The 58,562-nt window shown below is 42.5% G+C and overlaps 1 protein-coding gene across 3 annotated transcripts; it reads left to right on the top strand.

The window, feature by feature from the left end:
• The first annotated feature begins 14,472 nt into the window (after nucleotides 1–14,472).
• On the top strand, nucleotides 14,473–55,681 carry NADK (NAD kinase). 3 transcript variants are annotated; one of them, XM_090024054.1, is made up of 13 exons: nucleotides 14,473–14,804; nucleotides 19,714–19,800; nucleotides 21,914–22,133; nucleotides 32,600–32,683; nucleotides 41,481–41,610; nucleotides 42,193–42,301; nucleotides 42,551–42,636; nucleotides 43,337–43,439; nucleotides 44,548–44,699; nucleotides 45,271–45,370; nucleotides 47,268–47,425; nucleotides 50,083–50,165; nucleotides 52,098–55,681. In XM_090024054.1, the coding sequence occupies exons 3-13, from the start codon at nucleotides 21,955–21,957 to the stop codon at nucleotides 52,243–52,245; spliced, it is 1,332 nt and encodes a 443-aa protein (XP_089880180.1). In that variant the 5' UTR covers nucleotides 14,473–14,804; nucleotides 19,714–19,800; nucleotides 21,914–21,954; the 3' UTR covers nucleotides 52,246–55,681. The 3 variants fall into 3 exon arrangements, with proteins under 3 accessions (XP_089880180.1, XP_089880181.1, XP_089880179.1); XM_090024055.1 differs by lacking the exon at nucleotides 19,714–19,800 and having other exon boundaries at nucleotides 14,473–14,646; XM_090024053.1 differs by lacking the exon at nucleotides 19,714–19,800.
• The last annotated feature ends 2,881 nt before the right edge of the window (nucleotides 55,682–58,562 follow it).

Here is a 58,562-nt window from a genome sequence, read left to right as displayed (position 1 = left end):
ATGCACGCCAGCATTTTGGTCGCTTTACTAGCCGCAGCATCGCATTGCAGGCTCATGTTCATCTTGTGGTCAATGATGACCCCCAAGTCTCTTTCTTCTGTAGCGCTAACCAACGTAGCACTGCCGAGCCTATAAGGGTGCTGCAGTTTTTTCCTCCCAGGGTGGAGATCCTTGCATTTATCGGTGTTAAACACCATGAGGTTCTCGTCTGCCCGTTTGCTGAGCTTGTCCAGGTCAGCCTGGATCACCCGCCTATCTTCTGGCGTGGATGCTTTGCCCCAAAGTTTGGTGTCATCGGCGAACTTGGCCAGTCCACTCCTGACTCCAATGTCCACATTGTTAATGAAGATGTTGAACAGTATGGGTCCCAGGTCAGAGCCTTGAGGGACCCCACTGGTTACAGGGCACCATGATGAGTGACTGCCATCAATCACAACCCTCTGAGTCCGACCACGGAGCCAATTTCCCAGCCAGCGGATCGTGGTGGAGCCAAGGCCACAACTGGGCAGTTTGGCCAAGAGGTGATCATGGGATACCAGATCAAAAGCTTTTTTGAAGTCAAGATATATGACATCAATCTCTTCTCCCTTGTCCAGGTGATAGGTCACCTGGTCGTAGAAGGAAATGAGACTGGTCAAACAAGACCTACCCGCAACAAACCTGTCCTGGCTATCCCTTAGGATGTTAGCCTGGGCCAGTCCCTCAAGGATGGCCTCCTTAATAAACTTTTCTAAGATCTTCCCCAGGATAGAAGTCAGGCTAATGGGCCTGTAGTTAGCTGGATCCACTCTCCTCCCTTTCTTGAAGATCGGCACCACATTGGCCTTCTTCCAGTCGGGCACTACACCAGAGCGCCAGGAGTTTTCAAAGATCCGTGCCAGGGGCTGGGCTATGATGCTCGCCAGCTCCTTGAGTACCCTGGGGTGCAGGTTGTCAGGGCCGGCTGACTTGAAGGTATCCAGCTTCTCAAGGTGTTCCTTCACGAAGTCAGCATTTATGGAGGGTAGGGGATCCCTCTCACCCAGATTTCCCTGTCCCATAGCAGGCACGGGGATCCCGTGTGACTGATGAAAGACTGACGCAAAGTACCTATTTAATAGGTTGGCTTTTTCCTGGGCGTCAGTTGTCAGTTGCCCCATCTGGTTTAGCAGGGGTCCAACATTGCCCTTGTTTTTCCTCCGGCTCCCCACATATCTGAAAAAGGACTTTTTGTTGTCCTTGATGCCTGAAGCTAGTTGGAGTTCAGTTGCAGCCTTGGCTTTCCTGGTTTGGTCTCTGCAGGACCGGACCAGCGCGGAGTAATCCTCCTTGGAGGTGAATCCCGTCCTCCATCCTTTGTAGGCTTTCCTTTTTAGCCACAGTAGGTCTGCTATGTCTCTGGAGAGCCAGGGGGGCTGCTGTGCCTTCTTGCTGCCTTTCCTCCGTGTTGGAATAGATTTAGCTTGTGCACTGAGGATCGCTTCCTTGAGAAGCAACCACTCTTCTTGAACTCCCATCTCCCTGGGGTCATGGTCCCTGAGGGCCTGACTGACTAGCCTCTTGAGCTGGTCAAAGTCTTCTTTTCTGAAGTCAAGGACTTCTGTGTTGCTGACTGATTTGCCAGCTTTACGGCGGATGGTGAAGGTGATCAGCTCGTGGTCGCTGTCACCCAACTTCCCATCAATCACTGGGTCGCCGATTAGGTCATCCCCCGTAGCCAGTACCAGGTCAAGCAGCGCTTTGCCTCTCGTTGGCCCATAGACTTCTTGAGTCAGGTAGAGGTCATCCACGCACGAGAGAAAGCTTTGCGCCCGCTCAGATTTAGCTGAGTGATCTTCCCACGAGATGTCCAGGTAATTGAAGTCACCCATGACAACCAAGGTCCCGGAGCAAGCGGCCTCAGTCAGTTCCCGGGCGAACTCCTGGTCAAGCTCGGGACTTTGAGTGGGAGGTCTGTAGTAGACTCCCACCGTTGTGTCCCCTGTGCCGAATTCCCCACGAATTTTTACCCAGAGGGTCTCTAGCTGTCCATGCCGGTCGCCAACATCAGCTTGCAGGGACATGTAGCTTTCTTTCACATAGAGAGCTACACCCCCGCCCCTTTTGCCAACACGATCCCTCCTGTATAGGGTATAGCCCTATATACCCGTGGTCCAGTCATGGGTGGAGTCCCACCAGGTCTCCGTTATCCCAGTGACATCATATTTCTTTGCACTGAGCAGGAGGACGAGCTCGTCCTGCTTGTTGCCCAGGCTCCTGGCATTAGTGTACAGGCAGGCAAGTGTGCCCCTGGGGGCTCTTGCCTTGCCCACAGATTGTGCCAGGACTGGGGCAGGGGTGGGCTCCCTTAAGTGCCTACTTAAGTGCCTTGGTCTGCTGGCTTTGCAAGGGCCGTTCAGTGGGCCAGCAGGGGTAGTAGTCCCCCCATCCCCCAGCAGGCTTAGTTTAAAGCCCGGTGGAGCAGGTCAGCCAGTCGCACACGCTGAGCTCTGGAGGGCCTGGGGGAGGGCAGCAGGGCAGGGAGCACAGCGTTTGCAACCCAGGGTTTGCAGCACTCTGGCTGGGGGAGGGGGAGGTTTACAGCCTCCCCACTCCTGGCCAGAGTGGATGGCTGACTGCAAACCCCCACTCCTTGCCAGAGAGTGCCCAAGCTGGCTGGGGGCTGAGGGAGGCTGCAAACAACTGCCCCCACTCCTCCCAGCCAGAGTGCCCAGCTGGCTGCAAACCTCCCTGCTCCCTCAGCCCCCAGCCAACTTGGGCACTCCCTGGCCGGGCACTCTGGCTGGGGCGGGGGAGGGTTTGCAGCTGACTGAGCACTCCAGCCAGGAGCAGGCAGGCTGCAAACCCTCTGCTGGGCAGAATGCCCAAGATGGCTGGGGGCTGAGGGAGTGGAGAGGTTTGCCCCTCTTGACAGCCAACACTGATGCTGTTGGTAGGGCTGGTGCCCCTCCTGACAAGGTCGGCGGCTTCTGCGGCTGCCCCCTCAGACTCGGCCAAGCATTCCGGCCAGGGGCAGGGAGGCTGCAAACTCGCTCCCAGTCAGAGAGCCTGGCTGACTGCAAACCTCCCTGCTTCCTCAGCCTCTAGCCAGCCTTCCCCTCCAGCCCTGCCCCGCCCCGCAACCCCCAAGCCCCACTTACCAGCAAAAACAGTGAGTCTGAAGCAGCCTCCACTAAGTGCCACTGTTGGGCCCCGCCCTTTCCCCCTTCCCTTCCAGGCAGGGTTGGGGCTTTCCCGCCCCTTTTGCAAACAGCTTTTGTAGGCTGGAACTCTGCCAGCCTGCAGAGCTCTTTGCAAAAGGGGGAAATCCGCAGGTTTCTCTTTTAAGAGGGAAAATCCATGCCTAGTTTTCTTTTTTTCTTTTTTCGTGGGAAATGAAAAACCCGGATCCCTACTAATCACCACCTTCTCCTCCAAGTGCTTAGAAATGGATTCCTCGAGAGCCAAGGAATTCGTTATAGATTTCTTATAACATTTCAGCATACAACTGACTTAACCTGGATAGGTAAACTATTTTGGAAACTAAACGTATAGCCAGTTTACTAAAACAGATACATGTATAAATTAGACTTTATAACACCAACCTTTCTTGAAAAGATTTTAATACTGAGATCTTTGTATTTAATTTAGGAAAAAATATTTTTGAATGATATTTTTCCCTTTTTTGTAACAGGGTACTTTTTGGAATTTATATTGCTTAGAATGTGTGCACAAAAAGGAGAGAAGCTTTGTATTTATTAGTTAGAACTCCTCTTTACAATGAAATTGTACTTTATTTTTTCATTTCTTTTTATTTAGCCAAAATAAATGACAACCTCCCCCCCAAGTGTTGCCTTTAAAAGAAAAAAGGAAAAGTAGTTGCTGAGGAAGGTGTTAAGATCAGGAAGACAGACAGCAACTGAAGTTTTCTCTTTGTTTTTCCCTGCATGCTGCCTCTCTGCTTACCAGCTCATTTTTTCATGCCTTATGTTAACAGTAGATTAGTGTAACTGGAACTCCTATAGAAATCAACTTTAATCTGGCTCAAGTGGAAAGACCTAAAAGCTGGTTGAAGAGAGAACCAGTCTAGTAAGAAGCTGCCCACTGCACTCCCTAATCCAAATCCAGTGTTCAGTTTTCTTAAGTTTTTTCCCATAAAGCTTTTGAATAGCTCCCGTTTCTGTTAGAATGCCAGGACCCCGGCAGAATGGAGCAGTGTGCTGTTCTGTGATCCCACGGAGCAGCTAAACATAAAACACAGTCCAAGAAATAAAAACACTTTCTCCCAGCCCGGTCCCCCAGCAGGGGAGGAAGCTCTTGGGCCAAGGACCATCTTGGAGGCTTCACCCTGCCTCTGCTGTTCAGGGCCGAGTTCTGTAGAGAGAACATGATAGCTCGACCTCCCTGTTTGCTGCTGCCTGCCCTTGGGCTCTGCTCCCAGCATCCGGAAACCACGTTTCACTTGAGCCCTGTCAAAATACCGGGCCTACTAAGATGTGCAATGCCAATCTATCCCAACCTGCCATGTTACTGGCAGCAGGAAAAAGCCTAATTGCTTCTCTGGAGTTTTTTTCTACTTAACGTCCTGCTAACTCATGCTCTCATCACTTTAGCTGCCTATTTCATGCTCATAATTCCTGGAGGATGTTGAAGCTTAGAAGGTGATGACAATACGCTAGGCTACAAACTATGACACCAAAGCATATGGAATCTATGAGACCAAGCTATGGAAGTACCCTTGTGCTAGAGGATGGACCACAAGCTGTTATATGGAAGTGCTTCATTAAATACTGATGTTTGAAGCAAAAGAGCAATACACTACTGTGGAGGAGCACAGGTGGGGTGCTTGCCATGTGGCAGGGGCTGCAGTAGTTTGGGACAAAGCCAGCAGAGAAGGCAGCCAAGCAAAGCCCCTGAATGTCATTCTAAGGGAGGAGGTGTGTGGCGGAGCACCTTTGGGAGGCAGGATGTCATTGCCATAATTGTGTGTGTGTTGGCAAGCCTGTATTCTTTGCAATTTAAGAAGAGCCATAGCCTGCCAAACAGGTTCTAAATAAGCAGCAATACACATTGGTAACCAGTGATGTATCTAGACCAGGGGTGGGCAATTATTTCAGGTAGAGGGCTGCTCACTGAGTTTTGGCAAGCTGTTGAGGGCCGCATGGGTAGCCCCACCCCTTGACAGGTGCCCTGCCCCTGGGTTACCATCTTGTGACCAGAAGTCCCTCCCCTTGCCCCCAGAAGTACTCCTTTCAGCAAAGGGTTTTGCCATCTCAGAAACAAAGAATACCAAATTATATTCTAAAAATTGGTGGGGGGAAAAGCGATCACCTATGGTCCTCCCCTGCCTCCCCACAACTGTTATCTGAGTTTCCTTCTCTGGTGCAGGGAGGCAGGAACAGCCCCACAGTCTCAGGCCAGGCTGTGGCTTCCGGTTTGCAGAGGTAGGAGTAGGAGGCCTGAGGGGACCAGGCAGACCTTGCTGCTGAGTCCTGCTGTGGGCTTTCTCTGGATCCTACTGCCCCTGGCTCCCGACATCTTTCACAAGCAGCCAGGAGCATATAAATATTAATTTTCTAAATTTTTTAGGGGCTCCGCAGGCTGGACAGAATGGCCTGGCAGGCTGGATTCGGTCCATGGGCCATATTTTGCTCACCCCTGATCTAGACAGTTGTTTAGACTCTGAAATGGAGAAAGTGTTTCTATTACTTCTGGATTTACATTGTTGCCAGGAACAAAGTGTTCTCACAGGCCAGGTGGTTTTGAAAGCTCATGACTCAACTTGCTCCATTTTGATGCAGATAATTTCATCTGTTTGAGTTGTCTGGTTTCTGGCAGATAAAGGACTCAAACTAGCTCATTAGTTATCTAAGGCTGTCTAGTAGATTAATTTGAAGCTTGGAATCTTTTAACTGTAGAGCCCTATTTCTTCTGTTGTGGTGAGGGAATGTCTGAATCCAGACTAGATGACAGCCGCCAGCCAGGGCTCTCAAGAGTTTGAAAGATGCTTAGATTTCATAAAGGCAAGTTCCAAGTTCCTAAATTGTCGAAAGTGCCCATGTTTTTTGCCAAAACTTGATGCACTGTTCACCTTCCTCTAGGACATATAATACAGGGCATTGTTGGTGGCAAGAGACTGGAATGAAGGGACTGTTGGTCTGCTCTGGTACAGCAATTCTTATATACCCAACAGCTGCTTATAACCTAGATAATAGACCAAATGCCTGCCAAATGTTAAGGGTTCTTGATGTTCAGTTGTTGTTTGTTTTTAGCTTTGTTCTTTTTTAATGTGAAACTTTGGGAGCAATAAGAGGGAGCAAAAGAGATCAAACCCTCCAGGGGCTTCTGAATTTACCATGATTTGAAGTAATCCAGTTCACAATTCTTGATCTGAGGGTTTTTTGTTTGGTTGGGGTTTTTTGTTTGTTTGTTTGTTTGTTTGAATCCAGAATGATGGGTATGCTTCCTGGCCTGGCAACCCTAGGTTGGGGAGAGGCCAACAGTGTCAAATGCTACTGAGGTTCTCAAGACTGAGAATGGATGTTTGCCCTCTATCTACCAGCCCAAGGCCCCTGATACAAAGTTGTTTCTGTTCTGTAACCTGGCCTGAATCCAGGTTGCACTGCTCCAATTAGATTATTTTATAGTTGGCTTTTGGTTAGCTCCATCACGTTGGAGACCCAAAGAACATAGTGACCTCTTCTCCTCCTTTTTCAGTACAGACAAAGGTGTTCAGATGAGAAAGCTGTGTTTCCCACAGCCACGTTTCTTGAAGTTCTTACCCCTACATGGCATTCTCTGTAGCTAGACACAATGATCGATGTCTAGCTGACTTTTCAAATCACGACTGTATGTTCCTTTTGCCCAGTCACATCTCTGTTTAAACCTCTATTAAGAATGTTTCCCTACAAATAAATCTCTACTTAATGTTGCTAAGAATTCCTCTGCAACTCTTACGAAATCGGTGCACATGTACAAACCAAAGTGAGTCGCATGAAAAACTCTGTTGCTCTATATTTTGTCCCTTTTGCTCATGAGTAAAGATTCTGCTGTGTGGTTCCCACCTGCCCTGTTGTAACATTTCACCTTTCTCCTGTTAAAGTGCTCTGCTCACCATTTAACTGACCTTTACACTACCTGCAAACAGCTCTCAATCTTATTGCTTCATTGTCAGAGACAGGCAGCTCAGTCAAGTAGATTAAGCCTGGGTAGGGCCAAAAGCCAGAAACTCCAGATTTTAAATCCCAGTAATGCCACTGTCTTGACAGCTTTTCTGCAAGGCAACTGATCTGTTTCTCAGTCTTTCACATGGAAATCATAACTTTTATGTAACTCAAGAGGTTTTGAGAGGTTGTAGTTAGAATTTGAAAAAAGTAATGCAAAAGGACTGCATATTTTCCAGCCAACTAATTAGCTTCACAGCAAACATTGTATGTCCACACATGCCGCCCTATTAGGCCACAGGAAAATAACTAACTCCACAGCAGGGTAGTATTTGTACATACAAATACTATTCTGCTTTGGAGTTTTTACTCTGCAGCACCACACGTGTAGACAGGTGGCTGGGGCACAAGGGTGCTTCAGCATGGGGGCTGCCTGCTGGTTAGCCCCACACTGAAGCACCCTCGTGCCCCAGCCAGCCCCACTGCATCACATTGAGCTCTGACCCGGCTCAAAGTCCTGTGATCCCAGGTACACGTGAAGATGCAGCCAGCGCTCAGGAGCAATGAACTCTGGTACGATATGCACCAGGGTTTATTGCTGTGCGCTAATAGCACGTGTAGATGCACCCCATCTTTCCAGGAATATTTATGTGGTGCAACAACATCTTAGTGACTGGCGTCTCACACCTCCATGTACCATGGGATCTAATCGCAGGATTTAAGCTTTCTTAAAGATTATGTACATTATCCATGGCTAGACAAACTGAATTGGTAGACAGTCAAACTTGAAGGGGCAGCCCTTGAGACTAGAACTGGGTATTCAGCTCGACTGGGTGTTAACTTGGCGGCTTCATTGACAGTTCAGTAATTGATTATTTCAATTCTTAGTGGAAATATGCCACTATGGTGGGAAGACGGAGCCTGATTACAGCCCATCTACAGGATGGATGTGGCACTAACTTCTTGTGCGATTGGTTGGGACTCTGCCTATCTACATAAACCTGTCTACCTAGTCCTGCAATCCATGGTTCAGAAGGCTAATGACCTAGATAAGCATGAGCACATCCTGCTTTCCCTGTCCCTGGTTGTTAGCAGCAGAGATTTTTCTTATTGCTCAGTCTTACCAAATGGGGCAGAGGGGAGTTTTGAATTCTTCAAACCTTTCTCATGCCTTTCTCAGACCTGGGACCACCTTCCCTACATCTCACTTCTCTTCTCCTGAGTCCTTCGTACCTCATCCAGAGAACGTATAACCTAAGGCTTCATGCAACCTGAAGGGCTCTGTGCTTGGTACAGACTAGGAGATGCAGCTCTTTTCTACTGGACTGGTCAAAGCAGTTTGTAGCAAAGAGAGGGTATATCAAAGCATTGTATGCTATATTGCTCTCTCTCACCTCAGGAAGCAGGGCAGGCAAATCACTGTTGGACCTGGGAGGCTCACGTCACCACTGCCACACCAAAGGGTTTGCTCAAAATAAGAGTCATAGCTGGTTATCAATCTCACCTAATCTCCATCGGTTAATAAGGATAAGTGCTCCCCAAGCCTGGAGTTTGTGGCTTTTCCAAGACTTGCAGCAGCCCCATGTAGGCAAGGCATGCAGTCACATGGCTGAAAAATCTGTATTCTTAGAGAAAGGAGATTGTAACTACTTTCCATCTGAACAAAAACCAAAGGGAAACTCCTGGAGAGTCATTGCCCTCTTAGCCCTTGTGCAAACTGAACAGTTAATCCAAGGTCTTGGTACAACACCCATTTGGCTCCTTGTCTGGTTGTTGTACCAGGGAACTGGGAATGGGTGGTTTATGCACATAGAGTCTCTAAGCATGCCTCCTGCCCATGGGGACATGCTTGTTTTGCTACTGCTGATAAAAGGGACCGGCCCTCTGAGGAGAGCTTTGTGTAGGAAAGGAAGAACTGGGAAAGCTGGATTCTGTTTGTGACTCCATGTGGGTCTGGGTGGAACCCTTCCCCTCGCTGTGTCTTTGTTTCCTCATTTGTGAAATGGGTCTAAAAAAAAGATAAAAGCCAGCTCTCCACCTTGCCACTAAAGGCACAAGATGTAGTGCAGGATATCTCCCCTCCCCCGCCCCGGTGCCCCAGAAGCTGAGCCTTGAACCCAGCTTAGAGGGAGCAAGCATAGGAGAAAACCTTGCAGTTCCTGCCTGGGGAGAAATTCCTTCCTACCCTCAGGTTGCCTCGCTGCCTTACATTTCTGAATCTTTTAAGCATAAAACCACAGAAGGGGTTGGAAGGGACCTCAGGAGGTCATCTAGTCCAACCCCCCTGCTCAAAGCAGGACCGTCCCCAACCAAAGCTTTGCCTAGCCAGGTCTTTAAAACCTCCAAGGATGGAGATGCAACAACCTCTATGGGTAATCTGTCCCAGTGCTTTAGCATCCTCCTAGTGAGAGAGTTTTGCCTAATATCTAACCTAAACTTCTCCTGCAGCAACTTGGATTTCCCTTCCTACAACCTGAAGCTTCATAATAATTTAATCTCCAAGCCACCACTGGCATCAAGAACCTATATGCGCTGTTCTCTTCAATGAAGGTTGGGGGCAAGGGGGAGAGCAATTACTTAGGGACCTATCAAATTCACAGGCCCTGGCAGCCAATTACACAGCTGCAACATAGCTGGGACCCCCAATTTCACAGCCGTATTGAGGCCGGGGCCGCCATTTTGAAGGCGGAGCAAAGCCCTCCACACTTCTGATTGGCTGAAGGGTGCTGCAAGTCCCACTCCTCCTAGGCGTTTATTGAAAGTCCTAGCTGGAGCTGCCTGGCTCATTAATTCAGTAATTATTACCCTCTTCAAGGGGCAGAGAGCGGTAATTACTGAGTAAGCAAACAGTGGACTTCTGGGGGCTTTTCCCTGCTCCCCCCGCTCCTTCTGGAGACAAAGAGATGGGAACTTTTCCTGCCTCTTTCCCCCACCCCGTTAGGCTGCCTTTTTTTTTTTTTCCTCTTTGCTCCCTTCCCCCTCCTCCTGCCCTTCCAGGAGACAGCTTTTTGAGCATAGCCGGTTTCCTGCACTTTCACAGGGGACCCGGCTATTTCACAGGAGACTGCCGATTACATGATTTCACATACACAGTTTCTGTGAAATCGTGTATTTGGTAGGTCTCTGCAAATACTGTTTGTTCTCTCATGGGGTGGCAGGAAGGGGAGAAACCCCCTGGGCATTTCCCCACCCAAGTTGGGTGCTTCCTCTTTTTCAGTATGTATTACCGTACCATTTCCTCCCATGAACTTCCCCACTGAAACTTCCCAATTCTTTGAAAACGCTCATTTTGAGGAAATGTGACTTATCAAAACAACCCTTCCCTACGCCTCCCCAGCTTCTGTTGGAGCTCCCCGTTTTATGTTTCTTTTTTCTAGGAGGGAAAAAAGCCATAGTAAGTAAATAACGGATCATATTGTCAGATGGAGAAAACTACCCTAGCTCTGACCTGATATGCTTTGGTCAGAGCTGCCTTGGATAAGCCACGCATTTAAGCCTGGGTTAACAAATGTTATTGAATGCAATTTAAGTAATATTCAGTCAGTGGACAAGACTTCCTCTCAGACAATTGTGTAGGCAGGCACAGCATTGTATTTACTATGCAGCTGTACCAGGGCCCCACCTTACTCCTTTTCACATCTATGACAAACTTCCTCCAGACTTCCAGGGAAGCAGGGGAAGTAATGTAACCCATCACATTAATGTCAAAGGGCCAAATCCTAAGATGCTGGAGCCCTCCTGCAATTTCCTGTTGAAATATTTTGTTTTACGGAGTCAGTGGCCAGATCCTACTCCCACTGAAGCGAGTTGCATTTTCTCGGTCTTGCTCAGAAATTGGGCCCATGTGATCATTTAGAAATCAACTGCGCTGGGGATGGAAGGTCAGGCTCCTACACAAGGAGATCAGGGGCATGCTCTGGGGTGCTGAAGAATTTTACAGCAGGGAGTCAGGGAGAACATTTAGCCAGATGTCCAAGGGAAGGTCAAAATGCAGGTTTGTGGCTGTCATTACATTCTCTGTGTTAAGGCAAAGTCCTGAGCAACAGTACAGCAAGCCTTTCCCTGTCAACATTGCTTTATATTTGACATGTTGGGGACCTTCAGTTTCCATAGTTAATCCAATCCTTGACCTGTCTGCTTGTGATGATCAAGGCAGGGGCCAGTTAGAGACAGTGTTTCTGTGATAAAGATATCCCCTGGGACACTTGTTGTTATCACTTGGAGTGGAAGTTAGCCTTGTCCAAACTACATCCCCTGATCGCTTCTCTTTAAGGGTCCTTAAGAACTAATCCTTTCAAGCAGCTGTACCATCATAATGAAGAAGAATTCCTCATGTGAAAAATGCAGAAGTGGACCTTGGAAGTTAAGGGAATGAGACAGTGGATGAGAGTGTCAATCTCAGGTTGGTTTTCACCTAACTCAGGTGGTGATGCATTTTGATAACTCTTTGCAACAAGGTGAACTAAAGTTTTATACTCTGAGAAATAACCATGAGAAAAGAATTTAAGACAGAAGTGCCTTCCCTCCACCCCATCCCTCCATGCAACAAAAAACAAGTTAACTGATTCTTGGTGTGCTATCACTTATATTTCAACCCAGGGCCTACCATTATATTACTGTGCCATGCTTGTGTGACTGAATCATTAAATGCTCATCCGTCTCCTGTGTCATTGTCTTACATAAGCACCCGGACTACATCTTGGCTGAATCACTCCAGGAATTTGCTGTGTGGTCTACCTAACACACCTGTGTTATCTCAGGGGAGGTGATCTGGTAGTATAACTGCAGCAGGTGGCATGTTAGGATACTGATTCAAGTTCTTTTTGTTAACTACATGGGCAACTGGTGCCATCTTAGTTGGCAACCAGTCAGGAATTGGGTGGGGGGGTCCCCCACGGCCTATCTCTCTGACGTGGCCGATTGTACCGACCGGGAAGCGGTCATCTGGGTGCACCCACTCCCTGGCTGGCGCTTGCAGGGGGAGCACCCTGCCCATTGCCTAAGTGGGGAGCATGGCCTCGCAGGGGGTACACCAGCACCCTGTGTATCCCCTACTCATCGCCACTGATTGACTATACTGCACACACAGCCCACATTATGTTGCACTTCACTTCGGTGAATGCTGATTAGATTCTGGATTTACCTTTACGCTGTTTCAGCTGAAAAACAAACAGTAAGTGAAAGGCACAACAGATAAAGATACAGCATCGCTGGAAACCATGTACAGCTACAAAAGGCTTGGCTTTGAGCTTGATAGCTTGCTGCACAGCAATGAAACACACTAACAGCAAGGGGTTGATGCCAAGTGTGTATTCATAACAGGATATACTTGGATGCTTGTTGGATACTTAAAATCAGTAATTGAACAGGATTTTTAATGAATTCAGAACTCCTTGCCACACGTTTAGCAAGTCCTGAAGCTGCATCTGACACACGTTTAGTGTACCCATAATTACATGAGCTAGAGATCTTGAATGGGATGTGAAAACATTGCAATTTCTACAGTTTCTTGTATGCCATTCCATAACAGCAGCACTCCCAATAACAGCCCTGCACCTATGATCTATCAGTACTCAGGAGGTACATAGCTCCTCTCCATGGTTTAGGGATGAATGCAGAACAGTCCGTGTTTTACAGTGATCATGAGTGTGTGAAGCATCCTGCACAATTAGCAGAAATAACTAATCCTTGCTTGAGGATGTTGCAGTTCAGCTGAAGAAATCATGTCTGCTGATGAACAGGGCCATTATTTCACCAACCATCTTATGAAAGATCCTGCACCTGACACTAAAGCATCACACCCATTTATTGGAGTTCTGTCTGTGTTCCTGTTTAAAATCCTGCGTAGGAGGCTGCCTGCTGCTAATTTTGCCTGGTGTCTAGCTGAAGCTGCTGAGTGAGTCAGTCTCATGATGATACACTTACTTATTGTAGGATTTCTCTAAACATTTCCAACTATAGCAGCTCCACCTGTGGCACGCAGTGGCCCAAGGCAGGAGTTCAGTATGCTGATGTTTTGTCATATCCCTGCTCTGAGCCTGTCTACATGACACTGGTGCCAGCACCTCACCTACTCCAAAGAAATCTACATCACAGCTTCTACAAGTGCATCTGCATTTGCTGGTGAACCTGCTACCACCAGGCAAGTACCCTCCCTCCCAGGCCCATTGGTCTGGGGCTGCTGATACCCCCCCAATCCTGGCAGGCATCAGTGTATGCAAGCCCCAGGCCCAGAGGCCTTGGCATTCCCCAGCCTCGCTTTGTCTTAGTCAAACTGGGCTGAGACGTGGGCTGTGGGGCACTTCCTGTGTGTGCCTGCCTTGGGGGGTGCTCAGTTGTTCAAGAGCTCACATGTGCTGGCCACCTGCGCAGCATTGCCAAGTCTTAAATATGAAATGATCATACTGGAGGCTCAAAATCATCACATTTGCTGGCAAACTCATACAGTGAAAAATATGCAAATAAGTTGTCTGTATTTTATGTTGCTCACTGTAAGCTGCCAGTGAGTGAGGACAACTGGGACATCACCGGTGAAGCATTTTTTTATTTGGAGGCAAGCAGTCAGGCTTGAGAAAGTGCTGACCGCAAACCCAGAAGTTGGTTAGGACTTCCTGAGACACTTGGGTTTTGCATGTGCTGTCAATTAGATACCTCAAAAGTTATCAAATGCAACACTCTGAAAGTCTCGGTTCAGAGCTGATGCCTCTTATTAAACCAACTAAGAGACTGCAGAAAGTGGTCTCGTTCTGCAAGCTATGGGGTGTGCACACCCTTCATCAGGCTCAGGGAAAATTAAAGATGGTAAAAAGTCCCCATCGGTAGGAAATAAACTCCATTTTTCCACAAAGGGAGCTTAAGACAGAGGCCTGTCCCTCTGGGTCCACGAGAGTCTCTCTGCTGTGCAGATCAGGCAGGGTAATCTTTAATTTTCCCCGTGTCCCATGAAGGGCGCGAGCCTGAAAGCTTGCAGAAAGGGCCAGTTTTGTTGTGATTTCGTAGTTGGTCTAATAATAGGTATCCTGTCTGAACCAAAACTTCTACATCTGCGCATTTCTTTTTGTCTTACACCAACACGGCTACCAAACTCAAAACTCCTCGTACCTTTTGAACACTTTTATTCTTGCTGATGGACGGTAAAAGGCTGAAACAACGGGGCGCACCGGCTGGTATCACACACCCGCAGAAAGAGGCGCAGCGCACACGCAGTAACGTCTACCCTTGGCCCGGCTCGCGCAGGCGCGATATGGGTGTTTCCTCCTCTTCCCCCTCCCAACTGCCGGGACTGCGGAACGCAACCGCGCTTGCGTCACGACGTTGCTGTCTGGGTAGAAGCCGGCGCTCCTAGTGCGCATGAGTACTGTGCCCTCCTCGCCTGCCCGGGGCTGGGCCTGCTGAGGAGGCGGAGGCAGACGATGGAGGCGCGTGGGGTTGGGCGGCCCCGCTCCTGGGACAGCCGCACCAGCAGCCGCCGTCGCCCCCGCCCCCACCTCCACCGGGGCGGGCTCGTGGGTCTCTGAGGGGGGCGGTGAGTGCGGGGCGGCGCGGCCGCGAAAGTTGTCGAAGGCCCGGCGGGGTGCGGGCTCTGGCTGCCCCGCCCGGGCCCGCCGTGTTGCGAGCGCAGCGGCGTGAAGTGGCCGGAGCGGAAGCGCTGCAGTGCAGCGTCAAGAGCACGGCAGGACCCGGGTCAGTCGCTTGTGCGCGTCCACACGTGCGACCCTCGCGAGGAAGCGCGGGCCAGCTTGGGGGTGCTCTGCCTGGGGCTGGTGCTGCTCCGACCAAGGGGTTGGCCCCGATGACCCCTTCGGCCCTCCCGGCCTCATCTTCTGTGCCTTTTTTTGGAGTTAACTTTTTTCTGAAGGCAGAACTGAGTCGTGTCTTGTGCTAACGGCGGCGGCAGGAGTTTGGTGGTGTAAAACGGTTAGGTGACTCCACCCCGGGAATGGTTTTGATGGAGGCTGGTGACAGCTGTCCTTGTGGACGCTTTAGGTGTAATGATATGTGAATGGGAACTGCATTACTGAAGTGCTTTGGTGCTTTGTTAAGAAAGGTGTCTCATCTGGTGAACTTGGGGTCTTACCTCCTGAAGTTAATGAGTTTTTTAAAATGTTGGGGGGTAGGGGTTGGGAGGAAGCTGCCATTTTTCTCCTTGTGCTTTAAAAGTTGAAGGAACTGACCCATGGGTAGCTTTAATAGTTGGGTTCCAGCGATCTTAAAATCTTGTTTGTGACTATGGATCTGTGGACAAGACTGCTCCTAAACTATATATCTGTTGGAAAAAGAATCGGATCCCAAAATCCTTGTTTCCTATGCTGATCTCCCAGGAGTCTTAGGATATCTTGGAAGCAGCATGTAATCTAAACTGGCAGACAAGGATCTTTGAGTAGATGTGACATCATTATTATTAATAATAATAATAATAATAATATTAGACCAACTAAATAGTTGGAAAAATTGTTCTTTGCAAGAGGGAGTGTGGGTTGCAGTTGTCTGAGGATTTCCTGTATAGGTTCCAGGGAGGGATGGTATGTCATGTAACTAATGGTGTGTGACTTGTGAGGATTTTCATTTTGTACTGCAGACCAGCAGCAGATTCCACCTATGCCTGAAGAAGGGTGTTTGTGCCCAAGGGTTTGCAAAGAACAGTTTTTTCCAACTACTGGGTTTAATGAAAGAGATCACATGTACCCAAAGAAGCTTGTCTGCCTGTGTCTGTAGAGCAGCACAGCTACAACCAACCCCCCGATGTAATCTGTACAGTAATTTATACACTCTGAGGTGGGAAACATTGCGTGGTTGAAGACTGTGGACTCCCGATAGGGCTCCTTCCACCCTGATTTGTAGTTTTAAGCTAGTGTTCTCCACTGATGCTGCACTTGGCAGGTACATTTCCAAGAGACTCTTTTAGGAACATCTGCCATGTTTATTGCCATGCTGGTACTTGATAGAAAATCCAGGGGAAGAGACGCAGAAGAAAATAGCTTACTGGTAATAACAAGTTTTCAGTTTTCTTCCATCTCATCTTCCTGCCCCTGCATGGCATTTTGAATCTATCTTTCCTGAAAGGCTGTTTGAGAAGTTCTCACAGACATCTGCCTGTAGAGGCATAACAGCTGTCTATACAGGTGTTTGAAAGCAAACTTGTGGGAGGAAAAATATTGCCTTTCTGCTGCAGCTGCAGGGTAGAGGAGTGAGGAGGATATAAATGACTGAAGACAAGCTACTGGTGACTTTCCTTAAAAATCCTGAAACTGTTGTAGGAGTTTGTTTGTTTGTTTTTTTTTAGATCAGACTCTTCTTTAGATAAGAAAATATATATATATTCAGTATGCTTCAAGAGACCTCCTTGAGGATCAAGTGTTTGTTTTAAATAAAGTTGGAATTTCTTAATTGCTCCTTTATCTGCAACATCGACTTTATTGCCTTGTACACACAGTGATGCAAGTTGGTCCCAATTTCTTGAGACTTCAGTTTTAGTGACTGAATATTAAATACAAAATGATCTTTGGTGGAGGGAGGATTGCACCTGATTTAAACCAAAGACCTGGTTTCTGAGAGTTCACTTCTTACATTGGGGTTTTGCCATCTAAGATGGTTTAACTTTTTTAAAACTCCAGGTGTAAGCTCTGCTCTTTTTAATAACTGTGACAAAAAATGTTTTTTTAAACATTTATCTGTTGTTGCTCAAGTGCTTTATACCCATTTTTAATAAATCATATATCATTCAAAATTTAGGGGGGCTGGGGTGATATAGGTGCAGGATTGACAGCCCAGAGGTCAGAAGTTCAGGGCCATAACAGAAGTGCTCATGGCACAGCCATGTCAGATTCCAACAAGTCTGTGAATTCTGCTAAATACCTTGTCATAGGGACATGAAAAAGGAAGGATTCAAAATATGTATCAAGACTGCTGCCTGGAGTATGTGTCTTCATGTTGACTAACTAACAAGTTTACAATGTAAAATTATGGGGAAAACTTGTATGAAATTTGATACTTGGGAATATGTTCCAATAGTTATAAGGACTGGTATATCCAAAACAGTGAAATATTAAACTGTTGAAACTGTCATTTATTGGTAAGCTGGTAGTAGTTTCTAGCATGTGAGAAGTTTGCATATTTGGGCAGGTGGGGGGGGGGAGAGTCATTTTGATGACTAACTTCACTTTGAAAATAAATTTCCTTCCCAAAATATGTGAGACCACAACCTTATATGCTCATAAGACATTGTAAAGGCACTTGGAAGGGATCAGTGAGTTACCTAGTTGGGTGATGAATTTGCAAAATATTCAAAGCCTGGAAAACATGAGTGTACTTTCAGATATCTCATGTTTGACTCTGTGAAATTGCCTGAGTGATCAACGTCCTAATCATATACAAAAGCTATGCCAACAAAATATTTTGATCTTTACTAGTTCAGATTTTTTCCTTCAGGCAATTTACAGTGAAACATATCTTTAAAGATCAAGATGATATTACCAGGCTTCTTAGTTGAAGTTAGTACAAAAAAGGAAACTGTGTTTCCTGATTAGAGGGAACAGTTGTTATATGTTATAACATGTAAGGTATGTTGCTTCTGTGCTTTGCAAACTATGTACTGGGAAGTAGGTATGTGGGAGCTGATAGTCACTTTTGCTGAAGAACTGAATAGCATTTGGCTTTGGGTAAGCATAAAAATATTGGCTATTGGGCATGACTTGCTACAAGCAAACCGGAATTGGCTAATGGTAGCTTAATAAGCAGCAGTCAAAATAAAATGTAATGACAAGTCAGAACAGTAATTCCTTTGACTTGGGATATGATGGCACATAGTACAGTCTCATGGAAATAACAAGATGCTGGAGACTGAAGGAACCAATGTTTGGATATTGTATGTGATGTACATTAGCTATATTCATGTGCTTGACAATTACAAGATCCTTAGTATATCTTGGATTATAATTTCACCAATAAAGGATTGAAAAACTCTAGAACTGTTGGTTCAGAGATGATACCTTTTATTAGACCAACTAAGAAATCACAGAAAATTACCTTTTATTAGACCAACTAAGAAATCACAAAAAAATTATAATTTTTTTGTGATTTCTTAGTTGGTCTAATAAAAGGTATCATCTCTGAACCAACAGTTCTAGAGTTCTGCATTTTTTTTTTTTTTTTTTTTTATCTCAGACCAACACGGCTACCAAATACATCACTGACAAAGGATGACACTTACAGAGTTAAGGCACTGGATTGTATCTTTAAAATGTTAAATTGATTTTTGGATATAATATATTGGAATGGTGTGTGTTTCGTAAAGCAGCTCTGTGTATAGACAGTCAATAAACAGTTATTTTCTTATCTATATATGGTGTTTTCTTTGGAAGCTAATAGGCTGAAAGAAACTTGGCTATGTATTTGTAGGCAAGTTGTAAGGAAAAACAAAGTTGAAACTTCCTGCTATTTGATCTTCAAAACTACTTTACTTTAAATTAAGAATCCTGTATAGGATTACCAGTGCCCATGAGAAACCAGTGATCCCTGAATCTCCAAAATAAAAGTAATGGTTCGCTTCAGAACAGGGTGGCCAACCTGTGGTACAGGCAGCCTCTGTGTGTGGCATGTGACAGATTGGAGAGGGGAGAAGCAGTACAGTGGCAGATAGGGTAGGGAACAGAAAGAGCAGCAGCTTGGGAAGGAAAAAGAGAAGTGGACTGGAGTGGTACATGGGAAGGCGCAGAGCTAATTTGTGGAATGCCTGTTAAAAACATTGGCCTGTACTGCTTCAGAAGGTGAATAAATAAATACAAGGGGCTTTCCAGCACAACATATTTTAAATACCGATATGCTGAAATACTTCTTCACATTTCATTTGATGCGTATAATGCCTAATGTTTAAATTTTCTGTACCTAATAATTCCCTAAAGTGAACTGCATTGTATAACTAGTTCAGCAGTAGCCTGCCAGGAATCCTGAGAAATTGTATAAAACTCTAGGACAAAACAAACACTTTTTCTAGTAATAATTACTTCCATCATATTAAATTCAAACTCTCAGTCTTCTTTAATACATAATAGCATGCACCAATTAAATAAGTGACTCCCAAACAGGTATGTTGTTTTGCTCAGTGTATCTGAAATTGGGCCCCCTCTTCAGTAATTACTAGACAGCAGGAAAGTCAAAAGCATGTTGAAATGAGCCTTTCCCAGCTCAAGGTCATGGGTGGTTCTAAGCAGTAAGTAACTAGCAACTAAACACTGGTTTCTTAACACATTCACCATGTTACAAATTATTAATGCATGCTGGTAATTGTAGCTTTTCTTTTTGTCGTTGTGGCCTTTAGGGGACAAATGCATACCAGAAATGAATGAAGCAGTGGTTATTGATATGTTAAGTATCACTTCCAACCAATTCATTAATGAACCAATGCTAGCTCTAAAACATCTCCTCAGAGACAGTTTCCCTATGCATAATGAGGGGGTTACAAAATGTCGTCTTATTTGTAAGAGATCTTGTGGTATTTGGAAGTTACTGTAGTATGGCAAAGAACCATTACTGTTATTAACATCTTTCTGCTTCCAAGTCTCTTCTAATTTTATGCTATCCTGTCCATTTACAGCATGCATGGGGATTCTATGCAGTAGAAGAACAGACACATTAAAAATGCAATCCTGCAAATATTATAGCGAGATAAGCTTCCAACAAAGTTAGTAAAGAGTAAAATATTTATCCATGCTTAATTATCTTGGTTACTGTTTGTCTCCAGATTCGCTTTCCTTTATATACTTAGTCTTGTTTGCTAGTTATATATTGATAAGGATTATTCTTCAACTGGGTGAAGCCATAGTGAGAGACTACACAGATGCAGAATTCTTAGTATTGGTGGAAAAAGCAGCACTGAATATAGGAGAGCAGACTCTGGAGCTGTGTGGTGGAGTGCTTTGTTTCTAACTAAAATATATTCATTTTTTAAGTTGAAATCCCAAAGGGAGCTTTTGGTAAGGTGAGAAGATTTGGAGGCTCAGATTTTGGAGATGCCCTGGATCCTTTGGTCAGTTTTCTTACAGTGAAGAATATTTCATACTTCCATTTAATGTTCAGTATCAAATGTCTGTTTTGGCTTCATGAAATCCAAGGCAAGAGAAGAGTACTGTAGTATCTGAGTAGTGAGAAAATACACTTGGGTTTGAATGCTTGGTAGGGCCCTGCTCTCTTTAAATAGGGTTTGAAGGGAGAAAGTAATTAAAAAAGTGTCTGTCTATATGTGCATTTGTGCTCATCCACTATAAAGCTGTTCCTGCTATTACTTACACGCTGTCTGTTAATCAGAGTCAGGCTGGAAGCAGCAAGGAAAGCAGAGTTTAGAGTTAGTTTGCTGAAGCTGTAACAACTGTAGCTATCATATTTTCATAAAGGTTTGTTTTTTTTTGTTTTTTTTTTAATTTAACTCAGCAGGTCCATTCCTTCCTCTGTAGTTCAGCCTGTCTTAATACTACTTCAATCAACTCCATGCAACAGGAAGTTTAATACATTTCCTGTTGCCTGAAACTTAGCATGAAGTGCCTGTCTGGAAGCTTTTTGCTATTCAGTTTTCCTAACAGGTCTTTCTCAACTACTTTAAAATGTGTGTATGAATCTCTACAAACAGCTTCATAGAACTGAGTTGCTCTGCTTTTTGTAACCTCGAAGCCAGTGCTTTGTCTTTAATGTATATTGTTGTGCATTTTTATTTTCTTCATGTTTTGTGACTGGCACAGTTTGTGCTCAGGGTTCTGGGATCCAGAAGTTCAAAGTTCTGATTCTGGCTCTCATCCCGACTATCTTTGTACTGGCGCGAACAGCCGAATCTTGCTTTCTCAATATCTCTGTGTGTAGAGCAGGCAAATTGCTTGGTGCCTTTACAGGGGATTAAGATTAATCTTTTTGTGAAGTATTTTAAACTAAGAACTTCTATATTATCTAATGATGACTCATTTGTGACTTAATTGAATGGCATTTATTCATTTGCGTCACATCTTCAGTATTGTAGTTGCTGAGATACAAAGCTGCAGTGAAAAAAATATTTGATTTTATAACTTGATGCTTTTAATCCTTTTAGCACTTAAACCCAGACAAGGATTGTACAAAGCATTAAAGGCATTTGTGTACATGCTTACACCACTGGTGGGTGCTTTTTACAAGCACCTGGTGCTGTGTCGCCTGCAGTTATGTAAGTGGCAGAATGCACATCATAGCTGAGAAAATGATGGCAGCGTGCTTTTGAACTAAAATGCATTGAAGGGCTTTTAGTTCAAAAGCGTACTGCTACCATTTTCTGTGTGCTGATGCTCATTTTGCCGCCTATACAACTGCATGCAATGCAGTGCAGTGCATGTCAGCTCATGCGGAGCAGACTTGATTAATTGAGTCTGCTCTGACACACCAGGGCACGAAAATGTATATGTATAAATGTCCTAAGTGCCCTTATCTGGGGATAAAGCCAAGTGTATGAATGTATTTGCAGATTTTGATGTTGCATTTAAAAGGGAAACACTTTTGCTTTTGTACAACATTTCTTACGGAATGATAAAGCTGTTATCCGCTCTGCAAATTGCAGGTGCAAGTTGTGCCAAACTACCCAAGCCTCTGCCATCAGGAGCATCTAATATGCATCACTTCTCCTCTATCTTCTGCTAGTTTCCTTCTTGTGATATGGCAAAGCACATATTTTCCAAATTGCTCTGAAAATTGTCAGATTCTAAGACTATCAACTTAATGTCTCTGTCAGTTTTGGTATGTTTACTCTCTTTAATTAAAACTTTACTTTCTTCTTCCCATAGGATTTTATATTTCCCCTGACTGAAGTTTCTTTACCTTCACTATGGAGATAGAACCAGAAAAATTTCACAGTAGTAGAGATGAAGTGAGCTCAGAAACAGCTTATCATTGCTCAGCCTGTCACGATGATGAGGAGTGGAGCTGTGCTAACCCTATCCGGGGTCGGGCTAAGTCTCGCAGTTTGTCTGCTTCACCAGCTCTAGGGAGCACCAAAGAATTCAGGTATGAAATCAGCTAAACATTAGTTGATGGTTATTTTATGGTTTGTCTTTTTTTTAAGTGGGCAGAATTGATTGCTTGCATGATTCTGCCAGCTACTTGTTTCTGCCTATTTCACTGCAACATTTAAGACTGCCAAAAGCAGTATACCGTTTCAGATATTGCTCTTTGATTTCAATAACTGCTGTAGTTGCTATCAGTGTGTCATTTGAAAATGCACAAAAAAAGAAGGGGTCTGTGCAGGAGCAAACCAGTAGTTTTTTTATGTAACACCTACTCGTGCAAACCACACTATGGACTACACCTACATTAAACCATTAGTCTACTTCTCTTCAATTTATTGACTTTTTTTTTTTATTAATAGCTTTTAATTTGTATTGATAGTTTTTTATTAGTTGCTGAGGTTGACATGATTTGAATAGAAGACAGATAAAGGTTTAGTTTTCCAGCGTATTTCTTGTGTGAAGTTTGCTGTTTCTTCAGTAAGTAATTTATTGATCCTTTGTATTTGCATAGCAAACATCTAATCTCATGTGAAATTTTTTGTGATTTTTTTTTTTTTTTTTTTGTCTTCACAAGAATGTAATATCCTTTAAAGTATTAGATAATTCTTCTAACAAATAAGAGGTAAATATGGAGTGATTCATATACTCAAAGTGCTTGCCTATGGATGAGAAAATTGACTTAAAGAAAGTCTGTGTACACTTCTAGCTGTGACACGTTCTTTTTGGACAAAATCTGTCTCCATAGCTTGTTGGCACAGACCTTGCTGTCAGAAACAGGTGAGAGTGCAGTTCGTCTTAAGCTAATTGTCAGTTTTTAAGACCACCATCACAAAAAGTATCCAACTTATAGTATCTCAGAGTAGCTTGGCGTTCTGACAGATTTCTGTATTCTGTCATGTTTCAGTCTAACCTAATGAGCCATATACATCTTTACAAAATCAAAGCATGTAACAAATTTTGATGTTACAGGTACACTGATTTGAAGTTTTTGATATTCAAGGCGAAAGGTTCCAGGCTTTTTTAGAATGTAGGAGCGGGTCTTAGTATTTTAGATCTTTCTCCTTGTGATGGGATCTGGCAGAGGCATTTTCTCTCAGTCACTCACCAGATTGCTATTGAGGGATCTAGGTACCAAACCTCCAGGTGTTTTTTAAGCTGGTAAGATGCAATGAGAATCTAGGCGCTCCTCTTTAACCATGGACCTCTAAGCTAACTTCTGGGATATAGACCTCTTCAGCATCTTCTCCTGAGACCTAGAACCAATTGCCTGTAAACTGCATTCATTTAAGTACTTGTATAAAAATGTTTCTTAGCAAATGCAGCCTTGACAGAGTACCTGCAAGTGCGTAGAGTCAATACTAAGAAGTCTTTGCAGGACCGTGCAAACTTTGTTAACACGTGAAGGTTCTATAGGTACCTGTTTGACAGCAAAGTATAATATAAGAAAGCAGTCTTTTTGTGTGGAAGATGCCAGATAGCCAACAGTATTTAAATGCAGATTGTGTGCACAGGATTTTAAACTTTTTATTCATAGTTCATAGTAGGTAGGGTCAGAAGGGACCTGAGCGGATCATCAAGTCTGACCCCCTGTCTTGGCAGGCAAAAGTACACTGGGGACAAACGACCCCAACAAGGTGTTCGTCTAGCCTTGTCTTAAAGACCCCCAGAGTAGGAGCCAGCACCACTTCACTTGGAAGATGGTTCCAGATCCTAGCCGCCCTGACTGACGTAGCGCCTCCTGATGTCTAGTCTGAATCTACCCTCTGCCAGCTTGTGACTGTTATTTCTAGTCACTCCTGGTAGTGCTCGGGGGAACAGGGACTCCCCCAATGCCTGCTGGTCCCCCCCTGACTAGTTTGTAACAGGCCACTAGATCCCCTCTCAGCCTTCTCTTGTGGAGGCTGAACAGGTTCAGGTTCCTTAGCTTCTCCTTGTAGGTCTTGCTCTGCTACCCCCTGATCATGCAAGTGGCCCTCCTCTGGACCCTCTCCATGTTGCCCACATCCCTCCTGAAGTGCAGCGCCCAGAACTGGATGCAGTACTCCAGCTGTGGCCTGACCAGTGTCACATAGAGGGAGAGGATCACCTCCCCGGACCTGCTCAATATGCATCTGTGGATGCACCACAAGGTATTGTTGGCCTTCCTGACTGCATCCCCACACTGCTGGCCCATGTTCATCTTGGCATCAATGACGACTCCAAGATCCTTTTCTGCCTCTGCACTGATGAGAAGGGAGTTCCCCAGCCTGTAGGTATGGTGCTGGTTCTTCCTCCCCAGGTGCATCACCTTGCACTTGTCAGTGTTGAAACCCATCCTATTCTCATCCGCCCACCCCTGTAACCTGTCTAGGTCTGATTGCAGCCTATTCCTCCCATCTAGCATGGCCACATCTCCCCACACCTTAGTGTCATCAACAATTTGAACAGGGTGCTTTTTACCCCTTCGTCCAAGTCGCTGATGAAGATGTTGAACAGTGCGGGCCTGAGGACTGAGCCCTGCGGGACCCCACTGCCCACATCCCTCCAGGTAGAAAATGACCCATCCAGCACCATTTTCTGGGTGTGGCCCTCCAGCCAGTTAGCGACCCATTTGACTGTGTAGGTGTTGATGCCACAGTCCCCCACTTTTTTAATGAGAACGGGGTGAGAGGCAGTGTCGAAGGCCTTCCTGAAGTCCAGAAAGACTACGTCCACTGCTACCCCTGCATCTAAGGATTTTGTGACCTGGTCATAGAAGGCCACCAGGTTGGTCTGACAGGACCTGTCTCTAATGAACCCGTGTTGGGTTCTTAAAATGCATATGAGCTATTTGGGTGTGGTGATAAGAATGAATAAATTATACTTGGCAAATACAGATTTCTTCACCAGGGTTAAAGCTGTGATTCTGCAAGCTGCTGATTTGCTTTTGCTTTTACTTTTATTGATCTCAGCAGGAGTTGTGCTCAGCAGTTTGCAGTATGGGCCTTACAGTATACAAATCTAAACAGTGTGTACTGTAATATTACAAATGTGTTACACCCAGTGTAGCCTTTGTTACTTGAATGCTGTATGGGACAGGTATTTAAAAGTGACTTTTGATAAGAGAGGTAATTAATCGTGCTACTCTGAAGTCAGGCGGAAAGCAGTGCAGGGTGGCATCTTGGAGCAGTGGTTCTCAGCCTTTTTGGTCACAAGGCACCCCTCTGTAACTTCTGAAATCGGGTGCCACTCAATCCACAACAGCTAATTTATATACTACAGTGTTTACCTCATTGCAGATGGCCTGGAAAGTGGCTGTGGGCAGGGGAAAGGGCTCAAGCATATGCTTATCTGCTTTCCTCCTCACCCTTTGCTTATCTCTGCACACTGCATGGCACCCTTCAAAAGACCTGGTGTCAGCTTAGGGTGCTTGAGCAGCCTGGTTGAGAATCACTGATTTAGAAATTAACTGGTTCAGAGAGACATTAGCTTTCTTGGTGCCTACCCAGGCCTGTGGGACAAAAGGGAAGGAGTTTAGCCGTACTCGGAGTACTGTGAAGGAATCCCTATGGGTAGAGGGTAGAACAGTTGAGAGGAACTTGGATGACATGGAAGCTATGCAATGGGATGGAAGCAGGAGATTATTTTAGCACCACAATTAAAAGCAAAATCATTCCAAAGAGTGTAGAAGCTTATCAGTACTGTTTTTGCTCTTATGCATTCTAGTTGCTTATTTTCTTTCATTAGACTATTGAGAAATAGTCATTAAAACACTTGTTTTTCTGTTTCTGTATTGATAAAATAAACATAGGCAGCTTTCAAACATTTTCTGTTTATGCCTTCTTATCAGACAAGTTCAGCCATGCCCAAAATTTCATGGATATGAAAACATATTGTTCTGATGCACGGATCCAATGTTACTTCTGTCGTCCCGCTAGAGGAAAGGAAATATTTGCTTTTCTTATTAATGCAAAGTTTACTCAATTAACAGGATATTGCCCTGGTTGCCTGCCTGTGCTTGTATCACTTTCCTCCTGTCTTCATCTCCTGTCTGTGTTGCGGCAGACTGTGACTCTTGGGATGAGTTGCCACAAATGTTGAATGTCTTATCACCTCTTGGGTTCTGCTACTATATAACAGAATTACTCCGCTACTAATATTGTGTTTGCATAAACTTGCTTTGAACAGCTGTTACCATGTTACTGGAGTGAAGCACAGGAAAGGCACACTCTCCAGCTGGGAGTAACTTGAATGCTTATAGCACTTCTCACTTAGTTGCTGGAATTAGTTTTTTATTTTAGATCAGGTAAGCTTTATCCCTGTTTTACAGCTTTGTTGAAATGGAGGAAGCTGGGGCTCAAGGTAAACTTGCATTAGAAGTAGAAGAAGTCCTGTGTCTAGACCATGCACAATTAAGTTCAGAGCTCACGTGTAACGATGAAGTATAACGCAGCGATGATTACTCATACAATTTTAACAAAAGCATTACATCTTGGTAAAGTAGGTCTGGAAGGAATCTGGAGAAGTCTTGTTGTAATCGTGCTCAAGGAAGGAACATCCCTGTCTGAACCAGCCTAGGCAAATTCTCCTTATTAGAAAAATATGTCCGATTTTAAAATATATTTAAATTATAGTTTTCCTTTTTCAAAATAAACCAGCTTAAAATGAAATTTGAGTGTAATTAAATTTCAAATGAAATTTGAATTTAGCACAGCATAGGCTAAGGTATACATTTAATGCAATCCATTTAAAATAATTTAAATAAAATAATATACCAAGTTAAAGAGCTTCTACTAAAAACCCTGGATTTAAAGACTGATTTTTCTTCTATATGGGAGTGGAGATCTAACTTTTGAGGTCAAGCTTCAAAAATATGGTGCAATACTTCATGTATTAGGAGCTTGACCCTGCAAGGGATGCAGGGTCTATACTACTAGATGCAAAGGAGCAGCAAATTCATCACAGGTGTTGGAACCTAATACTGAAAATGTAGCAAAGATGAGAAGAAACTTAGAAGATATAATGACGCAAACCTGAAACTTATATGGAAGCTAGAGATGCACCGATACATTGGTCCCATATTGGATTGGCACCGACTTATAGGAGAAAATTGAGAGCATCAGCAACTGGCTTTTTTGCCTGATGTGGCTGATAAATGCCCTGTGCATATGCACAGCCGCAGCATGCACGTGGCCAAGAGTGCAGCCCTGCGGTTTGGAGAGAAGCATTGGCTGATGAGTCTGTCGGGGAAAGAGGCAGGGGGGCCAGATCGAGGTCCCCACGGTGAGGGAGGGAGTGGGGCTGGGGCAGGCACTGCTCAGTCGGCTTGGGACAGAGCTGCAAGTGGCTCCTCCAGGAGGGGTGGAGGGGGGGATGGCTCCTGCTGCTGCAGGCACCCCGGGAGAGCATGGGAGTGTGCACCCCTGGATCTGCACAGAGCAGGGTGGGCTGCCGCTGTGGGCTAGGGCTGGGGTGGCGCCAGGCTCTTTCCAGTGGAGGGCCTGGGCTTGGCTATGCTCAGGGCATGCGGCAGTGGCACTGAGGGTGTGGCTACAGGGAGGCTACAGCAAATTTTGGAGTGGCTGAAGCCCCTCCCAGTGCCACTGCTGCCTGCCCCAAGGAAAGTTTGGTCCAGCCCCTACCAGAAAGAGTCCAGTGCCTCTCTGGCCCCAGCCTGCAGCGGCAGCCCACCTTGCCCCGCATGCAGATTCAGGGGCACATGCCCTCCTGGGGTGCTTGCACCAGCGAGAGCTGCCAGCACCCCCAGACAAGCCGTTCACGGCTCTGTCCTGCACCCCACCCAGTCTAGGCTCAGCAGTGCCTGCCCCAGCCCCCCTTGTTCCCTCACTGTAGGGGGCTTTGATCTGTGCCCCCATGTCTCTTCCCTCCCCCTCTTCCCCCACAACAGACTTACCAGCCCAATGCTGGTCTCCAGGCTGCCTGGCTGCATATCAGAATTGGATCGGTATTGGCCAATATGGCTCCTTAAAAATTATCCATCATTACCGACCCAAAAAATCTCTATTGGTGGTGCACCCCTAGTGGAAGCTGTACTCATTTGCTGTATTTTTTAGCCAAAGATTTAAGTACTCTAGGAATAAAGTAAAATCCTGCTGAAACTGCAAAATACTTCTGTGACAGCTAGTTTGCTTCAGTTTCACTGAAGACAGCTAAGCGATCCAGGGTAATTCTTCCCCAAGAGACACCCTGGAATTCAGTGATTGACTGCTTTGAGCTATTTGTTAAGAACTGGCCTATCGTAATGACCATCTGTGAAGAAAATGGTGACAAAATTGATGGAAGTGTCACAGCTAGAGTAGTCAACATTTGACTAAAGAGAAATGTAGAACATTTGATGAATACACTAAAACCTATTTTCCAAGCCTTGGACAAACTACAGAAAGGTTGCTGCTGTAGTGCAGATGCTGTTGAAAGTTGGAAAGAACTTCAAGAAACATTAACGCAAGAAATACTAAACAGCGAAGTTAAGCTGCAGGCAGTAAAGAAGCAGATGGATCAAGCACTTACTCCACCTCATTTTCTCCCCAGTATTCTTAACACAAAGTACTGGAGTAGATACTAGGGCAGTGTGAAGCTTTAGGTGGTGATTTTGATTTGGAGGAGATTCGGCCCAGTATGGTGGCCGAATCTCCAACTCGAAATCAAATCGCGACCAGTTAAAAGGTCCAGATGGATTCAAAGCTCTCTGAATCTTCAGAAAAGATTACTAGGGCAGGGGAGAGGGGGATGTGGGAGGGGGGAGGGGTCCATGGGGGGGGGCCCCACCCCAGCTCCTGGCCTCTTAAAGAAAAGACCATCACACAGAGTGGTGCAGTGGGGGGGGGGGGGGGCAACGGGGATCACCCTCCTGCCTGGCAACACTCACTGAGTTGGGCCTTGTTAAAAAAAAGTGCTGAGAGCTGGTGCAGGCAGGGCAGCCATTGCTGGGTTGTGCCTGGCTGATTTGGGGATTCGGCAGCAGCCAAATCTCCAAATCAATTTGGGACAGTGATTCAAATTGCCAAATCGAATCATCACCCCCCCGAATCGGCCGAATCCGAAGTTAAATACTAGCAGCTTTGCACAGGCCTAGTAAATACATAACTGCTGAAGAGGTGAATGCTGCTACGATGAGGGAATCTTCTAAACACCCGTCAGCCATGCCAGCCATAATACATTTCAGGGCTAGAAGTGAACCATTCAAGCAGTACCTGTTTGCTGAGGGCATTTAAAAGAAAGTCACACCACTAAATCGGTGGAAGTCACTAGCAAAGTACCTGGAACCAGAGTTTGTTGAAGTGCTGAACCAGCTTTTACCACCAGCAGCTGCTTTTGCAGATGCAGAAAGAGTATTTTAATTTGGACTAGTACATTCAAAGCCAATTAATTGATTGGGAGCTGAAAAAACATGAAAACTCATCTTTCTTTTCCAGTCCATGAATAAAAAGGGGGAAGAGGAGATTTTATGCATTCCAAAAACTTGGGGTCAAAATTTTTCAAAATAGCCTAGGTAAAAAAAACAAACAAACAAAAAACTGTCTCATTTTAAAGAAAATTGGGCATGTAGAAACTTAAGCTCAAATTACTTTAGTCTAGGTATTTTAGAAAATGTTCCCCATGGTGACATGCAATAATTGTTTTAATTCATTAACTACAGGTCATACTTCTAATACTATAACAATTAATACTAGTGTTCAGTAGATTAGTTGGTTGTAAATGTGCACCAAGTTTTAAACTTTTTTTTTTTTAGTTTCTGTATCAGAGACTTTAAGGTTTTGTTTAATAAATTTGTAGTGCTGTTTTTGTTCAGTTAAATTCAAGTTACCATCTTAATGCAGCTTGATACAAACATGAGCAAAAAGTTCATCAACTAGTGAATAAGAAATATATATTTCACCATTTTGTAGCATACTAAAATGTAGGATTTTTAACAATACACATAAGTTAAGCTATATATCTTGTTTGCATACCTGAAAAATGTACTAAATCTACTGTAAAAACCATTAGCTGTAAATCAACACGTTTTAATTGCTATATCAACCAATGAAAATACCCTTCTTTTTTGTTTGTTGTTAAATCCAGTGGGAAAGTTGTTAAAAATTAACAAGAGAGAAGACTGATTTAAATCTTTGATTTTAAATCAGTTCCCCTGCTAGCCTGCATTGACATCTTCCAGTGATGGAGATTCCACCACCTCCTGTGGATAATATGCTCCAATACTTAACCACTCTCAGAGTGAGAAAGTTAATGTACATAATGGAAAACTGAAACACTTCTTACTTATGTTGGAAATACTTGCCTGAGTTTTCACTTGGTGGGGTATGTTGGGATCTCTTTGCAGGGATTTTCAAGTTAGTGTCTCAACTCTGAAGTTTGGGGTAAAGTAATATATGGTGGTTGGCAAACAATGGCTTTAAACGGAACTCTCAAAGAAAGTCTTTTTTCCACAGCTCTGTCTCTGCGCGAGGCCTCTGGCAGCTTCATGCTGCTTTGAGTCAGCTTTACAATAGGAACCAAGAGTCTCGTAGTGTGAAAAGGACTCTTTGGCATTGCATCTATTTGCTGAAAAAAAAAGTATGGGTATTCTTTTCTGATTTTTAAGTCAAAATTTAATTCTTGGAGAAATGTTCTAGCCTTACAGGTGTTTCTGGTCAGTTGGGAATGGATCCCCTCAGCAAACTATATATAGTTTAACAATAGGTAACTCAAATGCTGTAATTTGGAATTTCTGCTCGGTGCTGGAGGTAAAACATTACTAGAGTAGCTTAAAAGGGCTTCTGGATTTATAAAAATAATTTATTTTTGTGTAATTTACCTTTGGCCAGTCCTTAATAATCTAGACCTGTTCCTCAAAGGTAACAGAATGTACTGCTACATTACACAGCAGAATGACTCCTGATTTGTTAATGAGACCTGAACCTTGACAACCAAAATATCCTCAGGAAACACTCCACCTCATTGGTTTCCTTAATTATTTAACATTTGTACTAATCTGTACTAGTAGGGCTGTTAGGGTTGGGTGGACTTTTGACCACTTCTTTGATCTAAGTGCATACCAATTAAGAAAATGTGTTGTGATGTTTTATGTGCACTGGCCCAGTGCACTGCATTTAATCACTTTGCACGGCCTATTCATTCTAAAATTAGAAACTGTTGTTTTTGTTGTAGATTTACTGTAAAGACATAACATTCTTAAGAAGTTAGAAAACAAGTGTACTGAACCGACATCAATGTCTGTGCTATAATAGGGACTGAATTCTGCCAGCCTGCAAGGGAAAAGCCAGAGTTTCCCTCATTTTTCTCTCTCAAAGGAGAATCCATTTTCAAAGTTTGTTCATGACCCTTTCCTATATTTTTGCAACCCACAGGTTGAGAAATGCTGATATATAGCACATGTACACATGTAACATGTTTTGTTAATTCATTGGTTACAGAACTTAAATTGTTAAAAAAAAAAAAAGGTATGTATATGCTCTAAAATCCTGCATGGCAAGTCTTAGCAGCTCTTCACTTTGTATTTTAAATATTTGGTTAGGCATACTTGTTCACTTGCAAAATGTTTGGTGAAGGTCATGAAACTATTGAACTATATAACGGACTACTGACTTTTTTGCTGAGCTGTATTATAAGGGAGATGCTTTAAAAGTTTTTATTAAATTTTGCCATAAGGCTCATATTTAATAGTGATTTAACGTTGTAGTGCAACTTTTCTGTGCTACCTGAAAAATGCTAACCTTGTAGTTAGTTGATCCAGGAGGTGAAACAGAGTAATCCGATTGCTTATTTTTCAGGGGTGTTGTGTAAGTAGTAGTTTATGATTACATGGTTGCATAGTTGATAAACCTGTGTGGTCATGCAGACTCTTTACTGTAGCTTTGAAAAGAGCCAGATTTGCTGTTTAAGAATTATACATTTTGAATTCTCTTTTTCTTTAAACAGTTTTCAAACTTTCAAAAAGAACATGAAGGTTATTGTTGCTTTTATTCATTCACTACTTATATTTAAGTTCTAGTTAGGTCCCAATCAAATAACTTTGATCTCTTCCTAGTATTTCTGGGTGCTTGCTTACCCTATTACAAAACAAATTCAGGAGAGGATGAGGACTGGAAAACAGAAGTTTTGCTTATCGGGCTTTACATGACTGGCAAAACTGTGCAAAAGAAATTTTACCATAATATCTCTGGCAGTATTGAGATTGTGAGGATTCCTCTAGAGAACGGAGGTTGAGTTGGAGTAAGTTTAATAAAATCTTTGGTTCTAGAATTTAGTAAGTACAATAGCATTCTTATAAACTTTCACATGCTGTGTGAATGAATCTCCAGTGTGTTGCACTAAATAATTTGCCCAAAGACTTCAACTGCAATAATCAGTAAAGACACCATGTGGTGCTCAAATACAGCATTAGATGCAGGGACCACATCGTGGCTTCCAAGATCTGCAGTCACAGGTGTAGAGACTGTAGGAACTAATTACACTCAGTTTTCCTTTATGTGCCCTTTTTTTCAGGAGGACACGCTCCTTGCATGGACCATGCCCGGTGACTACATTTGGACCAAAGGCCTGTATGCTGCAGAACCCAAAAACGATAATGTAAGTGCCTCTTGTTCAAATTCACACTAATGTAGTTATTTTGCATTCAAGACAATTTCTTGACACTCTTTGTTGAAATCACCTTCAAGTATGTACACACACTGCTTAAAGGCTTGTTTCTAATACTTAATTCAGGGGGGTCATATTCACCTTGCACCCTGGGTTGGCTCTGGACTGCAGAGCTGCTTGCGGGCTAGGTTCATTCAGGGGCACACAGTGGCAACTCTGGCTCTGACCTGGGTCATGTGGCAGTGACAGCAACGGTAGCTCCAGCTTCTTCTGCATTCAGTGTGCTAGAGCTGCTGCTACATGTGCTGTACTGAACTGGCAGCTCTAGCCCCAGCATGTCAGCTCCAGGATGGGATGGTGGTGGGGCTGGCAGCTACAAAGCTGAAGCCACAACAGTGGCTGTGAGCCAAGAGCTCTGGTTGTCCTCCAGCTGCTGTCATGCCTTACTTGTCTTCCTGCCACTGATTGCCATATCCACAGGGCCCAATGACCCTGGATTCTGTGACAGGCCACTTCCCTATCATGTCCCTGCCACCTACCTTTCGTGGCTACTGGCAGGCTGGATAGAGCAGCTATGTCTGCTATATGTTTGACACCCTCCCCATGCACACACTTAATTAAATGCCTAGATAGGGTCTGATGCAGCCAAAAATCAGTGCAGCATTTACAGCACACAAGCTCTGAAAAATCATCTTATGAAGCCAGATGGTGTTTCTTGAACTGCAGTCTCAAAAATAAAAACACAATATGCATGTATTAGCTGACTGTTGTATTCAGTAAGCATAAATAAAAGCTAAGAAAGTCATTGCTTTCCCCCACCCCCTCTTCTTTTGCTTCTCCAAAAAGATAATAGAATACAATTAATATTTCTTTTTATAAACATAAAGGATGTTGTCTGCCTAAAGAGATCTCTACAGTCTCTCACATGTCTTATTTCTGTAGCTCAGCATGGTTAACTAGTTTTAATGGACAGGGTCAGTAAGGGTTGCCATAATACATCACCTTATATGAAGTTTCAGGAATGCACTGCATTCTTTCAAACAGTTGGAAATATTGGATTGAAACAAAGGAAATGGTATACATAATCTAAATTTACAAATGGAACAAAAATTAACTTTTTCCTTAATTTAACAGCAGTTGTCAAATAATCTTTCATTTCTAGCTAGGGACATTGTATTCTTCCTTCTGCTTGCTGGTAGTAGCCAGTATCTTGGGGATACAAGGCTGGGTCTGATAATCAACTTGCGTGTATAAACACTGGGTACTAGTGTTGAACTTTAAGCAGCCGCAAGAATGGGAATCCTGAGAGAGGAACTGAGAGATCCTGAAATGCCTATCTTTCCCCATACACTGCATAGGACAAGAAGGGGATATGGCCAGTGGGCTGGTTGGGAAGCTGCCTGCATCTGTCTAGAGCTAGGTCATAGGGACTGGTGAGGACAAGAGAATGCCATCATTTCTGATCCCAGGATACTGCAGTCAAGGCTGAAGGGAGGCACCTCTACTGGAGGTTCACAGTAAGGCGCTGCGAAATGGCACCGTTCCATTTCTCCTTGAGTTTTGATGGTTTAACGGAATAGTGGTTCATCTCTAATTTCCTTTAGAGTCAAAACAGCTGTTCCGTTCCCTTCCATTGAAACAGAAAGGCTGTTTCAATGCTGTTTCGAGTTTTGCTGGGGATGGGGAGTCAGAGCAGCCAGGCTGACTTCCCATCCACAGCACTAGATCGTGCTGGGGGTGGGAGGCAGCCCAGCTGAGCTGCTTCCCCGTCCCCTGTGCTAGATCACACCAAGCTGGGCTGCCTCCCACCCCCGGCACGATCTAGTGTGGAGGATGGGAAATCATCCGAGCTGGGCTGACTTTCCATCTCCAGCCTATGGTCGAAACGTTTCGAAAGTTGAAATGTTTTGACCAGCCTTGTTTTGTTTCAAAGCTATTTCAAGGGCCTTTCTTTTGTTTTGATTTTGCTGTTTCGACCTCATAATTGGTCAAAATGAAATGGCTGGCAAAATTTCGCGCACCCCCGAGTCCTCTGCTGAAAGTAGGAGTTTGTCATTTCTTTCAGACAACTAAGCAAAGTTCGCTCCTCCTGTTCCTCAACACAACTGGTGGTGCTGCACCCCTTTTATAGAAGTCTCACCTGAAGTACTTGCTCAGGAAGGGGTAGATCCAAGTTCTGTTCTGTCTTGTTTGGCAGTGCCCCCACCCAAAATAGCCTCCAGGTCACTTGTGGGAGGTGGGACTGTGGGTTTGAATCCCCCCAGGCAGGGCTGTCCCTGAGGGGGGGCAAATCAGGGTGACTGACTGCCTCGGGCCTGATGGACAGTGCCATACAGGCCATACTGCCAGCAGCTTCTGTGGGTAGTTGCCCCCCTCCCCTACACTGCCATTGGCTTCTGCAGGCAGTTGCCGCTGATGGGCCCCACACACCCCTAGGGATGGCTCTGCCCTCGGGTAAGAAGAGGGATTCAGCCTCGCCCCCTTCTGGGCAAGTGCCCCAGGCTATTATGCAAATTGGGTATCACCAGCAAGCTCTGAAAGTGTTATAACTGTTTTATGTGATCCCTGATTCTGCATTATATTAGGCATAGTCTGAGAACACCTGCTGGATTGAGTTTCTGGTATGGTGCTTAGGTGAAGGCTTATCTGCTTTCTGGAGCCTGAGTGAACTTAAGCATGAGCTTGGTGAGCTGCTCAGCTTTGTCAAGACTTTGGCAGTTCTGTGTATCCCATGCACTTGGGAAACTTTGAAGTCAAACAAGGAGGTGCTTAAGATTAGAGTTTTTGATGTCTCCTAGACAGCAGCTAAGCAAGGGTTTTAAGGATTGCAGCTCTGGTTTTAAGCACCCAAATTCTGCATGAGGAGAGTTGTTTGTTTGGGTTTTTTTTAAAGATCTGGTGCCTCTCTTCTGGTCCATTGTATAGATGCTCCCCTTTTTCCTCTATAGTCTAATTTGCAAAAGGGAGATTTCCTGCTAATACTGACTAAACTTAATGTTGGTTGTAGTGCATGCAAGGGACAGAATAGTTCCTATAGGTAGTACGCTCTTGTGCTTTCTCCCCATCCTACCCCCCAAAGTTGCAGATTGATGTCACCTTTCAATGTCCCACTTCTATGCATTTTTGTTGTTGTTGTTGTTTACTGCATTTTTTGTTGCCTTTGTTGTTGTCAGGTTGCTTCAATCGCTTTTATAAGTCAGTTGCCCTCAAAGGTTTATCACAGAACAATAATGAATATAGGGGTTTGTTACTTCTAGAGTGTGAAGTGTGTAGTAGGTCCAAAGCAATTGCTTTATGGGGTCATATTACCAGATTCTGGCATTTTTCTGGATCATTGAAACCTGGCCTTATCTTGGTTCTGCCAGATATGGTGGCTGGAGGAGGAAGCAACCAAATGCACTGTTCTCTTAGTGTGGGCCTTCAGCTAGCTGTCAAAGTGGCTGTTGGTCATGAACCTAACTGATTCAACATCTCATTTAGTTCAAATATGCTCAACCTGGTTTTACATTGTAAAGGAAATGGATGCATGCAGGCTCTATTCTAAAAGATCTTTACAGCACATTTCTCAAAATAAATTATGTTAGATTCTAGTAACAGTTTTATAGTGACCAGGAGAAATGGATAAAATGATTAGCTCTGTATGGCAGGATTTTGTTTGAACCGTGCCCTTTTGTTAGATTAAAGTTCAAATCACATATTTCTGTTGATATTGGATTAATTCAGAGAGAGGCTGTCAAGGTATCACCTAAATTGCAGGTTTTGTGTGGTAAAATCTAGACTTATGAAATGGTGCATTTGGTACTATGGTTTCCTATGCATGTGCTCCAGTGCCTTCTGATTAGAACATGTTGGCCCAGATTCGATAAATGGAGTCTGCTGGAGCGTGATTAAAACACTCCAGCATGCTGTAGAGCCTCGTGTATTCAGTGTCTTGTGTTTCAAAGTGGCGGTGACAGTGTTTTAACTAACATTCAAGGTTTAGTTAAAGCGCCCCTGCCACCATTTTGAAAGGCAGGATGCTGAAAACACAAGATGCTGTGGGCATTTTAATTAGAGCCATTCTAATTAAAATGTCCCCCTCAACCCTGCAGCACATGTACAGGCACTGTATATTTAGTTCTAAAACTTTGGCTGTGTTTAAGGCACTGTTAACGTCATTCTCCTACTACTGAAAAGAGAAATGAGCAGTTACAGAGAATAATTGCATATTCGGTAAAACAATTATTGTTTTGCAGTTTGGAAGATTTTGGGGAGATTATTTCTTTAATCTTATTGCTTCCCACGAGAAGAGTGAATTTTTCAAAGCTTAGTGAGAATGCACATAGAAACTACAGAAAAATGTTCAAGAGCACTGCCAATATGTTTTATCAAGCTGCTCTTTTTCCATTAGCTGATCAACCAGTAGCAAGCAATGTAGCCGGCAGGCCTGGGCTGATTTGTTACGTCCTGAAGCCAGTTTATTAAACTTGAAGAGGAATGAATGATCATGCTCACTGGTATTTTAAAAGGCAGATTAACAAAGATCAGTGGATACCCATGAAGATTGGCAGAATTATATATTTTACAACTAATACGACCAAAATATGTAATCCTGCCAACCCCCTGCTCCCTCCTCTACCCATCCCTCCCCCCACACTTCCAAACACATTACTTTCTCCCCACCTTTTCTGAAGTTTTGAAGCCATGTGTTTGCATCCTGTGGCACTCTCTGGGTGAAACGAAGATCAACCAGGCAGTCCTCTTTACAGAATGCCCTGGTGCTAAAGTTGGTATTGAAACAAGGGGTTACTTGGGTTCTGCTCTTACTGTCTTTTTGTTGGTGGATGTGAGATGGGTAACACAGAACTAAAGCACTGAATTCATTTCTAACCTGGTAAACAGAGTTGGTGTCAGGGGAGATAGGCAAATACAAATATGGACTAATCGGCTTGTTTTAAAAGGATTGTTTACCTTTTCTTTAAATGGAAAATTAGAGTAATCATTATAAAGTGAAGCAATCTGGGATTTACGATGATCATAAGGATTACTTTTTGCCAACTCAGTGTGGTAGTGATATTTTGACTTTTCCAGTGAAAGTGTGGAGGAAACTTTGCTGGGCAAAGACTGGCTTCCTCGAGTCTTATGTCAACACTAGAGCCTGTGGCTAAGATGACTCTAATTTGTTTGAAGATTTTATTTACGTCATTTATTTCACCACCTGACCATGGCAAATACGCTCCTCCTCATGGGCTGAGCTAATGCTGTACAATATAATGATAGTGTGTCAAGATTAGTCCGGTACAGAGGCTGTCGGCAGTACTAAGAGCACCGTGGTTGCCAAGAAAAAGACAGTTAATGCAGTGTTTAAATTAGCTGGAGAGATGAGGACATTCGCAGGTCATTGGAGTAGAAGCCTATTAAGAATCTAAACTGCCGATGATAGTTTCAGCTTTTAAGAGTTCTCTTTCTTACGTGTGTGAGCTTCTAAAATGTCATCCGATTTTTCCTGGTTACTGAAAATATTTTTAACAAGTGGACTATAATGGAAAATCCTGGACTAGAGTGTGGTGGCAATAGTTTGTATGTTAGTGTAAAATCTGAGTGTCTTCTGTAATGCTAGTGTTGGTGACTATTTTGGAAGGCTTGCTTATAAAAGATGATGTGAAATGATCCAGATGAATGGAATCAATTTTTAATGAAAAGCCAGTGGTTTAAGTATATTATTGTGTTAGCTTTATTTAGGCTTAGTTAAACTTTTTTGAAAGGGAGTTTGGCTTTTTAAAACATCAAGAGACTATTGAAGATTTTTAACACTCTCTTTTAAAAGGGATTATTTTTTTAAACTGAAACCCCCCCATTTATTAGGATTATTTGAAACATCAAATTAATTAGTCATCTTAGACAAAACTAATGATAAAATAAAAAGTGATTAGGTCTAAGACTTTTCCAGAGCTCTTTTTTTTTTTTAACTTGCCTGACTTTTTTTTTTGAAATAAATCATGAAGATCTTTGAGCATGTTATGAATAATCTCTACTTTAATAGAACTACAGAGAAGTGGTAAGTACAGCATAATAAATGCAATTCGTTTGTGGGGAGGCGGGGTTTGAATAAAGTCCGTATTAGTTTTGATGTATTCTCAGATTACTAAGTGAAATAGTGTTAATACGACCTTTAGTTCCTAAAGTTGGCAGGGAGTTACCATGATTACACTGAAACCTTTTTATTTCTTCTCATGCTTTTTGTTTTTGATACAGGGGTATTGCATGTAAAACTTCTGCACACTCATGTATTGTTTTTCTTCTGCAATTTATTTAGGGGTCATTAATATTGAAAATGGCTTGTGAAATTTGAATCCATTTTCTTTGGCTCTTGTTTTTGCAGCAATAAAATATTAATCTTGGGTGCACTACCTGTAACTTTGTCTTGTGTAGTTCCTTTTTCATATGTAGATCTTCAAAGCAGCACTTTTGGGGGTTTAATTCTATTACAGTTAATAGCTTGATTAGGATATCAGTGAGGGTTTCCAAGTGCATGCTAGTCCTACTGCATGGAGATCTCTGAGGCTCAGTATTAAATGCAGTATGAAAAAGAAAAGAAAATTAGGGTCTTAGATGGGCATGGATGTAGCTGAAATCCAATCCCTGCATTCCCCTGAAATTTTGTCATTGTGCATAAGAAAATATACAATATTGTCTTGTTTCAGTGACTACGTTTGGGGCTTCTGTATTACTCTATAGTCTTTAGTTAGCACTATATTTGTACATACAATATATATACAAGCAGCTCTACTTTTATAGTGAGCTGATCTCTTCAGCTTTCTTACAGTTCAGGAACTGCCACTCTGCAGGTTGGAACAGCCAGTGACAGTAAAATATCCCTACTTTTTCTTAACTCTCAAACTGTCAATGGAAGGCGATTCCAAATCTGTTTGTGAATTTAGCTTGTTCAGCATTTGCAGTAATCCTCTTTTCTACATGGATTATACCAACAGCACATGGGGGAAAAATGAGATGCTTATAAACCACTAATTACAAGTAAGAAATTATTTGCTTAGCTTTGAAAGTTTGTAATTCAAGAAGTTAAGTAAAGCAAAAAAGCAGTTGCATGTTTTCAAAACAGCAAGATGGATTATAGAACAATAAGTGTTGCTTCATAGATATGGTTGCAGCTGAGGCTCCATTATTACATTAATTTTTTTGTTGGTTTGTTTTGCCCTTAAATTCATAGCAAGCAATATGAGCTTGTAATTATAATTTGTATGGAATTTTGAAGAGAATTCAGTAACCTGAAAATAAAATAATAGTAACAAATCTATTTTTGCCAGTGTGACAACTCAGATTTCACCAGGTATTGATGTACTTTATTTAGGTGCTCTTTTACAGATGTGGGAAGTAAAGTGGTGGTGGTAGCACTTCTTTGGTTTTATCTGCGTTCAAAAAGCGCCCTTTAAGGATAAATGCATTGGTATGTTTTTTCCTCTGTTCTGTGTTGGCACAGTTAAGCCTGTTAGTATGTCACTTCCATTTTTTAATGTTGAGGTGGTGGTGGTGGTTGTTGTTACTCTGTACCAAAAGGGGAACGTGTACTTACCTGCCAAGATGTGCCTGAAGTCTTAACTTCGCTTTGATTTTACTTTTATCAAAAAATACGACGAGTTTGGTAGCTTTTATTTCTCAGTAAGCTATTTAGATATGTTAGCTATTGTTAGCACCATTGCAGTATCACAGAAGAGGAAATAGGAAATGTTTGCATTGGGAGTTTTCCAGACCAGTTAAAAAACATTAAAACTCCTTGTATAATGTATGACACTTTTGATTTTAATATGATTTCATATTAAGAATGTTACTGATTTTTAAGTAATACTTTCTGCCTCTCATTACTGTTGTTTGGAGTAAGTTAGCTATATTTGTCTGAAGAAAATGTGCAGTTGAGAGATCCTGCACCCACAGAATGTCTTAATTTAGGCAGAAAACAGGTTCTGGCTGAAACTAGGTCTGATTCCATGAACTTACTAGAAGAAATGTATATTTAAAGAATGAATTGAGATAAAACTGTTTCTCCCCTTCCTTATACCAACATAGACTCAAGATGAATGTTTAATTTATATTGGTGTTGAAGGAAAAACATAGATTTTTCATGCTGCTGCTTTTTCAAGTTCTCTAATTGGATGTTTTATGCTATTAAGGAAGCAGACCAAACAGTCATCCTCCATAACAGGGTGAGGGGAGGACCACTGCTACCAGTGTTAAGGCAGTGGTCTGGTAGTTGAAGTGTCTTAGTGGCTGTTACAGTGATTCTGGCAGAATTATAGCCCCTGCTCATGAACATGACTAGCATGTTTGCAGCTGCAGGAATGGACACCTTCATCAATATAATGTGAGTTTACCAACCCAATGGGGAAGCTTTTGTGTACTTGGAAGTAAACCATTTTTGTTTTAGAATACCCATCTAGTCAGAACCCTGTGTGGATTAGCACTGTTTGACTCAAAAAAAAAAAAAATTGTGTGTATACATGTATTATTAATAGTCCTATAAACTAAATTGAACTGTATCCTGGATCTCTAATTTTTCAAAAGTGTTCTACATTTCCGTACAGACTGAACCAGAATAGTCCTGCTGCAAAATTCAGCAAAATATTTGCTGGAAGTTGGAAAAGCTCTGCATTTTAGGCAATACAAAGCTGTTGTGTTTAATATTTTTAACGTTTTACTTGCTTTCTATTTTTTAGTGACAAAATGTGGTCAGGGGATTTTTAACACAGTCTACCTTTTCAGATAAAGCTTTTATTCTTTGGATTCCTGTCCATAGGCACATTCAGGATCCAGCAAGCCAGCGGTTGACATGGAACAAACCTCCCAAGAGTGTCCTTGTTATCAAAAAGATTCGTGATGCTAGTCTACTACAGCCCTTTAAAGAACTGTGCGTGTATCTTACTGAGGTAATATCGCTTGGGAGAGATCAGAGCTTTTGGTGCTTAAGTTTAAATGAAATGTTCTTACTTGCTGTTCTAGCTTAATTATAAATGGGGGTAGAATTGTATATGGCGAATGAGTCCAAATGTATGGAAAACAATAGAAATAATTAATTGCAAAACTCAGCATGGAACCAGTCTTTTTTTTTCCTGCTAAACGAGCTCAGCATAGTTTCCCTTTAAAGAAAACTACCGTTCTCATTGCATATTATATGAACAGTCTTATTCTGCAGTTTTAATACAGAATGAGGATAAATATTTATGCCATTAAACTGAGAAAATAATTAGCTAATTTGGAATTAGGGTTATGTCACAGGAGCATAGTTAAGTTTCCAAAGACTAGTTAATTTTTATTATGTGACCTTTGTACGACAGTTTCAGTAATAAAATACAGTAATAATTGCTGTACGTTTTAACAATACATATAGAAACTGAACAGCACTTGTGAAAATCACAACATTTTAAACCAGTATCAAATACTGATAGAAGCATCACGTGTGGTGTTATATTGTTAAAAGATTTATTAGTAAATGTTTTTGCTGCTTCTAGGAGAACAACATGATAGTTTATGTAGAAAAGAAAGTGTTAGAAGACCCAGCCATTGCTCATGATGAAAATTTTGGACCAGTGAAGAAAAAATTTTGCACTTTCAGTGAAGGTAGGGTAATGTTTCTTTAAAATAGAAGTTCTGATATATTGCCTTTTCATCTTCTGGTTTCCCTGGTGATTTGTTCAAATGAATCAAGTTTGTCTGAAATCTGTCCTTGATAAACTCAAGCAGATGTTGTTTTGATGGTCTGTTCATTATTTCTATTTCTAAATTAACATTAGTGTGCTGCACCAAATTTACATGTGTAAATTGAAATCTTTAAGTTATGTAAATTAACCTTTTAATGTTATCCTCTAGATTATGATGATATCTCTAATCAGATAGACTTCATCATATGCCTAGGAGGAGATGGGACCTTACTTTATGCTTCTTCACTTTTCCAGGTTCGTTCTATAGAAAATAAATATTTATTTTTTTGAGGCGCTCTTCCCAACCAGAACTTTGCACAGGAGTCAGTCTTGAAGATTTTTGCAAGCTTTCTCCTTACTTGTTCAGATCTTTCTGGCTAGCCACCTTTCTCTGTTCCTCCACTATAAAAGCTCTTTAGGTTAGTAGTGCTCAAGTTTTTGGCCCCACACCAGACAATGAGCCATTTTGGGCCCTGTGCGCTGGGATCAGGCCCTAATCCTTGCATTGCCTTCAGCTGGCCAGGTTGGGGCACCACAGGACCCTCAGGCCTGATTCTGGTGTGTGGGGCAGCATGGGTTCCTGATGCCCAGTCCCAGCAGTGCAGGACTCAGCACTGCCCCTGCCCAGCTTAGGCACTGTGCTGCCTTGTACACCCCACCTCTAGCGTGCAGAAGCATACCCTGCAGCCTGAGGGCTCCCCACAACATCTGTGAGAAGCCTCATGGGCCAGAGTACATAGCACCAGGGACCTGATCTGGCCCTCAGGACAGTGGTGAGCATCCCTGCATTGCCATTTCCATCTTTGTTTTTATTTTTGCGTGTAGTTATTGTCAAGCACATTTAGGATATTTGCAGACAAGTTGTTATGGTACTACTTAAACATAAAAAGAACGGGGATAACACATGCTTTAGTTGTGTAACACTGAACAACTTCTAAATTATTCCTTTTGACAGGGTAGCGTACCTCCGGTTATGGCTTTTCATCTTGGATCGCTTGGATTTCTTACTCCATTTAACTTTGAGAACTTTCAGTCCCAAGTTACTCAGGTTATAGAAGGTAAGAATTTTTTTCCACTGTAATAAAAATAGAAGATTATCTTTGCAACTTTTAAAAGGCTTGTTCGCTTTCTGTTTTGTTAGAGTTTCCTTTAACAACTGAACTGTCTAAAATCAGTCCTTTTGATACTGCAGTGCTTTATTGCAGTATCATTTTTTACCTTGTTTTGTAAAGTTGGGATGGCCTTGTGCTTGTAGCATGTAAGGAAATATCAGGGAAATAATGTGGGTGTACTCATCAACCCACACATAATGTAACAATTTAGGAGTGATGGTACTGGAAGATCTTAATGATCTAACTTCTCTGTTCCTATGAACATTATCACATTAAAGTAGTAGGAAATTGGACCTACAATGATCAGGAAACTTCTAAATGTTCCAGCTTTTCTTTTCTTTCTCTCTTTTGGAGTTAATGCATAGTTTACGTATGTTTTTGGCATTTTCATAAACAGCTGACATGGAGAATCAGAAAAATTTACGTGCTGTGTGAGTTCTCACTGAATAGGAAACCTTGACTCTCGAGTGCTTGGTTTTCTAACCTGAATGTGCGTTTAAACTAGTTCTTGGTATTTAAAGTCCTTTTGAGAGAGAAGGAAAAAAAATGCTATAACTTGTCACCTTGGTATAAAGCTATTCTGGTTGTATAATTAAGTAATTGAAAAGCATTAATGTAAGTCTCATGTTGCTAAATTGATATTTTGTGAATTTATAAAAATGAACTGGTTTCTTTATGCCAAGCTTACGTAAGTATCAGTGAGGATTATCAAACAAATCAACTGCCTACCTTCTGACTTAAGCAGTCATTTGCACATAAAGCTTTAAGATTCTCATTGAATTTTCAAAGGGTAGTTGGTTTATATGTTTGCATTACTTAAAGCTGTCTTTTTCATTCCCACCCAACTTCAGTTTTGAGGTGAAGTTAAGCCCACAACATTCTGTTGTAAAAAACCTAAGGAAAATTTGAGCAAGTGAAAAGTGGAGAAGAGCGTTTCATAACAGTTTGTTAGTAAATTATTGTGAAAATAGTAAAGTTGCTTATAATATAGTAGATACTACTCCAGTGTGTGTGCATGTGTGGGTTTCATCCTTTCCTTCCTTTTGGATTGCAGGCAATGCAGCACTTGTTTTGCGGAGCAGGCTGAAAGTGAGAGTAGTAAAGGAGCACAGAGAGAAGAAAATGATACAAAATGGTATAGAAGAAAATGGAATGGTGCCTACAAGTCTGGAGAAAGAAGTGGGAAAGCAAATCATGCAATATCAGGTCAGAGCCAGAAGAGTGTAAAATGGAAAACGAGCAAAAGAACTAAGAAATAATTCATCCTACACTCGAGTTTCTCAAGGTTTTTTTTTTTTCTTTTTCATCATATTCTGTTAACCCAGTATTATGACACTTTCTATATTGCTTCCAGGTAATTTCCTAAATAGGCCATAAAAAAAAAGGGTGTATTGCATAACATAGTATTTGCTATAATGCTGCATATGCTATAATCATAATACTTTGTTTATACATTGCTCCGCACCAGAGGTTTTCTTGTATTTTGAAACCAGTAAATTGATTACAATGGCCTTGACAATTGAATGTCTCACTGGTGGATATAACCAAAGGAGGAATCCTATTAGCACCATCAGCAACTTGCTTCTGGAAAATATCCATAGCACCAAGTAACTATTTCTACTGGTGATCACTAAGACAGGATTATATAGCAACTCAAAGACCAAGATAAGTTGGTGAAGATTGGGGTGAAACTTTCATAAACATATGTTACTTGTCCTTTGTCAATTACTATCTTGTCAGGCCAAAAAAAAAATTAACTGGTTTCGTGTCCTGCCAGGTCCTAAATGAAGTTGTTGTCGATCGTGGTCCTTCCTCCTACCTTTCCAATGTAGATGTTTATCTGGATGGGCACCTTATAACCACAGTACAAGGAGATGGTAAGTTAACGGCTCTTGCTAAAAAGCTTAACCGGTCCCTGTCTAAATACTAAAAGGAAACTAACTTCTAATTACCTTGCCTCTACTTTTTTACTTTTTCCATTGGAAATAAAAGCTTGGGTTTTGGCTCCTGGGCTGTTTGAAAACTGGGTGTGCAGAAGTGTGAGTTTAGGCAACTGGTACAGTCCACAGAGCAGCACTGACATCAGTAAAAAAGCTTACAGAACACATCTTATGTAGAGGTGTCATATGGCAACTTGTTTGTATAGGAGAATTGGGGACAAAAGGAAGAAGTTAGAAGACGGTGCTTAGGCGCAAGTAGGGGTGCAGCAATAAAGATTTTTTTTTTTTTTTGGCCAATACCAATGGCTGATTTATTAACGAGCCACATCGACTGATCCAATTGTTGATATGCAGCCCAGCACCTTGGAGAGCAGTGTCTGGCTGGTAAGTCTGTTGGGGTGGGGAGGAAAGGGTGTATGAGGGGAGCAGATCGAGGTCCCCATAGTGAGGGAGGGAGTGGGGGTGGAGCTGGGGCAGGGTGTGGGACAGAGCCATGAGCAGCTTTTGCATGGGGGATGGCTCCTGCCACTGCACACATCCCAGGAAGGCATGGGGGGCATGCTTCCCTGGATCTGTGCATGGGGCTAGGGTGAGGCTGTGCACTTGGGATGGGGAGTGATACCAGGCTCTTCCCAGTGAGGGTTGGACCAGGGCTGCACTCAGGGCAGGTGGTGGTGCTGGGAGGGTGGGCTATGGTAAATTTTGGGGTGGCTGTAGTCCACCCTATAGCCCCCTTCTAGCACCACTGCTGCCTGCCCCAAGCACAACCCTGGTCCAGGCCCTGCCAGAAGGAGCCCAGCACAGCCCCTGGCCCTGAGCATGCAGCGGGGAGCCTGCCCTCACCAGTGCCTCCCCTGGGGTGCATGCAATAACAGGAGTTGCACCCCAACTCCTGGATGAGTTGCTCATGGCTCTGTCCTGCCCCATCCAGCCCCATTCCCTGCCTCACCATGGGGCCTCCATCTGCCCCCGCCACACCACTTCCCCCCCACCACATACTTATTGGCCAGACACTGCTCTCCAAAACACAGGAAGCCCTTGCTCTCCAAGCTGTCAGGCTGCATTCCTGGCCGTGTGTGAGCTGTGGCTGCGCACATGCACACAGCATTTATTAGCGATGTTATTGGCCACACCAGCTAAAATAACCGGATTTTGCCAATGTCAGTTTTCCTTTTCAGTGCTGATCCAATATGAACCAATGTATCAGTGTACCTCTATTGTTAAATATTGACATTTCATCCATAAAGCTCTTAACAGATATGAATCTTCCTACCCTCATAGGTATGTGTGTATGTGCAGTACAGATGTGCAAATTGATGCAAGAGAAATAGTCTGTCAGTGGTTGAATTGGAAGGGAGTTTCTGGCCCCCATTCATGTATCTGGTTCACTCCTTTCCTTGGAAATCTGAGTTCAGCCTGTAGACTTCCCAATTTCATCTAACTCAGTCTCTTTAATATTTTAAAAGCTTATAGCTAAAATCAAGCCTCAGGTGACTCATGGTCAAGAAATCCAACTTGGGATAAGGTCAGATGTTTTTTAGTAGCTTTAAATGACAGAAGTGCAACTTCCTGTTGCCTAGCCTTACCTTTAAAGCAGTGGTTTTCAGCCTGTGGTCTCCAGGCTCCTGGGGGTCCGTAGACTACATCTAAGGGGTTTGCAAAAGATGACTGATTGATCAAAAATGTGAATACCCACACCTACAATTCAGAGGGGTTGGCACCTCCATTTAAAATTTCCAAAGGGGTCCACAAGTGAAAAAAGGTTGAAAACCACTGCTTTAAAGTATTACTTTCAGCCGAGCACGCGTAAGTAAAACTTGTGTTCTGTTCACAGGTGTTATCGTTTCCACACCGACTGGTAGTACTGCTTATGCTGCTGCAGCTGGAGCTTCAATGATTCATCCAAATGTTCCTGCAATCATGATCACCCCAATCTGTCCTCATTCATTGTCCTTCAGACCCATTGTTGTCCCTGCAGGAGTGGAGCTCAAGGTTAGCTTTTGTTCTCTTTGTTCAAAGAAGTAAATTGTCGGAGATAAGAACATTGGCCCAGGAAGCCCTTTCTCGTCCCTAAATCCAGGCCCCTGCATTTGCAGACGGCCATTTACCCAAGGTTTCCTCAGAATGACTACTTGAAACCTCACACACCACTACAGGTACAAAATGGGCACTTCTACACAAGATGTTTACTGTGGAGCTGCCTAACTAGCTCCACAGTAATCATCTCAGCATTCACAGATGTAGCCCTATTGGACCACAGTAAACCTAATAAACTCTGTCACAGGTTAGTACTTGTAAATACAGATACTAACCTGTGGCAGAGGTTTTTAGTGCATAGCAATGCACGTGTAAATGCTGATAGGGATGACTGGGGCACAAGCATGCTTCAGTGTGGGGGCTGCCTCCTGGCTAGCCCCCCACTGGAGCACCCTTGTGCCCATCCAGCCCCTCTGCAGCACATTGAGCTGGATCAGGGCAGTCTTAGACTGGCAGGCTGACCCCCTGGGCCCTCTGCTATCTGGGGCTGCTCCAACCCGGCTCAACATCCTGTGGTCCTGGGTGCATGTTCAAATAAATGCCGGTGTAGTATGTGCCAGGGTTATTGCTGTGAATTAATTGCACCTGTAGATGTGCCCAATAAGAAGATAAATATTATAAGATTGACCAAAGCAAAGGACATAAAGTTTGTTTATTATTAGGCACTATGCCCATATGTAGAACAATGGTTCTTAACCGTATTGATTCGAGGCAGCACTCTGTAACTTTTGTGAATTAAGCAGCACCCCATTTCAAAAAGTAATTTATTTATTACAGTGTTTAACTCCTTGCAGAAGTGTTGGGCAGTGGAAGCAAGCCATCTGTCAGGCAAAGGGGAGCCTGAGCCTACACTTATCTGTTCATATCTGCTTATCTTCCTTGCATCTCATAGCACCCTTTAAAAGATCTCAAGTCACTTCAGTGTGCCCTGATACCGTGGTTAAGAATCATTGATGCAGAACTGTCAGGAATGGGAATTTTCGAGACTAGCAGATGTGAGCAGATATACTTATACTTATTTAGAAGGATGATAATCTTAATTGCATATAGTTTTGCAAAAAAAAAAAAAAAAACCTCCCAAAACTTGTCGTGTCCAATCTGTGCTCAGAGTGGATTTTCTTGTAATAGATATTGGCCACAAATAAATTTATTTCACTGGTTTTGTGTGTTAATATTTTGCACAACTGTTTTAGTCTGCCAGTCCATATAACGGAGAAATCTTGGTGTTTTGTGAGGGTATGAGAAGTTTAAAAAGGATTTTTTTTTTTTTTTTTTTTTTTTTTACCATTTGAATTGGTTGCTTATTCATGGCACCTACATCAAGCTACAGTTTATCTATACAGTTGGCAATATGGCAGAAATCAATCATCTCAAGACAGCTCATACCATAAATTATGCATATGGTACGGTTGGCCAAGTGGTCAGTTGGCTAAACAAATAGTCAGTTGACCATTTATTTGACCATGGTCAGATGCTGTTAAATACTCCATGAAGCCATGAATGCCCTTGTATAGGTGGTGGCCTACCATTTTTTCCGTCACACTGTCATTTGTTAGCAAAGGGCAGAAGTGAGGGCTCCTTGCCTCCCAGTCCTGCAGGAGGCAAGACATCTATATACATCACCCCCTTATCCCCTTTCTCAAGGAGCAGGTATCCTGGCCCTGAGCTCTTCCAGCCAATTCTCTCATTCTGTCTTCCCCTTCATTAAGCCATATGGGGCTGCAAGAGCTAACTCTGGGTTGAGGAGGAAATGAAAACCAGCAGCATGGAAAAGCTGACCTTTTATAATTTCTATGTATGTTTCAATTTCATTTTTTCTTATAATTTGTAACTCTTTGGGCTGACCCTGACATTCCAGGGTAAAATCCAAAAAGAAGAACAGTTGAATTTTGTTCACACTTATATGTAACCCATGTTGCTAGCTAGAATAAATTTGAAAAACTTGTAATAAATTAGTTTAATTGTTTCACAGTAACAGTCAACAATCTTGTTTTGTTAACATAACTTATGTAATTTTATGTAATTAACATAAATATCTAACTTATTGAAGATTAGTCTCTCACTGTTCTAATAAATTAATCTTTACATTACTTGACACTTTTTTTACAATATTTGACCGGTCAATTGACTGGGTATTTTTGACTCCTCAAATACCCAGGTCTAACTATAGCCTCTTAAATTTGAAAGTTTTACATAAAGCCTACAAAGTTCACACATCTGTATTTCAAAACGCTGATCACAAAAGTCCACCCAGAAGTAAAACTAAGACTACTGATCTCATTGAATTGAGCAGTATGTTAACTCTTATATGGAGTTCAGGTCTTCTGTAACTGGAATGCCTTTATAGTAAATAACCTTACTAGAATTGTTAGGGAAGGCATTGCTGTGCACATAACTGTATGCCTCCATTATATTTGCAATATGCATAATATTAAACTTGTATCCACAATCCTGTAAAACTTTCAGCAGAAAAAGACAGTAGAGGAAATAAAATCTCTATGTACACTAGATACAGGAGAGTAAAAAAAAAAAAAAAAAAAGGATATGTTCTTTTCTCGGTCCTTCAGCTCAGAAAGCTGCATTTTTAATTCTTGTGTTTTGTCCTTTCTTAGATTACGCTGTCCCCTGATGCCCGGAATACAGCATGGGTTTCGTTTGATGGGAGGAAGAGACAGGAAATCTGCCATGGAGACAGGTGAGAATTTCTCTTTGGTTGTGACTTCTTAAGCATTGAGAGAGTTGTGCAGCCACACTCTTTTGAATTTCCCTCATGTTGGCTAGGACTGTAAGGTATTGGTGGTGGCAGCAGAAATGAATATTTTATAAGTTTTATAATTGCTTATAAGTGGCAAGGTTAGCAAAAATGTTTTGGATACTCCTGCTTGGAAAAAAAATAGGCACATTTTTAAAAGCAGATGAAATGTTGGCACGGGGGAAAAGGACATCCAAATAGGAGTTGGAGAAAAAGGTCATGCCCTTAAAGAAATCTGTGAACTTCAGCTCATGGACTAGATCTTGGGACTGCTGAACACAGTGAAGTCAACAGGAGTAGCGTGTGCTCATTACCTCTCAAGAAGGCATTATTTGGCACATATACCATTGAATAAAATTGCAAAGCCAATCTAGAAAAAAAGAGCAAAGGTCTTCTTTGTAGAAAAGTAGGGCTGGAACGGACCTCCTGAGATCATCTGATCCAACGCCCTGCTTGAAGTAGGTTCATCCCTACCTAGTCCATCCCTTACAAGTTTTCCTTTAACTTATTCCTGTAGCTATATAATCAACCCCGCTGTACAGTTATGAGGCATGTTGCCCAAAGGCACCAAAAGCTCCATAACTTGCCACAGGTAAAGCAGGAGGATGAGGGCTGTCAGTGTCCCACTGCTGCAAAGGAGTCTTATTATACGCAAGAGGTCCAAAAAAGAGTGCTATGCCCCCTGCCACAGATGAAGGCACTTTGCCTGTGTTCAGATGAGCTTTTATAATAGCAGATACATTGGGCCCTTATTACATTCAGTGGCAGGAGTCTGCAGCTCCCAAGACACGGTGCAGTGCTTTAAAGCAGTGGTTCTAAATTTTTTGTATTGGGACCCGTTTGTAAACATCACTGGCCAGTCCCGACCCAGTAAATAGTTTAAGTAGAAAATAGTCCCCTGGCCCTGCTGGTGCACTTCACTCCCAACCCACTGTCCTCTGCCGCAGTCCCCCAGTGTATAGGGCAGGGTGGGAGGAAGTGTGGACCATGGGAGTCCCCAGCAGCCCCTTGGAGGCTGGAACTCTGCCAGCCTGCAAGGGAAAGCCCATGGTTTCCCAGGTTTTTGTCCTTTTAAAGGAGAATCCATTTTTAAAGTTTGTTTGCAACCCTTTCATATGTTCTTGCAAACCCACTTTTGGATTATGACCCATGGGTTGGGAAACTCTAGTTTAAAGGACTTGTCCTCTTTCCCAGTACAGAAATGTGGATTAGTAAGAAAGAGCTCAGATCAACCCCAAGCTCTCTGCTGCATAGTTTATTTTATTCTTATAGATCCATTTTGCTGTCTGACCACTATGCTTTTCTGATCCATATTTGTGGGAAGATGAAGAACAGGACAGTGCAAGGATCTTTCACTCTGGAATTTGTTGGGGGGTTTTTTCCCCCCCTGCAGTTGAGCAGTAAGATGCATTGGGAGTCTGCACATTTGATCAGATTGATGCTATGGCAGTGATGTTGGACTATGTTATTTGCTGCCTTTAAGTTTTAGGACTTGAGGTTTAAGGATCAATTATTTTTGAGCTGACCCAAGGGTGGTCTTGTGAACCCCAGCAAAGAGATGCAAGACTCTCTAGAGCAGGAAAGAGAAATAGGGGGATAAGGCAGGCTGGCTGTGGACTCTGCTCACAATAATTCTTACCTATAGCATTGTATCTCTACTGACGTTTCTAAGGCATTCTGCTTGTTGTATTATGTAAGTACTGTGTCCCAGCTTGGCCAGCAACAAATTTCAGAAATTAACCATTGCCCAGAGATTTGAATACTTATAGACCTAAAGATTAAAAAAGGTTTCCTGATTCTACAAATACCAAAGTACGATTTTATTGCATTTTTTATGTTACTTCTTTACTAACTGAGGGTATTCCTGTGTTGCAGTATTAGCATCACTACCTCTTGCTATCCTCTTCCTTCAATCTGTTTCCGAGATCCTGTGAGCGACTGGTTCGAAAGCCTGGCTGAGTGTTTACACTGGAATGTTCGGAAGAAGCAAAATAACTTTGCTGTTGAAGAAGAAGAATTTTGAATGTTGAAAGCTAATGATGTTCATGTGGTTTAATGTGGCAGTATCCCTTTTTTTTTTTTAAAAAAGGGGGTTTTGGTTTTAAATCCTGTAGCTCCTGGGAATAAACACAATAGGCACATATTTTAAACAGTGATGTACCTCATAGCAGTCTGATCTGCTGATGACCGGAAGTGATCATGTTACATCCAATCCACTGGCAGTAGGAATTTTAAGGTTTAAAAATCTGACTTTTGTCAGCTAAACTTAATTTTTTTAATTTTCAAATTTTAAAATGGGTTGATATTGCTAATCAGCAGGGCCGTCCTGGGGTGGGGTAGGCACGAATCAAGGCAACCGTCCTGGGCCCTGCACTTCATGGGGTCCCATGGAGCCCAGTGGAGTGGCTGTAGCGCATCTGTGCCACTGCTGCCAGCTTCGCATCCAGCCGCTTGCTACCCTCCCTCCCTGCTGCTGGCACTACTGCCATTGGCTTCTTCATATCCAGGGTGCACAGGATTGGGTCAAGGTAGGGCCCCATGCGAGCTGATTTGCCTTGGGCCCCCCCACCCTGTTCGGGTCAGCTCTGGTAATCAGTATCCAAAACACCTGCGATCTTGATTGTAACCAGCAATTTGCAAAGTGACATGGTAGGTTGTATACGTAAATAATAGAAAAGTGAATTAAAATATTCTAGTTAGTTTGGTATATTTGTTGTTCTCTGTTAAGATTTCTCTTCCTTTAAAACAAAGGAATCTTACTTGGAATGCCTTCCCATTGAGACAACACTTAAATCCTTTGCCCTTACATGCAAGTGTGGCAAGACTTTTGGGGGAAAGAAACAGTTAGTTATACTGATTAAACTCTTTATTTTTAGTAGTTAAAACTGTTGAAAACCCTCTTATTTCTGCCACTTAAATTAACATTGTCTGGCCTTATCACTGTTCTTACCATCCAAAAAGACAGGGTTGACTGGACAGTTGGTAAAGTGTTACTCTGTTAATGTGTACATTAACTGATTTATCCTCAGCAGTTCCCTGCTTTTTCAGCACGGTTGGGAGCTTTAGAAATGTGTAGAATTTTTGTACTCCCTGAAATAAACATCATTTGAGATTGTAAATGACAAGCTTTTGCCAGAGCCAGAAGAGCCTGGACTTGGACTACTACTATGTTGTCTAAAATCACTGACCACTGATGCTGTTGCTTATTCTGAGAAATATGAGCATTGTAAATTAGGACCTGAATGCCCTTAACTCCCCATTGACGTGGAAGGGTGCTCAGTACTCAAGGGTTGGGCCCTTGAGTAACAAAAAGGGGATACTGCATTGGTAGGCTGATCAGAAACAGGACACATTCCCAGCATAGTAGCGATGGTGCCTTCAGCACACTTCAAGATGTTTTAAGTCTTGTATGTACTTTTTTAAGATTCTTTCAAATGTTTCTAACCTGTTTATGTACATAATTTTATTGTACATGCTTTTATGAAGATAAGTAGTTTAAAAAAAGGGTTTGTACTGAGCTTTTACTAAGAAAAAATAATCAAACCCAGTTATAATGTTTACATTAATGTTCTTTGTGGTATAGTCTCTCACTACCATGCTATCCTAATCCTAATATTTTCAAATAACCTCTGCATAGACCATTAAAGGGATGGACGATCTCTGCTAGTCTTGCAGTATAAGGCATGTTATGGCAGAGGAATCTGTTTCTTCTTGATTAAGTGTGGGGTTTTCTGCAAGTGAAATGAGTTCTGTTGAACTTTTCATGGTTGTCTTACTCTTGTTTGTGTGGTCAGGGTTAATAATGGGAAATGTACTAATTCCCATGCTCTACCTAGCCTGAAGTCCTCTGAGTTAATATCTCTTCCTTGTTGGATGTTGCCCTAGTGTGTTTAATTTTGTCCCATTAAGATGAGAGCAAATTGTAGCTCTCCACTAATGATGTAATAGCGCACTAAAATTGTGTTAATATAAATTGATGTTCAGTTTGTAAATACTTTGTAAATTAGACTATTGTTTAGTTTGGTCTGGACAAGCAGAACTTGTGATGTTATCGTTGAGCATGTTCAGATATCTTTGGAGCTTTTGTTTTGTTTTGTTTTCACTTGAATTTACAGTAACTATTTTATCACTGTTTAAAGCTGCTTACGGGTTTTCTAGACAGTATTCAGTTTCTGAATAGCTGTTTTCTTTCTGAGCTATAGAAACATATTTTGCTTTGAAAAATATACATTTCCTTATTTAAACATGCAATAACTGAGAAAGGAACAGGGTAAAGCCTTTAATTTTTAGTGGAGGTATAAATATCCTGATAAATGAATATAAGCCAGAAGGCTTAGTAAGATAGGAAGTGGAAATAACCCGTTGAAGTGGTGGTAAGGCAAAATGAGTAAGAAAGAGACTTATACTGAACTTACAATTTTTTAAAAACTAAAATTGCATCTTCAGCACTTTTTTTTTTTTTCATTTGTGCTTTTTTTATAATAGTAAACATCTTTCATGACATGGAACAGATTATGGAACATTAATTTTCAGAGTGTACACTTCCTAAAATGTAATTTCTAAACACATCCTATGTAACTACTCCCTCCAAATTGGACTTATGCGGTTTTATTAAATTTAATCTAACATGCAGAGGCAATTGCATTATTTGGCTCTGAGTGCATTTCTTCATAGTTTCGCTTGTGAAAGGCACCTTCTCTTCCCACTCAGTGACAAAAGCTTGTTTGGATCACTAGCCAGCTGAAATGAAAGCTACAATCAGAGACATCTGGAAAGTAATGTGTTTGGATGCATGCTCCTGCTTTAACTTTGGAAAAAGTTATTTAATCTTGTTTTCTTACTAGTTTTTTGTAAACAAAGTGACTCAAATGATTTGCGTTAATACTTGAAAGAATTTGTTTAACTGTAAGAACCCTCCTTCTAGACTCTTAATTCTTCTAAATGGCCCTCTGCAAGCAAGTAACTAGAGCTTTGTCTGTACTTGAAAAGTTTTGCCCACATGGTTATGCTGGATAGGAGTGTAATTCTCTCTAGCTGTAGTTGTCATCAAAAATCTTTTGAAAATTCATTTAGACTAGAAAAAAATTCAATTTGACTGCTTAACTTATTCCATTTGGGGAACTGGTTTCAAGTGTACCAGGAAAAGTTGGTATATACTGTATCTCTCCTTTGATGATGTAAACCAGCCGCCCTTTTAAGTTTAGACAGGGTGTAAATGGAGACTTGTAAAGCATTTGTTTAAAGAAAAGGCAGTGGTGATTTCCAGTAAAAGCCTTGAAAATAAGAAAGAAACATTGAAAGTTATTGCAGTACTGAAACTGATGTATGGTATAATTCAAAGTGCACTGAACTTATTTTTTTAAATATCCTGATGTTTCATACTGTTCATGATTGGAAACATGTTAAATATTGCTGAGAACAAATATTTTCAGTCCTTTAAATAAACACTTTTTTTTTTTTTTTTTTTTGTTAAGCTTGTTTTGTGCAGGAGCATTTTGACATGCCAGGACAGAAACAGGCACTACAAATGCAGTGTATTAGAGTAAGTTATAGGGACTGCTGTTCAAGAGATAAGGCAAAAGTGGATTTAAGAGCCACTAAGTACATGGTTATTTCCAATCTTTAAGAATCAAGCTTCCGACAATTACCTTATGGGTTAAAATCAATTTTTTCCCTTCACTTAGGCACTTTCTTAATGATCCAAGAAAGAGATTACAAGAGTTGTGGGTAAAGAACAGGGACAATGGGAAACATTTAAATAATATGTTTTCCCAACAGAAGTTTCAAGATTGAACATTTTTTCTGAGGCCATCCTTGTTTCTTACCCAGTGATTATTCCTAGGGGTTCTTTAATTAGCCTGGAAGTACAAGCTACTTTCAGGCATAGTCTCAGAGTACTCCATACATATTCTGCAGCCATATAAAACTGACAGTCATATAATGAAGAAGACCTGGTGCTTACTACAGCTAGGTCTTCTGTTTAAAAGCTATATTACCCAACATTCTGACTTGAATGTAGCAGCAGGGGTTTCACCATCTCCATGCAGAGAAACATGCCTCACCAGTTATGAAACTGCTTGCTGGAACCAAAATGCCTTCCAAAAACCACAGCAACTCTATCCTGCATTATGATTTTTATCTTGCCTAAATTTGGGGCAGGGAATGATCGTTGCCCCATCATGGCACTTACTTGGCAGAACTCATTCTATTGCTAAGGGATGATTCTCATGATTCAGTTCATATGTGGCTCACAAGATCTCCCTCCTGTCAAAGCGGGTGTTCCAAATTACATTCACAGTGCAAGTTGCTCAGTGTTTTTCATACCAGAACTGCAGTTACCAGGGCAATAAAGCCTTTTATATTAAGAAGACTAAAAACCTCTAACCCTTATTTCCTCCACCAAAAGTAAATAAGATCTTTATGGTGTGGGTTTGACCCTTACCTCTCTTCACGGTCCCTCTCCCCTCCTGCCCCTAACAGTCTGAGGGAGGAGATGCAGTGGCATAAAAGGGAATCAGTTCCATTTCATGAAAGCTGCTTTACAAGAATTCCTGCAATCTCCCAAAACCTTGAGAGCAGTATGAGTATAATCTAGCAATAAGGAGTGGGGGAAGAGGAATGGCATAGACACTTCCCATATAAGTTAATAGAAATTTGTGTGCAGCCGAGGGCAAAACTTGGCCTAGTGCTGGTCCATCATGTCGGCTAGCTCCTCACTTTAAAAAAAAAAAAAATGGTGGTGGAGAGGTGGTTAGCTGAAGTCAGGCAGAAGGCAGGGCAGGGTGACACCTTAGAGACTTGCTCATTGCAGCCATGTTAGCAAGATGAAAGAAGTGGCAAGTGAGCCTTTTGGCTTATCTTTAACCTAGAGAGCTGGGTAACAAGAACAGAGGAGATGCACCTGCAGTCCACACTATTGCCTCAGTAAATATTGAGAGCCCCCAGTGGGCTTATACTGCCTGTGCCATCACATCTTCATTGCTGTTACCCAGAGGTATTTAACTAAAGCCAGTTTGAGAATGCCTGCTTGTACTGCAGTGCTGCTGCCTTTTAGAGAAAGTCTCATACATAGTCACTGATCTTGTGAAAGGGGAGGAGTGGAGTAGCAGCACAGTAGTTGCAGTAACTTCAATTAAGTTGGATTTGTCTTATAATAACCATGTAATTGCATAAGATGTTTTTATAAGTGTTTACCTTCACATTGATCATTCATGCCTTATAGTTATGCTGTGATATGCACAAGGTTGAAAGGCATAAAATTCTTACTTCCTTATTTGCTAAGTTCATGTGCTCTTTGGGGTGTGTTTTCAATTGAATGTTCTTTGATTTAAGTGGGGAGAGGGAATTGGTGGCAGCTGCCACCTTTAAAGTAGCAGGTAGAATAACCCATTGTTATTTAAAACTCTCTTCCAAATGGTGCTGGTGGGCAGGGGAGGCAGTGTTAATTAAAAAAAAAAAAAATGAAACAAAAGAACTGTGGCCCTAATGCTGTGATCCTTAATAAGGAAAGCGAACAGCAGGGTCCATTCTCGTATCCTTCAGAAGTGAAATGAAGAACTCTAAATCCAGGCAATTTCTTTAATTAGAGCTGCCTTGAGGGAAAATCATGTTTAACCACTGCTGCAGATATCCATGGATAAAGCAAAGTAGGAACTGGCAGGAAGATGACTGCATGAATAAAGCAAATGTGTAGTATTCCCTATATCGTGTGCACTTAATGTCATGGTTATTAACAGCTAGCTGTTCATAATGCTGTTCTGAAGAGAGACTTCCATTATTCATTATGGTGCTGATGACGGAGATCGGGTTGTCCACTTCAGAAGGTGAAGCCAGTTGCATAGGAGTATTTGAGGGATTTGATAGAGTTGAACAAGTGATGTAAAAGTGAAACGACACAGCCGCATCTTCCTGCTAGCTTTGGTATAGCTTGCTGATAGTTGGATAGCTGAACTCATCTGCTAGAACTGTGTCCATTTGGGAATGAATATTGAAAAAAACAAGGCTTTTGACACTGCACCTCATGGGGAAAATATTGGCTGAACCAGAGATGATGGGAGATCAATACTGCAGTTGTAATATGGATAAAGAATTGGTTTGAAGAGAGACTACAGCAGCTTCTGTTCTAATGTGAGTTATCAGATTGGAAAGCAGTTCCTGGTGGGGTTCTTCGGGGATCAGTCTTGAGGCCAGCATGCTTAATGTTTTTATTAGAGACTTTTTCATACAGAAATTACTGTATTATGACACTTGTGTTGAGGATATGACCAATATGGAAGATGAATGGACTCGGGTGCCTTAGGGTCACTTCCCTTTATACTGTACTGGTGGTTTTAGATGTTG

This window comes from Crocodylus siamensis, chromosome 12 (assembly GCF_052110815.1).
Source record: "Crocodylus siamensis isolate JL-2025a chromosome 12, ASM5211081v1, whole genome shotgun sequence".
In the NCBI taxonomy this organism is placed as follows: domain Eukaryota; kingdom Metazoa; phylum Chordata; order Crocodylia; family Crocodylidae; genus Crocodylus; species Crocodylus siamensis.
This window is presented reverse-complemented; position numbering and strand designations above follow the sequence as displayed.

Bases quoted from the DNA above. Each gene is read 5' to 3' on its own strand.
- NADK (XM_090024055.1), top strand. From the start codon at position 21,955: ATGGAGATAGAACCAGAAAAATTTCACAGTAGTAGAGATGAAGTGAGC. The intron at 22,134-32,599 runs GTATGAAATCAG...CCTTTTTTTCAG, and splicing joins GGGAGCACCAAAGAATTCAG to GAGGACACGCTCCTTGCATG. The intron at 44,700-45,270 runs GTCAGAGCCAGA...GTGTCCTGCCAG, and splicing joins AGCAAATCATGCAATATCAG to GTCCTAAATGAAGTTGTTGT.